This window comes from Dipodomys merriami, unplaced genomic scaffold, assembly GCF_024711535.1.
Source record: "Dipodomys merriami isolate MVZ:Mamm:240054 unplaced genomic scaffold, mDipMer1.0.p SCAF_3, whole genome shotgun sequence".
Taxonomy (NCBI): Eukaryota; Metazoa; Chordata; class Mammalia; order Rodentia; family Heteromyidae; genus Dipodomys; species Dipodomys merriami.
Window position 1 is genome coordinate 48426445 of NW_027204492.1, and position 72089 is coordinate 48498533.

Here is a 72089-nt window from a genome sequence, read left to right on the forward strand (position 1 = left end):
TTGTTTATGGTTTCCTTTTAATCAGCCAGCCAGTTTGAAGCCAGCCTCCCACAAAAGTCTTATCTCCATTTAACTACCAAAAGGGGAAAAAGCCATAAGTGAAGCTCTGGCTCAAGTGGTAACCTTGAGCAAAAAAGCTCAGAGATATGAATTCAAGCCCCAAAGGCCAGAACAGACAGACAGACAGACACACCACCACCACCACCACCAACAACCAAAAAGCTCAGTGCCTGATCATACTTCCTGAGAGTAGCATCAATCTTTAAAAATGTCTTGCCTGTAATGTAATGTTTTATATTTATTTATATTTATGTTTATTCTCATATGAAATAGAAGTGTGTCTTATCTAGGTGTTATTGAAATGTACAGCACAATTCATTTTTAATGAAGTAATAAATCTATGAATCAGGCATTGATCAATGAAGTGACAGTGAAAGCAGAGCATAATAGAGGTGTATAGATTTCAGGTAAAGTTATACAGTCAGATTTATTATAACCTGCTGTATGACATAACTACCTTTCACCATAAACTATTCCTTTGAAAACCTTAATTACATATCAGATGATGAAATAGTAATGTGGCATCAGACAAAAGAAATATTATGCTACAACATCTTTTTCACTCCAAGCTGATAATTTGAAAAACCTTCAAGGAGAATTAAAAATATTATGTTTAGTGATATATTTCCCAATTATTATTATTACCTTCATTTCCATGGAAATTTTTTTATTGTTATTGTAGAGGTGATACACAGAGGAGTTACAGTTACATGAAACAAGTAATGACTAATGAGTGTAATTCTTTTTGAACCATTTTCCCCTTCTGTCTCTCTCTCTTAGTCTTTCCCTCCCATCCCCACCCATATCCAGTTTTTCCATATATTGTCAATATCACTTGTATTTGTTCATCCTTGTTCTACCATTTTTGTGCCCTCCCAGACCCTCCCAAATACAAACAAACAAGATAATAGGAAAAGAAAACAAAAACAGCAACAATGGCAAAGAATATCTCTCGTTTCCTTTTCTTGGAATTCATTTCATAGAATAATATTGTATACGATCATCTGTAGATAACTACACCACATCTATGCAGAGCCTTTCTTGGCCTCTGTATGTTAATGACAAGGGTCCTATATAATTTAATATTTTCCAGTGTTATTTATTTATTTTAGTCATTCAGTGTGTTTATTTGTAGATTTATAGTCAAATTGTAGTTATCACAAATGAGGGAAACCATGCAGCCTATTTTTCTTTGGCTCTGGCTTACTTCATTTAATATAATTTTTTCCATCTTTCTATTTCCTTATAAATGGTACAATATTGTACTTTCTTATGGATAAGTAAAATTCCATTGTGTAAGTATATAGTATCTATGTATCTATGTATCTATGTATCTATGTATCTATGTATCTATGTATCTATGTATCTATGTATCTATGTATCTATGTATCTATCTATCTATCTATCTATCTATCTATCTATCTCACATTTTCTTGATCCTTTTGTCCAAAAGAACATCTAGATTGATTCCATATCTTAGCTATGATAAGTAATGCTTCAATAAACAAGGTTGTGTTGGTGGCTTTAGAGTGGCTTTGCTTTTGATCCATTGGATAAATGCTCAGAAGTGGAATTGCTGGGTCATAGAGAAGATCTATGTTTCAACTTTTAAGGAAGCTTCATACTGTTTTCCAGAGTGGGTTGAACAAGTTCACATTCTTAACAACAGCATAATAGGGTTCCATTTTGGCCACATCCCCACCAGCATTTGTGATTGATACGTTTCTTGATAATGGCTATTATAACTGTGGTGAGGCACAATATTGTTTTGATGTGCATTTCTTTTATGGCCAGAGATATTGAACATTTCTTCGTGTGTCTAATGGCTATTCTTTTTTTTCTTCCTCTGAGAAGTCTCTCTTTATGTCTTTAGCCCATCTAGTGATTAGGTTGTTGACTTTTTGAGGGTTTACTTTTTGGGGGCTTAATTTTTGAGCTCTAAGTATATTTTAGATCTGAGGCCCTACTCTGATGTATAGCTAGTGAAGATTTTTATTGTGATGTAAAGAACAAGGTGAACATGTACTGGATCATAATATCCACTAAAATCCAGTAGAAATAAGGGCAAAAATCTCATATATTGCACACATTGGTTGTATTTAGTCATTAAGCAGCTGTAAACATTTATAGTAGATAAAATAGATTTTCCTGGGACCCAAGTTTTTACTTAAAAGGTCATTAAGGAGATAGAAAAGTTTGTCGTAATTTAGCTGACTATTTGCATTAAAATGTTTGAATCTCTGCTTTATAGCTTTCATAATTCACTTTTCATTAAGATGGTGATGTTAATAGACTAAGACTCTGCCTGCTATTTTTGGACATTCTTATTGATGTATTCCATAGTTATATTCACTAAAATTTTATAATCACTCAATTTTTTGGCATCTATTTATAATATATTAACCTCTTATTTGTTTAAAAAGATATGACTCTTAAAATTAGTCAGATTTGGTATGTAGATACATGCCTGTAATCCCAGAACTCAGGAAGTAGAGGTAGGAGTACCTTGAGTTTGCAATTAGCTTAGGCTACCTGACAAGATCTTTTTCCAGAAAAAAACAAGGGTTGGGAAATCAAATAACTTGTAGTCAGAATTCAATCTGTCTGCTAGCTTGATTTACAAGCCTCTCTTTTATAACAAATTTTATGCTAGATATTTTGTATAAATTCTTTATTATATTATTTCTCCTACAAATCTTTGGGCAAAGGCACAATAATAAAAATCATTACTCAAGGTTTAGTCTGTAAAGTGGGAAATCATATTAGTTATTTCAAGCAAAAAGATATTTAATAAGTAGAATTAGGTACTTACAAAATTATTAGAAAGGTGAAGGAATGAGCATTTAGGTCAGAGCATTATCTTTTGGGTTCATTGCCACTGAGAATCAAAGTTGCTACTGTGCAGAATTGGAAAATTGTAGGAATCCTCTGAAGACTTTACAGCTCCTCTTCAATTCACAAAAGATTGAACAGCATGAGAATACAGAGATGACTTCCAGACACTCTCATCTGGGAAACACAAGCATCTGTCTGCCACAACTCTCAGAGAAGGAAGAAGAGAGCTGGTGCCTCTCTTTTTCCAAATTTTAAGTTGATGCATCTCATTTATAAAATTTGAAATACATATATAAAATAATATAGGTTTAGTAATCAAGGCTGGTAATCTTGTTCTTACAATAGAGGGAGGCAGATAAGGTAATGTAAAGACTGTAAAATGCCAGCATGTAATATTCACCACAGTCCTTTCCTTTTAAAAAATTATTCCAAAACACACACTTCTGCAAGAATAGGAAACATCTCTTCTACCAAGCATATTGCAGCTGTCATCAAAATCAAAAGAGACCCAAAGTCCTTTCCTATTGTCATACAGCCTAAAGAGTAAGTTCTAAGTTTAAGAACCTTTCATAATAGGCAAGAAAAGGGGCAAAAATAATTATTTCCCCAAATTTAAATAGCTACAAAGAAAAAAACGTGAGTATGCTTGATGTAATCCTTGTTTCCACAATTTCCACTTGGAATTTAAAACCACTTTTTCACTCTGCATTTCATGTTTATTCATTGAAAATGAAACTTTCTGCTGTTCATAGTTATTTGCTGATGAGGCAAACACAATTTTATTCCTGAAGAGATTCACCTATTAGTAGTGGTGCTGAGGTTGGGCTTTAGTCTTCTATTAATGTTAGCCACTAGACTTGGAAGTATGAGGACACACATTATACATTCCCCTGGTTTTGAAACCTTTCTTCTGGGTGCAGCAGCAACTCTACTTCTTACTGATAATTAGGTTCAATCACCTAGCCAGCATAATGTATCAATATCTTGATTCTAGTTTTCAACCATGGTTATGATAGTGTTTGTGCTTTATTTTCATTCTGTGTCAATGTATTATTATATGCCAATGTGTTCACAATGTACATTGAGATTTTCTATTTTAATATATGTAGAAATAATTTTAGAGGTTCTTTTTACTGAAAAATAGCTTTGAAGATTTGTTGTTGGGGGATTCAATTTTTTAAGTTCCAGGTATATTTTAGATATGAGACCCTTGCCTGTTGTATGGCTAGTGAAGACCTTCTCCCAATCCATGGGCTTTCTATTGATCTTGCGAGCTATGTCCTTTGCCATGCAGAAGCTCTGCAATTTCATGCAATCCCATTTGTCCAACCTTTCTTTGATTTTTTCTGTTTCTGGGTCTCTATTAAGAAAATTTTGGCCTGTGACAAGGAGACCTAGGGTTTCTCCTATTCCATCCTGTATTGTTTTCAGACTGTCTGCTGTGGCTCCGAGGTCTTTGATCCATTTGGAGTTCATTCTGGTGCAGGGTGCTATATAAGGATCTACCTTTAGTTTTCTACAAGTAGTGAACCAATTTTGCCAGCACCATTTACTGAAAATACTGTCTTTCTTCATTCTATTTTTTAGCTTCCTTATCAAAGATTAGATAGCTATAGGTCTGTGGGTTCATTTCTGAGTTTTCAATTCTATTTTATTGGTCCTGAGGTCTGTTCTTGTGCCAGTATCAAGCTGTTTTGATTACTATGGCTTTGTAGTAGAGTTTGAAATTGATATTCATATTCCTCCAGCAATATTCTTTCTGTTAAGGATCGTTTTTGCTGTTCGGGGTCTTTTATTGTTCCATATGAATTTTGTATTTCCTTTTCTATTTCCTTGAAGAATGAGGTTGGCATATTGATAGGTATCACATTGAATTTGTAGATAACCTTGGGAAGTATTGCCATTTTCAAAATGTTGATCTTTCCAATCCAGAAGCATAGGAGTTTTTGCCACTTTCTAAGTTGGGTTTGATTTCCTTTTTCAGGTTTTTCAAGTTTTCATCATAGAGGTCCTTTACTTCTTTGGTTAAGTTAATTCCTAGGTATTTTATTTTTTGTGGGGCTATAATGAATGGAGTTGCTTTCATGATTTCAGCCAGGCTTTTCTCATTGTTGGCATACAGAAAAGCCATTGACTTTTGAGGGTTAATTTTATGTCCTGATACTTTGCCAAAGTTTTGAATCACCTTGAGTAATTTGGGAGTGGAGTCTGTGGGATTCTTTAAATACAAGATCATGTCATCTGCACAGAGGGACTGTTTTACTTCTTCTTTCCCTATTTGGATCCCCTTTATGTTTGCATCTTGTCTTATTGCTGTATCTACTGCCCAATAAATAAGTGGGCTGAAGACAAAGAGAAACTTCTCTGAAGAGGAAAGAAGAATGGCTAAAAGACATATGAAGAAATGCTCAACCTCTTTAGTCATAAAAGAAATGCAAATCAAAACAACATTGAGATACCGCCTCACCCCAGTTAGAGTGGCTATAATAATCAAGAACTCTAATAACAGCATATGCTGGAGGGGATGTGGACAGAAGGGAACACTACTGCATTGTTGGTGGGAGTGTAAACTTGTTCAACCACTTTGGAAAGTAGTATGGATGTTCCTCAAAAGACTCCACATAGAGCTCACCTATGACCTAGCAATCCCACTTTTGAGCATTTACCCAAATGTTTACAAACAAGACCATACTAAAGTTACCAGCACTACTATGTTTATTGCAGCATTATTTACCATAGCTAAGAGATGGAACCAACCCAGATACCCCTCAGTAGATGAATGGATCAAGAAAATGTGGTATATATACACAATGGAATTCTATGCCTCCATCAGAAAGAATGGCATTGCCCCATTTGTTAGGAAATGGAAAGACTTGGAAAAAAATTAAGTGAAGTAAGCCAGGCCCAAACAAACATAGGTCCCATCGTTTCCTTTATTTGCAATAACTAGTGTGTGTCTGAGTCAAGCAGAAAAGGTCAGATAAGTTGATGTTAGGGGAATGAACCCCAAGATAAGTATTCAATTTTTTTTCCTTTCATGCAATTGTTTCTAACATATTTATAAGATGATTTCTTTGTTGCTTTGTATGTCCCCCCCCCATGGTATAACCCATGCTTTCACTGTATCTTATCTTGGTATAATTTGTGGAGGGAAAGGGAAAAAACAAATCGTTTACTAGGGATACAGGTGGACCTATTACAACAATGAGATGTACAAGTCGTTATGTCCAAAAACGAACTTTACAACTGTGGTTGGGCGTGAGGGGAGGATCGGGTGGGGGGAGGGGGGAGTATGCGAAGGGATGGGAAGGGGACACAAAGAGGAGGCAACAATGCTTGATAAGAAATGTACTCATTATTTTGTCCATGTAATTGTAACTCCTTGTATTGTATTCTCACAATAAAAAAAAGAAAAATAGCTTTGTTAAAAATTGATTCTTGAAAAGATGGACTTACACAGTTAAATCTCTCACATTTCAAGTTGTCTCAGACAGATATAAAAATTTCCCTGATCCAATGGAGAAAGCAGATGACTTACTAATATGGCATACTTTTAGATATTTAAAATTTACGCTAAGCCAGGTGCTGGTGACTCACACTGTAATCCTAGCTTCTCAGGAGGGTGAGATCTGGGGATCATGGTTCAAAGAAAGCCCGGGTAGGAAAGTCCATGGGACTCATCTCCAATTAACCACCAGAAAACCAGAAGTGGTGCTGTGGCTCATGTAGTAGAGCACTCGCCTTGACCTGAATAGCTCAGAGATATTCAAGCATCACAACTCACAAAAAGAAAAAAAAGGAAAATAATTACCCTGGAAATATGCAAATATTTTTGAGTGGAACTCTACTATACAAAATATTTTTTAAGTAGATGTTCTAACATGAAATAGTCCATGAAAATATAATTTGATCACTCAAGATGTGCTTTGGAATGAGTTGTAGTATGACAGATAACAAGATATTGACCATAGGAATTTTTATTTCGCTTAGGCATTATTGAACCAGTAATTTGAACAGAGTCCGGGACCTGAGTAATTGCCAGATATTATTGGATAGATTCTGTTTTCTTTGAGTGCATAATATGATGAGAAGTTTGGGTCTTAGTATTAGTTACTTTAACATAGTTCTTGTACAAATACTTGAGAAAAGAAAGAAATAATTATTTTTGGCTAGTGTTCCAGTCCAAAGTCTTTTGGCTCCATTCACTTGCTCTGGTATTATGGGTGTTGGAAATGTGTGGTTGAAGAGTTTATTCACCCCATAACCAAGAGGAAACAGAGAGAGAGAGAGAGAGAGAGAGAGAGAGAGAGAGAGAGAGAGAGAGAGAGAGAGAGAGACAGAGAGAGAGACAGAGACAGAGACAGAGACAGAGACAGAGACAGAGACAGAGACAGAGACAGAGACAGAGACAGAGACAGAGACAGAGGGAAACAGCAGACAGACAGACAGATAGACAGACAGAGAGAAAACCAGAAAACCAGGTATGATAGGCATGTGTCCTGGACCTACTCCTTTCAGCTAGACCTGAAATCCTAAAGTTCTCATGACTTCTTAAAATAGCACTGCCAACTGGAAAACAGGCATTTCACACTCAAGCCATGACACACTTTCATTTAGTGATTTGAGATTTAGAAATATAATGGTATTAGTATACATCTTTAAAATTAACAGGATGGATGAGTTCAGCACACCTGCAAATAAATGGGGATGAGCATGTCATAGAGCATTACTGAACAAGCTTATGACATCAGAGAAATTGCAAGAAGCTGAGTATAAATAGAATAAAAATGGAAAGCAGCTCTTAGAAAACAAATTTAAGAAAATTAGACTATAGTTAGTGTAGAAGAGGGTATATTTTGGGGGAAAAGGCTGAGGGAAAGAAAACAATTTGAAGCCTATTAGAGGAGTCCAGCAGAACTCAAAGGTTACCTGGACTGAGATATAAGAAATGGGATGTTAGGGCTGGGAAGGTGGCTCAGTGGTAGAGCACTTGTCTTGCATGCCTGAGGCCCTGGGTTTGATTCCTCAGCACCACATAAGCAAAAAGAAAAAAAGCCAGAAGTGGTGCTGTGGCTCAAGTGGTAGAGCGCTAGCCTTGAGCTGAAGAGCTGAGGGACAGAGCCCAGGCCCAGAGTTTAGGCCCCACTACCAGACCCCCCCAAAAAAACAAACAAAGAAATGGGATGTTAGGGAGGAAAATGGCAGAGGAGAAGCTGAAGGCTAAACAAAATCTCACATAGAAAGAGTTTTAGTGTTCCAGTGAACAGTCCTAGGCTAGCGAATCACATCAAGTGGGCCATCACAGTACAGAGAGTTTGGCCAGAGAGGGAAAATCCAGGCAAGGAGACAGATCTGAGCACTTTCGGTAGCTGCGGTTGTGGTGGCAATGGCGGCAGCTGTAGCCACCATACCTACATCAGAGAGAGTCAGGAACAAAGGCGCCAGATGCAGCAGGTGAGTGGATTTCACTAAACACCAGCAAGAACTGAAAAGTGGCAGATATTTTCATCCTGCAGATTGCAGACCAGGGACAACCCAGGAACCAAGACTCTGGCATGAATAAAGCCCTGACATCCTCATTCCTTCTCAGGGAGCAGAGGAGGGAAGGCCACCCCTAAGCCCCCCCCACCAGAGACCTCCATCTTTGATACTGACAAAGGTCCAGCTAAGCAGCTAGCTCTACCTCAGGCCTTGGAAAAAAACAAGAGTCATTTAGTAGGTCATAGGAACCTGACCTGACCTGCCATGCTCAGCTCCACCCAGGGGAAAGTCACCCAGAACAGGCAGAAGAAGCTCCGCCCATGGAGGAGTGACTTTCTTCACTGGGTAAACAGAGCCAGAGGTTGCCCCTCCCTACAGCAGCCTAGACAATCAATTGAAATTCAGTAAACACAAACCCTGAGAATGGCTCCAGGCTGGGCTCTGTGAGTGTTTCTGGAGCTAACCCCTTAGGGAAAATCTACTGTTTGCTGAAAAGCCTCAACCCTACCCAGAACCTAGCCTCATCACAGCATCTCCAAACTAGAGGAAACAGGCATCTCCCTCTTTTGTGATTCTCAAAGCATCTCTTCCTCCCTCTGAACTAGCCTGGGAGGACCATCACAAATCCTCGGTAATACAGAGCATTTTTCTGCCTGCTCAAACAAACTGACTTAAAAAAACAATCAAGCCACAGGAAAACCAAACACCACAAGCAGACCAGAGACTCCACCAAGAGACTGCGGACATGCCGACACAGGAGATATACAGGATCCTCCCATTCCCCCCCCCCAAAAAAAAAATCAATGTTTGTACCTTTTTTAAATTTTTATTTTTTTAAATTGTTTTCTATTAATCTTTTTTTTCTCTCATAATGTTTATTTTAGGTGTATATGTGTGTGTGTGTGCTTTTTTAAAAAAAATCTCTTTTGACCTTTTGGTCCTTTTTTTATTCTTTTCATTTTTTTTCTCTTTCTTTCTTTATTGTGTGACTTAATTGGTGTTCTGCTCATGCTCAGATATATACCCAACACCGATTATTAAACCTTATCCCCCATTGGTTACCTACTTAATCCAGAAATTTATTACTCAATCACGATCTCTTAGGCTTAAATTCTTTTTTTTTTTAATTTAAATTTTAATTTTTTTGAACATACTGTACAGAGGGGTTACAATGACATGGGCAAGATAATGAGTACATTTCTTATCAATCATTGCAGCCTCCTCCTTTGTTTACCCTTCACATCCCTTCCCAGCCTCCCCCCCTGCCTCTCCCACCCAATCCTCCCCCTCTTCCCCCCCCCCCACCAAAGTTGTAAAGTTCGTTTTTGACATGACAACTTGTACTTCTCATTGTTGCAACAGGTCCACCTGTATCTTTAAACGACTTGTTTTTCCCCATCTCCTCCACAAATTATACCGACATCAAATATAGTGCAAGCAGGGGTTATACTGTGGGGGAGGGACATACAAAGCAACAAAGAGATAATCTTACAAATGCGTTAGAAACAAATGCATGAAAGAAAAAAAACATTAAAATACATATCTAAGGGTTCATTTTCCTAACATCACATTATCTGACCTTTTCTGCTTGACTCATACATATACTAGATATTGCAAATAAGGGAAACCATGGGACCTATGTTTCTTTGGGCTTGGCTTACTTCACTTAATATAATTTAGCATTATTTACCATAGCTAAGATATGGAACCAACCCAGATGCCCCTCAGTAGATGAATGGATCAAGAAAATGTGGTATATATACACAATGGAATTCTATGCCTCCATCAGAAAGAATGACATTGCCCCAGTTGTTAGGAAATGGAAAGGCTTAAATTCTTTAATAGCAGTATTATATCTTTATACCTATACAATTTTCAAGTAACTAATTTTAAGAATTTTTATTTTTTAGTTTTCATGTCTCCTTTCTAGCCTTCCCTTCCTCTCAAACTATCATTTACTTCTCTCAAAATCACTTCTGTAAACTTACATAAATTTTTTTTGGGGTCCAGTCATGGGGCCTGAACTCTGGGTCTGTGCGCTGTCCCTCAACTCTTCAGCTCAAGGCCAGTGCTCTACCATTTGAGCCACAGAGCCTCTTCCTGAGTTTTTTGCTTTCTGCTTATGTGGTGCTGAGGAATTGAGTGCAGGGCCTCATCCATGGAAGGCAAGTGCTCTACCACTGAGCCACCTTCCCAGCCAAACTTACATTTTTGAGTGTTTCACTTTTTAAATTTAAATTTTTGTTTTTCCATTTTTCCCTTAAAAAAAAATCTCTCTCCTATCATTCTGTCCAACCCATTTCCCTCTCTGAGATTAGAACTTGGTTAAACTCACTCTCCTTTTACCTCTCTACATCCCTCTAATCCTATTTTCCCCCACATTTCTCCCTAAAGCTAATAATTTCTGGTTTGCCTAATTCTTTTTTGCTGTTCTTAGCCCATTAATCCATAGTTGTTTGATGTTGAAGATTGTATCTGTTGAACTAGATTGTATCTGCAGCCATTTTGATTGTGCAACTGCAGGACTCTAGTTGATGCTTGCCTTAAAATAGTGTTCCAGCACAAAACTGGGCAGAACAAGCTAGAAAAACACAAGAAAAATGGCAAGGTCAGATATCTCAACTCCCACTCATGATAATATGGTGACAGAACAGTTAATGAAAAATCCAGAGGAGAGTTCCCAAAAAGCTCTACAAACACTACTTCTAAACATGGTGAATGAAAATATTGAAAACCTGCAAACGACTCAGTGTGAGCATGATAAGGAGATAGAGGAGACAAACCAAAGATTAATATAGGAATCTCATGAGTGTGAGCTAGCTACTCAAAGATTGATAGAGGACTTGCATGAGCAAGTTGAGAACAGTCAAAGAGAAAGAGAGGAATAGTGTTAGAAGGCTGAGAACAGTCAAAGAAAACTACAGGATTTGCATGAAAGTGAGGAAGCTACTCAAAGAGTAATACAGGAATTGTGAGAGCCACATGAGACTAGACAAAGATCAATAGAGAAATACATGGAATCCATGAACAGACAGCTGACAAAATTTAGGGAGACCACAAAGGAAATGATGAATGGAGCCCAACAGAAGGAAGGGAGTCCAAGGAAATCATAACATATCAAATAAGTGATTTGAGAATAAACAATGAACACCAAATTAAGGAAGTAAAGAATTTCATACAATATCTAAAACAAAGGACCAACAAAGAATTTGAAGCCATCAGAGCAGAACAATTAGAAGGAAAAGAAATAAAAAAAACAAAATAGAAAGTCATGACACTAGGTTAGACCATGCAGAAGGTCGAAACTCAAAGATTGAAGACAGCCTAGATATTATAGAGAAAGAACATACAACTATCCAAGACAAATCCAAGAAATATGATAGATCTATTCAACATTTGGAAGACACTATCAGAAAGCCTAATCTGAAGATAATGGGTGTAGAAGAGCACCTAGAGACAGAAGTTAATGGTTTAGGATATTTGTTTAACAGGATCCTAGCAGAGAACTTCCCATACATGCAAAAAGATAGGCTTTTCAGACACAAGAAGCTTTTAGAGCCCCAAATAGACCAGACCAGAACAGGACATCCCAGGGTCACATTATAATCCTCACAGGATCAATTCAGACCAAGGAAAAGATCCTTAAAGCTGGCAAGGAGAAAAGATCAATCACCTATAAAGGAAAACAAATTAGAATCACCTCAGATTTCTCAGCAGAGACAATTAAAGCAAGAAGAGCCTGGAATGATGTATGCCATGCCCTAAAGACAAACAACTATCAACCAAGAATGCTGTACCCAGATAAACTCTCCTTCATAACCGAAGGTCAAATAAAAATTTTCCATAACAAAGAAAAACAGAAAGAATATATCTCCACCAAATCAGCCCTACAAAAGATGCTTAAAGACGTCCTAAACATAGAAAACCAACAAGACCAGAATAAAGGCTGGGAAAATGCACCCAAACTGAGAATCCAAGAACCATAGGGAGAACCCAGTTGCCACAGCCCCCAAGAAGGTGGATAAAATGGCAGGAACTCCCAAACACCTCTTAGTCCTAACTCTCAACATTAACGGACATAACTCTCCAATTAAGCATCATAGACTGTCTAGTTGGATTAAAAAGCAAGATCCTTCTATCTGCTGCCTTCAACAGTCACATCTTGCCCGTAAAACCATTCAGATTTTGAAAGATAAAGGCTGGAACAAAATCTGCCAAGCAAACAGCCCCCATAAAAAGACAGGAGTTGCAATCATATCAGATAAAATATACTTCAAATTAAAATTAGTGAGAAGAGATAAAGAATGTAGCTAAATACTAATTAACAGATCTCTCTTTCAGGAGGATATTACTCCTCTAAATACATATTCGCCAAACAACAGAGCACCTAAATTTATCCAAGAAACACTACTTTCCCTCAAATCTCACATAGATCCAAAGACATTAGTTGTTGGAGATTTTAACACACCACTATCCGTACATATCAAAAACTCAACAGAGAAACTGCAGATCTAAACAACTGCATAGATCAACTAGATTTAATAGACATCTACCAAATATTTCACCCAGCAGCATCAGAATACATGGTTTTCTCAGCAGCACATGGAACTTTTTCCAAAATAGACCACAGTTTAGGTCCCAAAGTAAACTTGTCCAAATTCAGAAACATTGAAGTTATATCTTGCATTCTCTCAGACCACAAGGGAATAAAATTAGAACTCAAAAACAAAAGCCACCAAAGAAAGTCCTGTAACACATGGAGGCTGAACAACACACTGCTGAATCACCAGTGGGTCATAGAAGAGATTAGAAACAAAATTCAAATGTTCATGATATTCAACAAAAGTGAATACACAAATTACCAGCTCCTCTGGGACACAGCAAAGGCAGTACTCAGAGGCAAGTTTATAGCTCTGAGTTCCTACATCAACAAATTGGAGAGATCTGAAACCAACAATTTAATGAGACATCTGAACTACCTTGAAAAAGCAGCAAAATAAACCCCAATCCAGTAGACAGAAAGAAATTATTAAAATTAAATCAGAATTAAAAGAATTAGAAACCAAATAAAACATAAAAATGATCAACGAAACGAAGAGTTGGTTCTTCATAAAAATTAACAAAATTGACAAACTCTTAGCAAATCTTATTAGAAAAAGAAGAGATCAGACCCAAATAAATAAACTTAGAGATGAGAATGGAAACATCACCATAGCAAAAAACAAGATTCAGAACATTTTAAGGGAATACTTCTCAAAACTTTATGCTATAAGTTTGAGAACTTGGCAGAAATGGACCGTTTCCTAGCAAATATTGACACGTCAATATTAAATCACGTCAACTTAAACCATCTTAACAGGCCCATATCCAGCATTGAAATAGAAACAGCAATAAGAGACCTCCCATCTAAGAAAAGCCCAGGACCAGATCGATTTACAGCAGAATTCTACAAGGCCTTCAATGCAGAGCTCACTCCAATACTCCTTCAACTCTTCAATGAAATTTAAAGAGAAACTTCACTACCTAACTCATTCTATGAAGCCATCATAACCCTCATCCCCAAACCAGGCATGGACTCAACAAAGAAAGAGAACTATAGACCCATTTCTTTGATGAACATTGATGCAAAACTTCCCAAGAAAATGTTTGCCAATCGAAGTCAACAATTCATCCAAAAAATTATATATCATGATCAAACACAAGAACAGACCTCAGGACCAATGGAATAGAATTGAAAACCCAGAAATGAACCTACAGACCTATAGCCATCTAATCTTTGATATGGGAGTTTAAAAAGTAGAATGAAAGAAAGACAGCCTCTTCAGTAAATGGTTCTGAAAAAATTGGTTAATCACTTGTAGAAAACTAAAACTAGATCCTTATATATCACCCTGCACCAGATTCAACTACAAATGGATCAAAGACCTCGGATTCAAAGCAGACACTCTGAAAACATTACAGGATGGAAGATGAAAAACCCTAGATCTCCTTGGCACAAGCCGAAATTTTCTTAAAAGAGACCCAGAAGCACAACAAATCAAAGTCAAATGGGATTGCACGAAATTGCAGAGCTTCTGCATGGTAAAGGACATAGCCAGCAAGATCAATAGAAAGCCCACAGACTGGGAGAAGATCTTCACTAATCATACAACCGACAAGGGTCTCATATTTTAAATATACCTGGACCTCAAAAAATTAAATCCCCCAACATCAAATTCTCAAAGAAACAACTGCCCTATAAATAAGCGGACTAAAGACTTACAGAGAAACTTCTCTGAAGAGTAAAGAAGGATGGCCAATAGACACATAAAAAATGTTCAACCTCCCTAGCCATAAAAGAAATGCAAAATCAAAAGAACATTGAGATACCACCTCAAAAGAACATTGAGATACCACCTCACCCCAGTTAGAATGGCTATAATCAAGAACTCTAATAACAACAGATGCTGGAGGGGATGTGGACAGAAGGGAACCTTATTGCATTGTTGGGGGGAGTGTAAATTTGTTCAACCACTTTGGAAAGTAGTATGGAGGTTCCTCAAAAGACTCCACATAGAGCTCCGCTATGTCCCAGCAATCCCACTTTTGGGCATTTGCCCAAATGATCACAAACAAGACCATACTAAAGCTATCAGCACAACTATGTTTATTGCTGCAGTATTTACCATAGCTAAGATATGGAACCCACCAGATGCCCCTCAGTAGATAAATGGATCAAGAAAATATGGTGTGTTTATACACAATGGAATTCTATGCCTCCATTGGAAAGAATGACACTGCCCCATTTGTTAGAAACATAGGTCCCATGGTTTCCCTTATTTGCAATAATTAGTATGTGTCTGAGAAAAGCAGAAACGGTCAGATAAGTTGATGTAGGGGAAATGAACCCCAAGAAAATGATTCAATGTTTTTTTTCTTTTTTGCAATTGTTTCTGACATATTTATAAGATGATTTCTTTGTTGCTTTCTATGTTCCTTCCCCATGGGATAACCCCTGTTTTCACTGTTTGTCATGTTGGTATAATTTTTGAGTGGAAGGAAAAAACAAATTGTTTAAATAGGAATACAGTTGGACCCATTGCAACAATGAAATGTACAAGACGTTATTTGGAAAACCAAACAAAATTTGGTGGGGGGGGGGAAGGGAAGGGGGCGCTGCGGTGGGGTGTGTGTGTGGGAGAGATGGGAAGGGATGGGAAGGGGAAACAAAGGAGGAGGCAACAATGCTTGGTAAGAAATATACTCATTACCTTGCCCATGTAATTTTAATGCCTCTCTTCGGTATTTTCACAATGAAAAAAAAAAAAGAAATGGGATGTTAAAAAACTTGACAAACTTAAACTGTAAAATCAAGTAGATAATATTTAGTGGATAATTCTATGGTCTAATAGCTAGCATGTCTAGCCCATTCATTTGGACTATGGCATATTTGTATTTGTAAGTAAATAAACATATGTTTGATTCTGTGTTTTGGGCTCATAAAGGTAATTGGAGCAAAGATAATTTTCAATTCATGAATGAAAACACAGGATATTGTCTATGTATCTTTTTGCTATTACTTTTAAACATGTATATGTGAACATGCACAGCTCTGAATACCTTACCTAAAACATACAAAAATACTGCTCAAAAACTTTTGCATTGGGGATGGGAAGGTGGCTCAGTAGTAGAGCGTTTGCCTTGCATGCATGAGGCCCTGGGTTCGGTTCCTCAGCACCACATAAGCAAAACAAACAAACAAACAAACAAACAAAAGCAACGCTGGAAGAGGTGCTGTGGCTCAAGTGGTAGATTGCTAGCCTTGAGCTGAAGAGCTGAGGGACAGCGCCCAGGCCCAGAGTTCAGGCCCCACGACCGGACCCGAAAAAAAAACTCCCAAAACAAAAACTTTAGCATTGGTTTCCAAATGCTAGTCTACCTACGACTGGACCCAAAAGAAACCCCAAAAACAAAAACTTTAGCATTGGTTTCCAAATGCCTGTCTACCTACAAGTGGGCTAAATAAGAGTATTTTTTGAGAAAGGCAAATTTCTGGATGCTATATTCTGTGTGTGTGTGTGTGTGTGTGTGTGTGCGCGCGCGCGCGTGCGCGCGCGCTCGCCAATATTGGGGCTTGAACTCAAAGCCCTGTGCCTGAATAGCTGACATTGTAGTTCTGAGCCATCTGGCTCTGGATGTTACATTGGTAATCAACATCCCTTGTGTGAGACCAGGAACCTGTTTTTTAAAGCAGTAAGCCAGATACTTATAATATTGATGGATTTATCAATCAAGATGATGAGCTTTCTGTTGACCCCGGACTTTGAATAACCATTTCACATGTGCCTTCAAAAGGAATGCAGAAAAAAACTGTCCTACCTGGTGAATTTGCTAGGCATAGTTTCCATTTCCATGATTTTCTCTCCAAAGCAAGAGTGAAGAGACAGGGCAGGGTGGCTTCCTTCACTTACAGTTCTGCTTCTGCAGCTGAGAGAGAAAAAAGAGAATGCATCTAAAATTGTGGCCATTAAAAAAAATTCTATTTTCCTACATAGCAACCTTAACTTTTCATCTTTTTCAATAATTTGCTCTCAACACTACTAGCTCACTCACCATGAAATACTTTATGTATACCAATAAGTACATAGTTAAATAATACTTGATATAATTCCTTATGTTAAGTCAAACAAAATGGGAAGATTTTAAGGAAGTTTAGAAGCCAACTCTTTTGTTCAAAGAATCATATTTATTAGTCACTTCAGTTATGAATCTCGTTTATTATGATCAGTGCTCAGAATTAATTAATTTTTCATGTAGGTCATACTTTGTTTCAGCTATTAATTAAAGTTCCTAATGTGATAATAAAATATATTTAATGCATATCATCTCTTTTTAAATGAATAAAATTTACTAATTGTTGAAATAATTCAAACTTTAATTATTATCATGCATTTAACCTTATCATTTCATTAGTTACAGAAATCTTTTTTGCAGTTCCTCTTCAGACTTCCTCTAATTCCTTGAAATTTTAGAAAGACATTTTCTGATTGCAGAATCACATGAATTCTACTTCCCTACAATGTAATGAGAAATTAGCTTGATGAAATAAATGTATATGAATGAAATATAGCCAGGATAATCGTTTGAGGTGTGATTTTTTTAATTTTGAAGATTATCTCTTAAGCACTAGCATATATCTGCTTGCTAGAAGCATGAAGCTAACTTTGTGCATGCAAAAAGCTCTATTTTTGTTTTTCTTGTCAATAGAATTTTAAATACTAAAATTTTCCTTTGGTTTTCTAAGATAATACAGAACACTTCAAATTGGAAAACACCTGAAAATTTTGAATATTACAAAGTGCCCTCATATTGTAAAAGAAATTTATATTTATTTATATGTTATTATGAATTTCTTCCATAGTCTCTCATCATATGGTCTGATATATTCTATGCATTTCAAAGTTTCACTTTTTATATTTAAACCTACACTGTATCCATAATTAGTGTTTGTTTATTGTATGGATTCTCTTACTTTTCTATTGCTATAACCAAATACCATAGACCAAGTAATTGACACAATAGATGTCTATTCAATTTTGGATTTTGCAGATGGGAAGTCCTAGAGTAGTCCTTTGACATATGAGGTACTTACTGCTGCAACACAACATGGAAAGAGGATGTGTAAGAGCAAGAAAGAGAAAACACGAGGGACAGCTAGGTGTATAACAACCTGCTCTCTCAAAATCTAGCTTATTTCCGTTGCATTGACATTAATGAAGGCTAGGTCAGGCCCAGCACTCCCTTGGCTTGCTTGCTCAAGCCTAGTACTCTACCACTTGAACCATACTTCCAGCTCTGATTTTTATTGGTTATTTTGTAGAAGGGGTCATGTGCTTTTCTGCTTGGGCTGGGTTCAAATCACAATCCTCCAGGTTTCAGCCTTCTGAGTAGCTAGGAGTACAGTTATGAGTCACTAGCACCTGGCTAAACTTCTTTTCTTATTCTTTATTATGTAATTTTGAACTCATTGCTATTAGAATTTATTTTCATTAAAAAATCATGGGCAAAGTCCCGAAGGGAGCTTTAAGCATTTCTATCAGCCATGCATCATTATCTCCTGTGCACTACATCAGACCAATGTTGTTGTTGTTTCATCTGGTAAGTCTTTGCGCCATGCAAGTAATATACATCCAATATCTTAGGGGTTTTGATTCACCAGTGAAGACTATTTTGACATTTCTATACAAAACCCAGGCTTTTTGTTGTTTCTTCTGTTGATGGAGAGAGCTTTCCTAGAGTACTATTCTCTTGAGGGTGCAGTCTTGAGAATCTTACCTTTGTATAAGTATCTTACTTTTTTGCCAGACCTTGGGCTTGAACTTAGGGACTGGGCACTGTCACTGACCTTCTTTTGCGTTAGGTCTGTCCAGGAGATCAGCTCCCTCCCTCTCCTCTTCCTAAAAGACATCATGCAGCCTTACCAGAAATCACTTGCCTGAAACCAGTAATCACCTGAATGTCAATCACCTGACTGTGAGACAGTAAAGGACCCCAGACTCCAAGGTCAATTCCATGTGCACTGAGGTCACTCCCTGAACTGCCAAAGTTATTCCTCCTTCAGACAGTGAGAGGTTCCCAAGGATCTGAGATCACTTTTCCATCTGCTGTGGTTACACTTCCTCCCTCCCTGCCTTTCCTCGATATAATCCCACTCAACCATTAGTCCCTCCTGTCTTCTTCTCTTTCTTTCTTTCTCCCTCTTTTTGCTTCTCTTCTTTCTCTACATACCGCCATCTTGTGCAGGCCAAGAGTTTACTCTTCCACCAATAAACTCTTTTCTGCCTGAACTATGTGGAGGTCTCCTTTCTCTGTACCTTACACTTGCTACTGTTGTGTGTCCTAATCTCTGACATGAAAATACCTCTTTCAGCTCTCACTATATATTTTCTCATTGTTCTCAAAAGCAGTGGTGACTAGGTAGAAAGGGGATTCTAGATGCAGCATAATGGCATACTCAGCCTAATGGTCTTCCTTCTAGTCTTATATTTATATGACTAAAGTGTAACCCAATTAAATTTCTGTATAATAATAAAAATGTGATTCTTTGTAGATTTCTATTAAAACATGGGTTTCCCCACTTGATGTTACTGTTATTTTGAGCTAGATAATTCATTGTTGGAGGGGAATGGGACTTGGTTCTGTGCACCATACATAGGACAGTATCCATGTGTCTATCTAATATATTCCAGCAGCAATGCCCATCAATGCTCTAGCTGTGAAAATCAAAAAGATCTCCAGACAATGTCAAATATCCCTTGAAGTTCAAAACTGGCTCTGATTGAGAGTCAGTGCTCTGGACCAAGAGGTAACTGCATCAATATAAAAACCATTCATCATCATCGATTCCATTATGTCTTTGCTATTTTCCACTAATTATGTAGGCATTTGGAAGCAAGTGGCTATGGGACCCTCATAGTACTGAGCATAGTACTTTGTACATCTTTGTTGATTACTTCTTTGAATATATTAAACAACTTTCTATTATTGCTTATTATTAACATAAAATCAATTTACATGATTTAAAAATTCATAAAACATGTGCTGCCTAAGGAAATGAAAGCCAAGTTCATTCTAGAGAGAATCTTTTATTCAAATGTTCCAACCAGACTTCTTAAATATAACATGATGTATACTTCTTAATTTCTTGGCACATGGTTAAGTTAATTTAACAAAATTAAATGCTTTTAAATGAGAAATTTATTTAATCTTTATGTTTTTATTTTTTATACAACAAAAATATGGTTGGATGCATTTGTCTCTATAAGGCATTTATTTTTAACTGGTTTTTCTCAGATGATTAATTTGTTAGTAATAAGGAGCTATTTGAAATAATGGTCTGTGTCCTTAATATTATGGCCTCATTCTCTTGACAATATGAAATCAAGGCCAACTTGTTGATGATGATAGTGTGTTTATAGAAGGTGCTCAACAAGAAGGAATTTTTTTATGTTTTTTAATTGTAAAAATAGCATACAGAGGGGTTACAGTTGCATGAGTAAGGTAATGAGTACATTTCCTATCAAGCATTGTTTAAAGTAGGGAAATAGTAGGTAAAAGAAGAGTGGGTAAAAACCAAGAAGAGTGCATTCCATTTATAAAATGAAATACAATTTGCTTTGGGTCATAACCTAAATTACTGTCACATGATTTTCTTCAGTTAAAGAAAGGTTATATCAGAACAGCTAGTGAGTATCATCAATGAGTAGGAAATAGAGCATGACTGCAAAAATATTAGGGCAATTGGAAATAATGAATAGGAAATGAAATTTTCCTATTCAAAATTCTTTTTCTCCAGTTCTCAGCATGAAGAAAAGCTCTAAGTATAAAACATAGTTTTTGTTTTTGTCAAATACTCCCTAAATCTTATCAAATCTATTTTAAATATAGGGACATTTGGTGTGATTCTAATTCATATTATGTTTCTGGTCACTATGTTCAAGGTCTATAATTTAAATCATTAAATATTTCAAAGGATCTTACAAAATTATAATAGAAATTTCTAATATATAGTTGAGTTAGAATAATTAACTGACTATTCTAATCAAATGTTGTGACATAATATTAAGTGATGACAATAATTTGATACTCAAGAGTTAATAAAATGCTATGTGCTTGAAATTCTGCCATTGGCATTTGGAATTCAATGTGGTAGAATATTTTATTAGGATTATGAAATAGTTTTTAAAACCACATTTGATCTTAGATCACTAGTTTTACGGCATTGGGCAAAGTAGCTCAACTTTCCATGAGATGAAATGCACCCTTTTCTCTGAAACTATATGTTTGGTAAGAATAAAATTTCCATAGACTACTCTACTTTTCATCATATGAGTAATCAGGACATATTTAGAGTCTCCTAAATGTTCATTTCATTGATGGACTAAAATCATGGCATCATTTTTAATTTTTGTTATCATATGAAAATCCATGCTGAACTGTTTAAAGTATGTTCATTTCTGAGCTCAACTGTAGACCTTCTGAATTGAATCAGACTCTGATATCTATAGTTTAAACACACAGAGAACTCTCCAGTGTTTCTTTATGACTTGCATCTGGGTTGAAGACAACTTCTGTAGGGTTTGGGTAAATTGTGTAAAAAATTATCCAACCTATTTGGAGATATGACAACATCAATATGTATAAAGAAAAGGCTAAAATCAATAAGTGGAGTTGAGAATGCAGGATGTGAGTTTATTTGAAGTTGTAAAAAACAAGACAGGGAGCATTGTGAGGTTCAGGGAAAAGGAGGAAAGGAAATGTCAGAGCCATGCTGATGTGCAGATGAAAGAAGAGCTGCAAAGCTTTTACAACAATGAAGCCTGAGCTCATTAGAATAAAAGACTGTACTTCCTGGATACTTAATTCTTGATTCATTTTTTCCCCTTTTTTAACAAATAATATTAACTTGGTAATTTGGTTATATATATTTGTATAAATAATATATCTTATAAATAATATGTTAACTGTATTTTTTCATATCATGAAGTATTGTTACTGTAATTCCTCATAGGTATCTTTGATATCAAACATTATGATCATTACGGTAACCTTAGAGCTATTTCCAGGGCACATTTTTTCCTAGTAAAAAGTTTAAAATACTACTTTCTGAAATTGTGTGTGATCTCAGTTATTCTAAAGCACAAATATCTGCATAACATTAACACACTTAACAACAATCCGGAGTATGCATTTATAATTTCCACATTTTTGCTCTTACTGAATTGCTTTGTAATCCTTCAAAACTTTTTCATTTATAAATTGGTGTATATCTATCTTAAATGTTTAAGTCATATACACACAGATGAATAATTATAAATTAAATTTCAGTGTAGTTAACCCCAAAGTCAAGAAATGAAAATCTGTAAGAATCCCAGAAAATTCCTTTCAGATTAAAACTTTCTCTTCTCCAACAAATCATTACAATGATGGTTTTTCTGACAAGTATTTCTTTGCTATTATTTTATTTCCTCGAGTGTTTGTTCCCAATATCTTATCATTTAAAATTTCCTTGCATTAAACTTTCTCTGAGTGTTTTATTTTTGTACAACATTTGTCTATGAGATTCATCCATGTTGTCACAAATAGCTTTAGTTAGTTCATTTTCATTGCTCTTAGCATTCAGTTGGATGAATATCCCACAGATTATCCATTTTATGGTTGACAGTATTTGGATTGTTTTCAATCTTCAGCTATTTCAGACAATGCTGCTTTTTATTTTACATGTGCTTAGTGCATGATGAAATTGATGGATCACAGGGTACATGTGTCTATGCTTTAATAAATAATGTCAATCTAGACGCTGAAGTGGTTTTTATATTTCCATCAACAAGGTATAAAAATTCTACCACAATACTTGGAATGTTTTTGGAGTCTTTATATGCTTTGTCAAGCAGTGGGGGTGTTAAGGCTTCAATTTGTATTTTAAATTTGCATTTACCTGATAAATGATAAGGCTGAGCATCTTTTCTAATATTTATTGGCATGTAAAACTTGAATTTGAACTCAAAGTTTCGTGGTTGCCAGTCAAGCTTGAGCTATTCCTCCAGCCTTTTTGGACTTGTTATTGTTGAGCTAGAGTCTTGCTTTTTGTCCAGGATTACCTGGATGTGATCCTCCTATTTACTATTTACACTTCCCATGCTAGTTGGGAAGATAGGCTTGTGTCACTAGATTCCATTTTTTTTTTCTTAAGATGGAGGTCTTTTTTTTTTTTTTTTTTTTTTTTTGCTATTTCATTCAAGTGTTCTAGTAACTATTTTTTAAGTTTTTTTAATTTTTAAAGTTTTTTATTGTGAAAATATCATACAGAGGGTTTACAATTACATGAGCAAAGTAATGGGTACATTTCTTATCAAACATTGTTGCCTCCTCCTTTGTTTCACCTTCCCATCCCTTCCCATCTTCCTGCCCCCTGCCACCGCCCAGCTTCCCCTCCTTCCTCCCCCCCTCCACCAAAGTTGTAAAGTTCGTTTTTCCACATAACGTCTTGTACATCTCATTGTTGCAATGGGTCCACCTGTATCCCTATTTAAAATTATTTTTTCCCCTACTCTCCACAAAGTATACCAACATCAAATACACTGAAAACAGGGTTATATCGTGGGGGAGGGACATACAAAGAGACTTTACCTTTAGCATGGTCCTATATAGAATTTATAAATATATGTGAATATTTAAAGGTTGAAGAATTAGAGACAAATATACATTTTAAATTGCATGCTCTGACAGTATTATCTTTTTGTACAGTGGCTGATTTGTTTTGATTTTGTACAAAGTGCCATCATGCAAATAACTATCTCATTCCATGAAGGGACAGAGGCCCCTTATAGCATTCTCTATGCCATTTGTGCATACAATTGATTGCAGCTGTATCCAGAAGAAAGGGAACAAATCTTTCGCTGATTCTACTGCCAAGAAGTAGATTAAATTTGGAAACATATCATTGATGGGCAATTTAAACTCAGAAATATGGGATTTGCCTACCTAAAGCCAAAAAGCAAAGATAAGAGACTTTACTGGTATCAGTCATGATTCTTGTTTAGAGTATGATAGTATGAGCATTTACATTTAACAAGTGACATTTTTGCTCATTTTTCATAATTTCCTCTTAAAGTGGCATTTTTTCAAAATGCTGTACTTTGTCAAAGGCAAAGTTCATCTTCCTTGAAAGCAAGAACTATTTGTTAAAACAAGTTCAACCACTTTGGAAAGTAGTAAGGAGGTTCCTCAAAAGACTCCACATAGAGCTCCCCTAATACCCAGAAATCCCACTTTTGGATATTTACCCAAATGTTCACAAACAAGGCCTTACTAAGGCTACCAGCACAACTATGTTTATAGCAGAATTATTTACTATAGCTAAGATATGGAACCAACCCAGATGCACCTCAGTAGATGATGAATGGATCAAGAAAATGTGATATATATATATATATATATATATATGTATATGTGTGTGTGTGTAATAGACACACACACACACACACACACACACACACACACACACACACAATGGAATTCTGTGCCCCTATCAGAAAGAATGGCATTGCCCTATTTGTTAGGAAATGGAAAGACTTGGAAAAAATTATATTGTTAAGTAAACCAGGCCCAAAGAAACATAGGTCCCATGGTTTCCCTTATTTGTAATAACTAGTATATGTGTAGGACAAGCGGAAAAGGTCAAAAGCTATGTATATATAACCATATAAGCTAATGCTAAGAGTAATGAACCCAAAAGTAGAGACACAAATGGTTTTGTCTTTCTTGCTGCTGTTCTTAATGTACTTAAAATGTACCATGTGATTTTTTTGTTTCATTTGTATGTTCATCCCCCATGGTATAACCCTTGTTTTCACTGTATTTGATTCTGGTACCCTGAATCTTATATATACAATTTTCTAATTTAGGGAGGGAAAGGCAAGTAACAAAATACTGAAATAAGGATGCAGATTGAGCAATTGTAACAATGAGATGGACATGACACTATGTTGAAAGTGAACTTTACAATTTCACAAATAGGGGAGGGAGGAGTTGAGGATGTGGGGAAAGAAGGGATGGTAGGGGAAAACAAAGGAGGAGGTAACAATACTCAATAGGAAATGTACTCATTACCATACATATGAAACTGTAACCCCTCTGTACTGTGTTTTTACAATAAAAATATATACAAAAAAGTTTATATGTGAAACTTACATGCAGCTACACAACACAGACATGTGGATAGAAGCAGTCTGGGTAATGTGACAATAGAGAAGATATTCTGAACAAACTTGTGTGAAATAAGAATGAAAATATACTTTATTTATTTAAAAATATATATGAGATTATACCAAGAGAAAGTATTACTTATTTGTTTTATGTTTAAGAACTGTGAGTAGCGTTGTGTCAGAATGATTTTATCTCAAACACAGGAAAGAATCTTCACAGTCTTTTGTTTTTACATTTATATTCTGGCCTTGTTTTCCTTTTTCTATTGTTGACTTGGCCTAATTCAACAAAATGGCTTAATTTCCTCTATCAGAAAGATTTTTATTTTTAGTCTGAAGAAATCTGTTAGGGATTGTTGTGTTGTCAGAAATCCATGCCCCTTTCAGTCAATGAAGGCACTGTAAACATGACTGTGTAGGATGTCAGTTGAAGTTAGATGGCTATCCTGGAAGTTTCTCAGAGAAATCTGACAAATCCTTGGAAGAGAAGTTAGAATATCTAACAGATTTCATCAGCACCACTCTGTCAGATGGAGGAACATAAAAGTACATCAACCAGGCAGAATTGGCAGTATTATGCACATTTGTGAGAGAACATTGAGATGAACTTATAACAATCATCAAACAGGTGTAGTCAATACTGCTGTCATGGGAACAAATTTTTCTCCAGACAGCAACATGTCAAAATAAAATCCCATTGTCAGAGACCAATGGGAAAACTGAATTAATGCAAGGATTTAGAAAATTGGGAAGGGTTGAAAAGCTCAGTTGGAAAAAAGAACTGCCATTGAGTATTGCACACATGCATGTCTGCATTGATCCCCTTCTCCTACATTAGTTCATGAGTACATTTTTCAGTAAATGCTACTTTTATTCTCTTAACAGCTTACTTCTGACCTCTGTCTCCTTCCCCAATAACTGCAGCTATTTTTGAAGGCCAGGTTAGCATAGCAGAATATAATTATCTCCTTTCCCTGAAATCTGTGCAGCAATTTGACTTTTGTGGATTGACCCTGGTGAACAGGGTCAAAGAATTGTGCTATAGGGATCAGAAGACAACTTGCGCTGAGTGCAGATAATAGATCACTTCTGGAATGAGCTCCTTCTGGGTATTCAATCATCATTTAAAGATGTATTCTAGTGACATGGGCAATTTAAATGAATATTAAGGTAATTAGATAACACAAGTCTAAACAGCCCACTTTTGCCTGATCTAATCAAATATATCAGAGAAAACTAAGAGTTACATCTCATTTATTTTGACTTCCCATAAAGATCTCTGTCCTCTTTTAATTAATTAATTTATTTATTTATTGTCAGTCGTGGGGCCTGAACTCTGGGCCTGGGTCCTGTTCCTCAGCTCTTCAGCTCAAGGCTAGCACTGTATTTGAGCCACAGCACCACTTCCAGCTTTTTCTGATCATGTGATGCTGAGGAATTGAACCCAGGTCCTCATGCATACAAGGCAAGCACTCTACCACTGAGCCACCTGCCCAGCCCCTCTTTTCCCTATTTTAATTCCCACATATTTTATGTTAGGTGCTTCTACTGTACTAGTAACTATATATCTTCTCTCTATATATGTATAATATATTGAAGATATCTAACTATAAAAATGCTTGGTTTTATTTTGCTTGCAGAAACATTAAATAACTTTTTAAAGTTAAATTCTCTTTAACCTAGTTTTTATTTCTCAGGCGCCTTGCCTAATTCAATGTTAATATTAAATCTCATTGTGATCCAAATATTTTTATTATTATGCATGGTTCTTTGAAACATAATGCAATATGATCTAGTATGCCCATTTAAACATAGAAATAGCAATAACTAAGCATGAGAATACAAATGCATTAACATTTTCAACTTGTTAATAATACTGATGTAGATCAGATCAATGGCTCAGTGTAGAGTGCTCACCTCAGATGCATGAGGCCCTGCGTTCATTTCCTCAGCACCACATAAGCAGAAAAACGTTGGAAGTGGTGCTGTGGCTCAAGTGGTAGGACGCTAGCCTTGAGCTGAAGAGCTGAGGGACAACGCCTAGGCCCAAAGTTCAGACTCCACGACTGACAAAAAAAAAATTAGTGTTAGAAACATAGAAGATAATTCAATAAACACATTACAAAATCTAAGACTCTGTAAAATAGTGAACCATACACTTGTTTGGTATACCTGAAACTAAAATAAATTGAGTATATTTACAGCTAGGAAAACTTGATCATAAAAGTGGGCATTAGCTTCTATAATAATTATAAAATAGATGCTGAATTAGAAAATTGAGTAAAGCACTATTTCTACTATAAGAAAACCATTGGACTTTTGTGAAATTTGTGCAAACAATTAGGAATATCCACAGAATTAAACTTAGCCAAAATGAATAAGTTAATGCTAAGGGATTAAGTTTCAATAGAATCCCAATGTTTTTTACTAGTAAAAACGATTTCTAGATGATAACCATTATAATGATTCTTTTTAAATGTTTTAAATTTTTATTTTCAGTTATTTATTTTTTCTGAGCGACAACAATCTATTTTTCATTTCGATAAGCATCATTTTGTATGGTAATATGCATATATCTATTAAGCTTTTGTGATTCTCTTCTAAGAATATCCTAAACATACTCTAGGTAATGAAAATGAGGGAAACCATGCAGCCTATGTTTCTTTGGGTCTGGCTTGTTTTGTTTAACATGTTTTTTCCAGGTCTTTCCATTTCCTTATAAGTTAGGTGATGTCATTATTTCTGATGGAAGCATAGATCCATTCATTTACTGAAGGGTTCCATATTTTAGCTATGGTAAGTAATGCTGCAATGAACATGGTTGTGCTAGTAATTTTAATGTGATCTTGTTTGTAGCCCAGTGGGATTGCTGGGTAATATTGGAGGTCTATGTGTAGTCTTTTGAGAAAGATCAATACTGCTTTCAGAGTGGTTGAACAGTGTAGCAGCATTCCCTTTTGGCCACATCCACATCAGCATATGCTATTATTAGTTTTCTTGATAATGGCCATTCTAACTGGGGTGAGGTGGGATCTCAAAGTTGGTTTCATTTGCATGTCTTTTATGGCCAGAGATGTTGAACATTTCTTCATGTGTTTATTGGCTATTCTTTTTACCTCATCAAAGAAGACTTTCTTGAAGTCTTTAACCCACGTATTAATAGGGTGGTTGTTTCATTGAGGACCTTTTATGGGGGTGGGTGTTAATTTTTGAGCACTAAGTACATTTTGAATATGAGGCCCTTGTCTTGTATAGCTAGTGAAGATCTTGTCCCAATCTGTGGGAATTATATTTATCTTGCTAACCATGCCCTTTGTCATGCAGAAACTCTGCAGTTTCATGGAATGCTGTTTTATCTAGCCTTTCTTTGATTTGTTGTGTTTCTGGATCTTTATTTAGGAAGTTTTGACCTATGTCAAGAAGCCCTATAGACTCCCCTATCCCTTCCTGTAAAGTTTTCAAGGTATCTGCTTTTACCTTGAGGTCTTTGATCCATATGGCCTGGTGCAGAGTGATATATAAGTTTTCTACATGTATATAATCAAATGTGCCCTGATCATTTGTTGAAGAGACTGTCTTTCTTCCATTCTATGTTTTCAGGTGTCTTATCAAATATTAAATTCCCATAGGTCTGTGGATACATTTCTGGGTATTCAATTCTATGCTATTGGTCCTCAGGCCTGTTTATGTGCCAGTACCAAATTGTTTTTACAGCTTTGTAATAGAGTTTGAAGTTTGGTATTGATATTTCTCTAGCACTGTTCTTCCTGCTAAGAATTGTTTTTTCTATTCATTGTCTTCTATTATTCCATATGAATTTTTGGATTGCTTATTCTATTTCATTAAAGAATGTTGTTGGGATATTGATAGGTATTGCATTGAATTTGTAGATAGCTTTGGGCAGTATTGCCATTTTCATGTTGTTAATTATCCCAATTCAGGAGCTTGGGAGTTTTTTCCACCAATTCAGGAGCTTGGGAGTTTTTTCCACCTCCTTAAGTCTGTTTTAATTTCCTTTTTGAGGTTTATAAAAATTTTTTAGAGGTCCTTCACATCTATGGTTAAGTTAACTACTAGGTATTCTTTCTTGAGACTATTACAAAAGGAGTTGATTTCCTGATTTCATCCTCGCTCTTCTCATTCTTGTCATACAGAAATGCTATTCATTTTGTAGGTTAATTTTATACCCTGCTATATTGCCAAAGTTTGCATCAGCTCAAGTAACTTAGGAGAGGAATCTATGGGGTATTTAAAATACAGGATCATGTCACCTGCAAAAGAGGGGCAGTTTTATTTCTTCTTTCCCTATTTGGATCCCCTTTATGTTTGAGAGACAATGATCCTCATTTTTTATTTCATATTCAGAACTTATCATCAAGAGAAAAGGCAGGGGCGGGAATGTAGCTTAGTGGTAGCATGCTTTCCTAGCATGCATGAAGACCCGGGTACAATTCCTCAGTACCACATACACAGAAAAAGCTGGAAGTGGTGCACTAGTCTTGAGCAAAAAAAGCTCAGGGACAGTACCTAGGCAGTACCTAGGCCCTGAGTTCAAGCCCTAGGACTGGCAAAAAAAGAGAAAAGGCATCAGAATTTCACTATTAATTCAATAAGCATTCCAACACTTATAGTGAAACCCAGTGACTATCCATAAATCCTTCAGATGAATATAACCATCCTCAACACATTTTCAGCCTTCTGTCAATTGCAATACAAACTATTATGACTTATGATATTGCTTATGAATGGAAGAAATCAAGTTGGTTCCACCTTTGGCTAGTGTGAAGGCAGGAAAACCCAAAGAACAAATTCCATGAATCTTTTCTGTTCAAAACTGCATATCTTCTATTTAGTGAAAGATTTCAATAACTGACAGTAAGATGTTATTATAATACATACATCAAATAAAAGCTGAATCAACAATTAGATATTAGATGCTTTTCAACTGCAATAAAATAATGCTTAATTCCTTTAATTCTGGTATTATTTACCACTGTTTGTTATATACCCTTGTCATCAACTTTCTTTCATCTTCAATTGCCAATTTCCTTAACTCTCACTTATTATTTGTGAAGTTGCATGTATAATAAACTTCTGTGTTCCCTTAGTTTTAATTCCATGATGATTCTTAACTGTAAAGAATTAGATGAAGGTTCCAGGAAGATGGCAGAGGAGAAGCTGGAATCTGAACAAGAACTCGCATAGAAAGCAGTTTTAGAGTTCCAGTGAACAACCCAAAGCCAGAGAATCACACCAAGTGTGCCATCACAGGACAGAGAGTTATGCAAGAGAGGGGAAACCAAGGCAAGGAGACACATCTGAGCACTTGCTAGCAGCCACCGCCGCGGCGGCAGGATCACGGCGGTGACCGCTGCTGCGGCCAAACCTCAGCCACAGAGAGTCTGGGACGAAGGAGCCAGACCCAGCGGGCGAGTGGATTCTACTCAAAACCAGCAAGAACCGACAAGGAGCAGACATCTTCATCCTGCAGTTTGCAGACCAGAGACGACCCAGGATCCAAGACTCAGCATGAGTAGAAGCCCGACGTCCTCACTCCTTCTCAGGGAGCAGAGGAGGGAAGGCCACTCCTCCCCGCACAGCACCGGTGATCTCCATCTTGGGTACCGACAAAGCTCGGAGGAGCTGCCAGCTCCAACTCAGGCCTTGGAATAAAACGAGTCATTTAGCAGGTCACAAGAACTTAACGGCAAAGTGACCTGCCAGACTCAGCTCCATCCAGGGAAAAGTCACCCAGCTCAGGCACCAGCCATTGGAGTGGCTTTCCTCACTGGGTAACCAGAGCCAGAGGCTGCCCCTCCCTCTAGCAGCCTCCACAATCAATTGAAATTCAGTAAACAGAAACCCTGAGAATGGCTCCAGGCTGGGCTCTGTGAGTTTTTCACAAAATAGCCTCAGGGAAAACCTACTGTGTGTTGAAAGGCCTCAACTCTACCCAGAACCTAGCCTCATCACTGCATCCCCCTCTTTTGTGATTCTCAAAGCAGATCACCCTCCCATTAAACTAACCTGGGAGGGGGATCTCAAAATCTCAAAAGCAGAGCATTTTTCTGCCTGTTCGAACAAACTGACTTAAGAAACCAATCAAGCCAAAGGACATCAAGCTGACCAGAGACTCCAACAAGAGGCTGGTTACAGACAAAAGGGAGATAGAGGATTCTTCCCACCCCTCCCAAAAAAATAAAAAAAAAATCAAAGAACTTTTTTTTTCTTCTTTTTCTTCTTATTCTTTTTTTAGTACCTTATATATATAATTTTTTTCCTTTTCTAAAACTTTTATTAATCTTTAATTTTTGCCTTTTTTCAAAAAATAATTGTTTTCCAGTAACTTTCTTTTTCCTCTTATAATTTTTATTTTAGGAATACGTGAATGTGCGTTTTCCTTTCCTTTCTTGTCTTCTTTCACTTTTTCTTTCTTAATTATCTTTTTGTTGTTTTGTCTAGCTCTACTGAACTTCTGATCTTTTTTTCTCCCTTTCTTATCCTTTTCACCTTTTCCTCTCTTTTGTTCTTCTTTATGTGACTTAACTCTTGCTTGTCCTGCACATCCTCAGATAAACCCGTAGTAAACTAGTAGACCCTAACCCCCATTGTGTACACACTTAATCCACAAATTTATTAATCAATTCAAACCTCTGAGACTTAAATTCCTTAATAGCAGTACTACCTCTTTATACCTATCTAATATTTAAAGCATTTTTTTTAAAGTTTTTCATATCTCCTCTATGTCCCTCCCCTTCTCTCAATATATTCACATTCCTCTCTAAATAGATGGTCTTTAAATCACCTAATAATATTAATTTTTATGTTTCTATCTTTTTTCTGGGCTCTTTTCATTTCCCTTTCCCTTTCTTCTTTTTCTCTCTCTCTCTGCTTGCATCCTACCCAACCTATTTCCTGCATTGAGATTAGGACAAAGTTAACTCTCCCTGTGCCTCACCACACCAATCTATTCCTATTTTTTACACACATCTCTCCCTAACCCTAATAATTTCTGGTTTTCCAAATTCTTCTCTGAGGTTCGAAGCCCATTAACATATAGTTATTTGATGTTGAATAGATGTATATGTTGAACTAGATTGTATCTGTAGAATATTGACTGTACAAATGCAAACTTTGGTTGACAGTGCCTTAAGCTAGAACTAGCACAAAACTGGTGCTATTTTCATCTCAAATGGGCAGAGTAAGCCGGAAAAATACAAGAAAAATGGCAAATCCGGGTATCTCAATTCCCAATCTTGATAATCAGGGGTCAGAACAGATAATGAATAATCCAGAGGAGAGTTCCCAAATAGCTCTACAAACACTGCTGGCAAACATGATAAATGAGAAGTTTGACAACTTACAAAGGATTCTGTATGAGCGTGATAGGGAGAGAGAGGAGGCATTCCAAAAGTTCATACAGGAATATCATAAGCGTGAGGAAGCTACTCAAAAACTGATACAGGATTTGTGTGAACACCTTGAGAATACTCAAAGAGAAAGGGAGGAATGGCGTGAGCAGGCTGAGAACACTCAAAGAGAACTGCAGGAATCCCACGAACGGGAGGAAAGAGAACTGCAGGAATCTCACGAACGGGAGGTAGCTAATAAAAGAGTAATACAGGAATTGAGAGACCAGGTAGAGAATACACAAAGATCACTAAAGGCATTCATGGAATCCATTAACAAAGAGCTGAAGGAAGTCAGGAAGACCACAAAGGGAATGCTGAATGGAACCCAACAGAAGGAATGGGAGTCCAAAGAAACTATAACCAATCAACTAAGTGATTTGAGAACAAACACTGAACACCAAATTAAGGAAGTAAAGAAATTCATACAAGACCTAAAACAGAGCTTCAACAAAGAACTTGAAGCCATCAAAGCTGACCAATTAGAAGGAAAAGAGATAAAAAATAAAGTAGAGAGTCTTGACAGCAGGTTAGACCATGCAGAAGATCGAATCTCAGGGATTGAAGACAGCCTAGATATTATAGAGAAAGAACATACAACCATCCAAGACAAGTCCAAGACATATGATAGGTCTATCCAACACCTGGAAGACACCATCAGAAGGCCCAATCTAAGGATAATGGTTGTAGAGGAGCACCTAAAAACAGAAGTTAATGGTCTAGGAAATTTGTTTAACAGGATCCTAGCAGAGAACTTCCCAAACATACAAGAAGATAGGCCTATTCAGATACAAAAAGCTTTTAGAAGCCCAAATGGACCAGATCAGAATAGGACATCCAACAGTCACATTATAATCCACACAAGATCAACTCAGACCAAGGAAAAGATCCTTAAAGCTGTCAAGGAGAAAAGGTTAATCACCTATAAAGGGAAACCAATTAGAATCACCTCAGATTTCTCAGCAGAGACAACCAAAGCAAGAAGAGCCTGGAATGATGTATTCCATGCCCCAAAAACAAACAACTATCAACCAAGAACACTGTACCCAGCTAAACTCTCCTTCATAACTAAAGGCCAAATAAAAACTTTCCACAGCAAAGAAAAATGGAAGCAATACATCTCCACAAAACCAGCCCTACAAAAGGTTCCTAAAGATGTCCTACACGTAGAAAACCAACAAGACCGCAATAAAGGCAAAGAAGCTGCACCCAAACTGAGAATCCAAGAACCACAGGAAGAACCCAGTTTTCGCAGCCCCGAAAAAGGTGGATAACATGGCAGGAACTCCCAAATACCTGTCAGTCCTATCTCTTAACGTTAACGGACTGAACTCTCCAATTAAGTGACATAGACTGTCTAGTTGGATTAAAAAACAAGACCCTTCTATCTGCTGCCTGCAGGAGTCACATCTTGCCCGTAAAAACAAACACATTTTCAATGTTAAAGGCTGGAACATATTCTACCAAGCAAACAGCCCCCATAAACAGGCGGGAGTTGCAATCCTAATATCAGATAAAATAGACTACAAATTAAAATCTGTGAGAAGAGATAAAGAAGGTCACTACATACTAATTAAAGGATCTCTCCTTCAGGAGGAAATTACAATTCTAAATATCTATTTGCCAAACAATGGAGCACCCAAATTTATCCAAGAAACACTACTTTCCCTCAAATCCCATATAGATCCAAAGACATTAATTGTTGGGTATTTTAACACACCACTCTCCCCACTAGATAGATCAACTCGGCAAAAACTCAACAGAGAAACCGCAGATCTAAACAGCTGCATAGATCAACTAGACTTAACAGACATCTACCGAACATTTCACCCAGCAGCATCAGAATACACGTTTTTCTCAGCAGCACATGGAACGTTTTCTAAAATAGTCCACATTTTAGGCCACAAAGCAAACCTGTATAAATTCAGAAACATTGAAGTTATACCTTGCATTCTCTCTGACCACAAGGGAATAAAATTAGAACTCAACACCAAAAGCCACCAAAGAAAGTCCGGTATCACATGGAGGCTGAACAACACACTGCTGAATCATGAGTTGGTCATGGAAGAGATTAGAAAGGAAATTCAAATGTTCATGCTATTCAACAAAAATGAACACACAAATTACCAGCTCCTCTGGGACACAGCAAAGGCAGTACTCAGAGGCAAGTTTATAGCTCTGAGCTCCTACATCAACAAATTGGAGAGATCTGAAACTAACAATTTAATGACACATCTAAACCTCCTTGAAAAAGATCAGCAAGATAAACCACAATCCATAGATGGAAAGAAATAATCAAAATTAAATCAGAATTAAATGAATTAGTATCCAAAAAAACTATAGAAAGAATCAACAAAACAAAGAGTTGGTTCTTCGAAAAACTTAACAAAATTAACAGACCCTTAGCAAATCTTATCAGAAAAAGAAGAGAACACACCCAAATTAATAAACTCAGAGATGAGAATGGAAACATCACCACAGAAACAACCAAGATTCAGAACATTATAAGGGAATACTTCTCAAAACTTTATGCTAATAAGTTTGAGAACTTGACAGAAATGGACCTTTTCCTAGCAAATATTGACATGCCAAAACTAAACCAAGATGAGTTAAACTATCTTAACAGGCCCATATCAAGCATTGAAATAGAAACAGCAATAAGAGACCTCCCAGCTAAGAAAAGTGCAGGACCAGATGGTTTTACAGCGGAATTCCACAAGGCCTTCAAAGCAGAGCTCACACCAATACTCCTCCAACTCTGCAATGAAATTGAAAGAGAAAGCTCACTACCGAACACATTCTATGAAGTCATCATAACCCTCATCCCAAAACCAGGCAGGGACTCATCAAAGAAAGAGAACTATAGACCCATTTCTTTGATGAACATTGATGCAAAACTTCTCAACAAAATTTTGGCCAATCGACTTCAACAATTCATCCAAAAAATCATACACCACGATCAAACAGGATTCATTTCAGGGATGCAAACCTGGTTCAATATACGCAAATCAATTAATATTATTCATCACATCAACAGTAGCAAGAATAAGAACCACATGGTTATCTCAATAGATGCAGGAAAAGCATTCGACAAGTTCCATCACCCCTTTATGATGAAGGTTTTGGAAAAATTAGGAATCCATGGAACATTCCTCAATACAATAAAGGCTGTATATGACAAACTTACAGCCAACATTATACTCAAATGTGAAAAACTAAAGCCATTTCCTCTTAACTCAGAAACAAGACAAGGATGCCCACTCTCTCCACTTCTCTTCAATCTAGTATTAGAATGCCTAGCTACAGCAATTAAACAAGATGCAGACATAAAGGGGATCCAAATAGGGAAAGAAGAAATAAAACTCTCCCTCTTTGCAGATGACATGATCTTGTATTTAAAGAATCCCATAGACTCCACTCCCAAATTACTCAAGGTGATTCAAAACTTTGGCAAAGTAGCAGGTTATAAAATTAACCCCCCAAAATCAATGGCTTTTCTGTATGCCAACAATGAGAAAAGTGTGGCTGAAATTAGGAAAGCAACTCCATTTGTAATAGCCCCACAAAAAGTAAAATACCGAGGAATTAACTTAAGTAACAAAGTGAAGGACCTCTATGATGAAAACTTTAACATCTTGAAAAAGGAAATCAACACAGAACTTAAAAAATGGGAAAACCTCCCATGCTCCTGGATTGGAAAGATTAACGTCTTGAAAATGGCAATACTTCCCAAGGCTATCTACAAATTCAACGCTGTACCTATCAAAATTCCAACCTCATTCTTCAAGGAAATAGAAGAGGCAATCCAAAAATTCATATGGAAAAATAAAAGACCCCCGAATAGCAAAAAACTCTCCTCAACGGAAAGAACACTGCTGGAGGAATATCAATACCAAATTTCAAACTCTACTATAAAGCCATAGTAATCAAAACAGCTTGGTATTGACATAAGAACAGACCTCAGGACCAATGGAATAGAATTGAAAACTTAGAAATGAACCTACAGACCTATAGCCATCTAATCTTCAATAAGGGAGCTAAAACAACAGAATGGAAGAAAGACAGCCTCTTCAGTAAATGGAGCTGGTAAAATTGGTTAACTACTTGTAGAAAACTAAAGCTAGATCCTTATATATCACCCTGCACCAGAATCAACTCCAAATGGATCAAAGACCTTGAACTCAAAGCAGACACTTTGAAAACATTACAGGATGGAATAGGAGAAACCCTAGGTCTCCTTGGCTCAGGCCGAAATTTTCTGAATAGAGACCCAGAAACACAACAAATCAAAGAAAGGTTGGACAAATGCGATTGCATGAAGTTGCAGAGCTTCTGCAGGGCAAATGATATAGCTAGCAAGATCAATAGAAAGCCCACGGATTGGGAGAAGATCTTTACTAGCCATACAACAGACAAGGGTGTCATATCTAAAATATACTTGGAACTCAAAAAATTAATTCCCCCAACAACAAATCCTCAAAGAAACAACTGCCCAATAAATAAGTGGGCAAAAGACTTAAAGAGAAACTTCTCTGAAGAAGAAAGAAGGAAGGCCAATAGACACATGAAGAAATGTTCAACATCCCTAGCCATAAAAGAAATGCAAATCAAAACAACATTGAGATATCACCTCAGTCCAGTTAGAACGGCAAAAATCAAGAACTCTAACAACAACAGATGCTGGAGGGGATGTGGACAGAAAGGAACCTTACTTCATTGTTGGTGGGAATGTAAACTTGTTCAACCACTTTGGAAAGCAGTATGGAGGTTCCTCAAAAGACTTCACATAGAACTCCCCTATGACCCGGCAATCCCACTTTTGGGCATTTACCCAAATGTTTACAAACAAGACCACACTAAAGCTACCAGCACAACTATGTTTATTGCAGCATTATTTACCATAGCTAAGATATGGAACCAACCCAGATGCCCCTCAGTAGATGAATGGATCAAGAAAATATGGTATATATACACAATGGAATTCTATGCCTCCATCAGAAAGAATGACATTGCCCCATTTATGAGGAAATGGAAAAATTTGGAAAAATTATATTAAGTGAAGCAAGCCAGGCCCAAAAAAACATAGGTCCCATGTTTTCCCTTATTTGCAATATCTAGTATATGTATGAGTCAAGCCGATCAGGTCAGATAATGTGATGTCAGGAAAATGAACAATTAGACATGTACTTTAATTTTTTTTCTTTCATGCATGTGTTTCTAAAGCATTTATAAGATTTTCTCTTTGTTGCTTTGTATGTCCCTCACTGACAGTATAACCCCTGCTTTCTCTATATTTGATGTCAGTATAACTTGTGGAGGAGATGGGGAAAAACTAGGTGTTTAAGGATACAGTTGGACCTGTTGCAACAATGAGAAGTACAAGTTGTCATGTCCAAAACGTGCTTTACAATGTCGGTGCGGGGTGTGTGTGAAGGGGGGCAAAGAGTAGGATTGGGATTTGGGGGCAGGGGGGAGGCTTGGAAGGGATGTGAAGGGTAAACAAAGGAGGAGGCTGCAATGCTTGGTAAGCAATGTACGCATTATCCTGCCCATGCAATTGTAACTCCTCTGTACAGTATGTTCACAAATAAAATAAAATTAAATAAAAAAAGAATTAGATGATTTGAATTATATTTCTTTTTTACTAAGGTGATGTACAGAACAGTTACAGTTACATAAGTAAAGTAATAAATACATTTCTTATTGAACTTGTTACATCCTCCCTCATTTTTCTCTTACTTTCTCTCCCCCCAACTACCCCAAGTTGTACACATCATTTCTACCATTTTGTCTTGTGAATATCACTGTTGCATCAGTTTCCTCCTTTTCCTTTGTCTCCCAATTCTGTTGTTCCCTTTCCTTTCCATAATTCAGATAAATGATTATATAATACCAGGGCACAAAAGCAAATACAGTGAAAACAAGGGATAAACCATAGGGGGAAGAACACACAAAAGGAACAAGAAATCACACAGTACATTAAAAACTACAACAGTGAAAAATGTCTTGTGTCCATGTTGGTTTAAGAGTTACCTTATTTGGTATATATTAAATTATTTCAAGAATGAAAGTTTATCTCTAAAAAGATTTTATTAATTATCTAGTAACATTACTAAAACAAAAACAAACATTTTAGTTAACAATATTGTATTTCTTAATGATCTGGTATAATAACATGTCAATGACAGTTGATAAACATTAAAACCTAGCAATGATGTCCTCCTTAAAATTAGCATTCAAAAATAGATTACCAGTGACAGAAGTTAAGGCTGTCTCTGAGAAGTGACTTGATAGATATGTGTGTGTTTGTGTGTGTGTGTGTGTGTGTGTGTGTGTGTGTGTGTGTGTAAAGATTTAAGGAAAAGTATTTGTATCTAAAGGTTAAAATATTCAGAAGTTGCTAGAACCAAGGACAAAATGACAGGTTGTCTTTAGACCACATAATGATTCCATAGTTTTCTGAAGTTCACAACGTTTAATTCAAGAGTGGAAACTGGATCTAACAAATATAATTTGCTCGCCTATAGCCAAATAAGGTCACATGATTTCAGAACTGGAGTAGACTAAAGTTAGATTTTTGTTGTTGTTGTTGTTGGTTGTGGAGCTTGAAATCTGGGATGGGACGCTGTCCCTGAGCTCTTCAGCATAAGGTGAGCTGTCTACCACTTGAGCCACACCGCCACTTCTGGTGGAGATAAGAGTCTCATGGACTTTCCTGCCCAGGCTGGCTTTGAACCATGATCCTCGGATCTCAGCCCTCTGAGTAGGTAGGATTACAGGTATGAGCCAACAGTTTCCAGTTAGTATTTTTAACAACCAATTCATATATAAGAGAACTGAAGGGAAGAGAAATTAACTCACATTTTTTGAGCATGTACTGAGCAGAATGTACATTATGCATAGCATCTCTCCTATTTACTATACATACTATATACAACAATGCTTATTTGGAAAAAATATACTAGGCTGGTCCAGTGACCATTTTTGCAATGTTTGTTTTATAATTTGTTTTACCCAGTGGTTATTTTTGTAGTACATTCTTATATAGCATTCAGAAGATAGAGAATAGCTATCATTTCCAAATCTTGGGCACATCCCTGTGACAGTGTAGGATATAACTTGATTATTTTGTGTAGCTTTTCAATTAAACTTGAGTTCTGAAGGGATTTTGGTTTAAAAATGAAGAATGGTAGGGAAATATCTAGGCATTTACAATATAGTAATATTTGCTAAGAGATATGGATTTAAAATTAGGTTATTTTGAGTAGAAACTGGAAAGAAATTAGTTTGGAAACACTGAGGATATACAACAAATGATTCATTCAGCAGGTAATGGGTCATATAGGTCAGAGACATGTTTAAACTGCTGATCCCACTGGACAAACTGACAAAAGAAATCAGGTAATCATTTCAGGTGTTTCCAGTCAATTAAATCAAGGTTTGTATAAATATTACTTAACAATAGAATTGTACAATTATTACTTTAAATTATTAAATAATTTTGCATTAGACAGAGCTGAATATGAATCCCTTTGTTCACTTTGAATGTGAAAACTTGGACTAGAACAGAACTGGTAGCCTTTATTGTACCAACCGCTTCTAATATCTTTAAAGCATTTATTACATAGGCTGAATCTGATATTAAATTAAAGGGACAGGGGAAAGCTTTAAATACTTCAATTACAATCATCAACTCAACAATCTGTGGGTTACCAGGGACAAATTGATGCTGCACCGGGTCTTGGTTACCTGCGACGTATACCCCGCATCACGTTTTGGAACCATCCGTAAAAATATTTATAGCCCCTCCAATAGGCTTTTGGGCAGTTACCTTTGGAAAAATCACTGGATGTTCTTTTACAAATCTCAGTAGGGGGTCTTTGGGCAAATGATTATCAATATCTCCTGGAAACATGCATTTCAAAATGGACCAATTATCAATAGTGGCACATAAAGTCTGAACTTGGTAGGCATTGTAGGGAACAATGATGGAGTGCGGATAAACTCCAAAAAAACTGTAAACTCTGTTGAACTCCTTGCAGAGCTAAGCCCGCCACCGCCTCAGGGTAATACTCCAGCACTTTTCTGGGGGAAACATGAGAGTGTAACCACATCAAAGGCCCCTCTTGCCAAAGTACCCCAGTTGGTAGGGTCTCAGTGGGAAGAATGCATAAATCAAAGGGTTGGCCATCTTGTAGCCTGTTTAAACAGGCGGCACTTAAGGCCTCCTCCACCCTTTTGAGCGCAAATTGGGCGCTCTCAGTCAGGTCGCGTGGGAAGTTTAAATCTATATCTCCTTTTAACATATCAAATAAGGGTTTTAATTCATAATTTGGCAATTTCAAATACCCCCTTATCCAATTAATATCCCCCAACAATTTTTGAAAATCATTTAAAGTCTTTAAGTTATCTTTTCTCAGGGTCAATTTTTGGGGCATGATCGACCTAGGATGTATCTTAGCTCCTAGGTACTCCACCACTCTGCCTGTTTGTATTTTTTCTGGTGCTGGATAAAGACCCTGTTCCCTTAAAGCCAAAACTAATTCTGCATAGGCCTTTTGTAACCCAGCTTCTTCCTTATGAGCTATCAAAATGTCATCCATATAATGGACCACCCTGAGTTTAGGATGCCGTTCTTTAACAGGAGCTATAGCCCTGCCGACAAACAGTTGACACATAGTGGGGCTGTTGGCCATACCCTGTGGCAGCACGACCCACTCATATTTTTGGTCAGGTTCCTCATGGTTACAAGAGGGCACAGTAAAGGCAAAGCGCTCACAATCAGTGGAATGCAAGGGGATAGAAAAGAAACAATCTTTTATATCTATTACTATAATAGGCCAATGGGCAGGGAGTGCAGAAAGCAAAGGTAACCCTCTTTGTACAGGGCCCATAATATGCATTTGTGCGTTTATGGCACGCAAATCATGAAGTAATCGCCATTTACCCGACTTCTTTTTTATCACAAATATTGGAGTGTTCCATGGTGAAACTGAGGGTCTCACATGGACCAGGGCTACTTGTTCTTCTACCAGTTTATGAGTGGCTAAAAGCTTTTTGGAGGATAGAGGCCACTGAGCTACCCATACCGGTTCCTCTGTCTTCCAGGTAATGGGAACTTGATTCTCAGTGGCCCCTATGAAAAACCCAGCCCATGTCTGTCAAGTTTTTGGTGGACATCAATAGGCTCTTTACAGCCTTGCAAGTTTTTTCCCAGTCCTTTCCCTGGGCAGTAGCCCATTTGTAACATCATTTCCTTTGAGGTAGGAGAATATTCGTTACTAAGGCAAAACCCCATCTCTTTTAGTAAATCTCGACCCCACAGGGAGACAGGCAATTCTAAAACATAAGGCTGGATGTTTCCAGAGTGTCCTTCTCCATCCTTCCAGTTGAGGGGTCTTGCACTTATGTCAGGAGCTTTGGCATAGCCCAACCCTCTCAGGGTTTGTCCTGAGGCCTATAATGGCCACCCTTTCGTCCAATCCTTTTTGGCAATAATGCTACGATCAGCCCCTGTGTCTAACAGTCCTATAATCCTTTTTCCTTCAATCTCCAGCTCAAGCGTGGGTCTCTGGTCTAAATCCAGGGCTAGGTACACTGACTCAATTCCGGAGGAGCCAAAACCCTTTTTACCTCTCTCAGACTGTATGGCAGGAAAATTTTGATGTAGGCTAGGCAGGAGTAACAATTGGGCAATTCTGTCTCCAGGGGAAATTGCTACAATACCTTTTGGAGCTTCTACCATGATTTTAACTATACCTGTATAATCTGGGTCAATAACTCCTGGGTGAATTTTAAGCCCTATAAGAGTAACGGAAGACCGGCCAAGTAGTAACTCCACTGTGCCTCGTTCTAAAGGACCTTGAAAATCTGACTCTATTAACTGAACGCCCATTTGCAGGGTTAGTACGAGTCTGGTGGTGGCGCGGATGTCCAGTCCCGCCAAGCCTGTAGTGGCTCTCCGCGGTTCTTTGGATGCCTCAGGGTAGGCCATCCTTCTTGGGAAATTTCCTCGTTTGGGCTTTCCATTGCCCCATACATTTGCGGGCCCTGGGGACAGGGGCCTCTCTGTCCATTTTTTGGCTGCATGATGGGGCCCAAGAACTGGCCATTAACATCTTTGACTGATCTACATTCACTGGCCCAATGCTTTCCCCTTTTACATCTGGGGCACAGCCCTGACTGTTTACCCATTGTAACTCCTCCAGCCCTTCCGGTTCCTCTTCTCTCTGGGCAATCTCTCTTAAAATGACCAGCCTTGCCACACTTAAAACATACTCCAGATGTCACTCCAGAGCCCCCCTGCCTATTTGAATACTGGAGTACTGTGGCAGCAAGGCCTGCATTAGTTAGAGGTCCTCCCAGCTCCCTGCACACTTTCATCCATGCCTCCCACCCTCTATTTTTATACGGGGTAATGGCGGCTTTGCATTCTTTGGTGCATTGCTCATAGACTAATTGTTTTATAAGAGGCATAGCCATGTCAGGATCCCCCAAAATTCTGCCTGCTGCTTCCACCATTCTAGCTACAAAATCTGGAAAAGGCTCGCTAGCCCCCTGCAGGATCTTGGTGAGATTGTCGCTAACTTCCCCCTTATTTGGTAGTGATTTCCACGCCCTAATGCAAATATCATTTATCTGTTGATACACTTCAGGGGGATATCCTATCTGAGCACTAGCAAAGCGACCTTGTCCTAAGAGCATGTCTCTGTCCCAAGCCTGACGTCCGTTCACTTGATTGATGGCTGCCTGTTCATTACAAAATTCCAGCATAAATGCCTGGACTCAAACATGCCCGTGCTAGGCTTGCCCAATCAGAGGGGGTCAGGCAATATCTCTTTATAGCTTCCACTTGAGCTACAGTAAAAGAGAGTGTAAGCCCATACGTCTGAACAGACTCAGCCAGGGACTTAATTACTTTAAATTCTAGAGGCTCATGGAATCTCTGTTGATTATTGTCTTGAAAAACTGGGAAGGTGAGTTCTGCTCAAGCAGTTTGCCAAGTGTCCAGGCAAAACATGTGCCCATTGGCTCCATGTTGATATGGAGGAGGAGCTAAAGGGGTCTGACCGGAAGTTCTTTCTACGTCCTCATTAAGTGCAGGTTGGCTTAGCTTACGTTCCCCTTGTTTTATACGGCTCCTTTTCATCTGTTGAATAAGTGCTCTCACTTCTTCCTCCTCTAACTGGCTGGAACTCCCTCTTTCCGATTTTAGCTCGGACAGATCTGGGTATTGACGCCCCCTTTTGTCTTGTTCACTGTCTCCCCTTTCACTGATCGCCTCCTCTGACCTCTCCTCCTGTAACTGCTCCAGTGCTGACTGTCCATTTTCTATAATCTCACAGCAGCTCTGATCCTCCAGGCAGCCACTAATCAATTTCCAAATGGGGCGGACTCCTGCCTTTAATGTGCCCTCTTCATAGGCAAAGTCCAAATCCCTCCCTAATTTGTCCCAGGAGGCTATTGTAAGGCTCCCGGAGACTATGAACCAAGGAGCTACAATGTTGCATTCCTCAAGGAACCTCTGTAAAGTATCCTTTTTTAACTTTAGTCCTTTTGAGCGTAGCAGCTCTTCCAGGGCCAGAAAAATTGGATGTGACGTAGTGACGCCCATCTTAGTTCTAAAAATTTTATTTTTTGTTACTTTCACTTTAGGCCTGTGTTTTATTTTTTTCCCGGGTTTCAGCTCTCTCTTTTACAGAGAAGAGCCCCGTATTATGCCCGCTTTAATCACGGATTCCCACTTCACCTGGGAACTTACCCCCGCTCTTGTCGTGGATTCCCCCTTTTCCTGGGAACTTACTGGTGCACCACCCTGACCGCAGAGAGTTCTGAAGCCCCATGCAGGCCGCCAGCTGTCGCGACCACCTCGACCAGCAAGGAAGACGCGACCTGGGATTCTTCTCAATGCGGTTTATTCAGGACCTTGCTACAAGCTTCTCTCCCGCTTCTCTTCTGCCCACTTCTTCCTGCTTCTCCTTCCCCCCCACCCCCCCCTGCCCCCGCGGTCCGGTTATAAGCCTCCTGGATGGCCAATCCTGAAGCGCCACGTGGCATATTCTGATAGGGCTGCAAACACGGAAGCAAACTAGGAGCCAAGGAATAGCCATATAAGGAGTTGTTTTTTACAGAGAGCACTTGTCACTGGGAAGACGGAAGGCGGGAGCCAGCGCCATACAATGTTGCTTTTGCGGCCACACCTTACAGTCGCACCGTCTTTGGTCGCAGCTCCAGCAGCTCTCCACAGGAAGAGATGGGGGTGAATGATGAGAGGATTGATCAAGGTATATTGTACTTATAAGCTGAGTTGTTGAATGGTAACTCCTTTATACAACTACTTAAAGAGAGTAAAAATATAATTTAAAAAATCTTCTTCGCCAGGCGCCGGTGGCTCACGCCTGTAATCCTAGCTACTCAGGAGGCTGAGATCTGAGAATCGTGGTTCAAAGCCAGCCCGGGCAGGAAAGACCGTGAGACTCCTATCTCCAATAAACCACTAGAAAACCGGAAGTGGCGCTGTAGCTCAAGTGGTAGAGTGCTCGCCTTGAGCTGAAGAGCTGAGGGACAGCGCCCAAGCCCAGAGTTGAAGCCCCATGACCGACAACAACAACAAAAATCTTCTTCATGTTCTTGGAAAAAGTTTCATAGCTAGTTTAACTATTTGGTAGAATTCTCTAGTGAAGCTATCTCGTTCTGAACTTTTCTTTGTTGGGAGGGGTGTGTTTGGGAGTGTGTTTAGTGGGGTAAGAACACTTAAGGTGAAGTCCACCCTCCTAAAAATCCTTGATCACATAATACAATACTGTTAACATAAGGATGCTGTAGTATAGAAAAATTTTATAACTTATTTGTCTTGTATAACCCAAACGTTATATCCATTTAACAGCAACTCCTCCTCTTCCACATTTTGCAACGCCTGGAAAATGCCATGTTGCTTTCTGCTTATATGAGCTTGATTATTCAGAATACTTCACAGAAGTAGAATCATTTAATATTAACTCTTGTGCAATGCAAAGTTTCATTTAGTGTGATGCTTTCATTGTTCATTTGTATATTGTTACTGTATGAGGATTTCCATTTTAAAGTCTCTATAGTATTCCACTGCACATATACACCACACTTTTCACTATCCATGCATGGGTCTATGGACATTTAAGTTGTTTCGCTATTTTGAGCATACTGAAAAATTCTCTATTGCATATGAGAATGGTTATACCTTTTTGATATTTTGATTTTAATACTTTTGTGAGTATACCTAATAGAGAATATTATTTTGTGAGTAATACTGTTTGCTGTAGTAACAGACTATTTTACATTACCAAAAGTGTACAAATTTACCAGTTTCCCTGCATCACTGACAACACTTGTCATCTTTGACTTTGATAAAATCTACCTTATCATGCATTAAATTGTGGTTTTGATTTGCATTTCTCTGATTAGTAATATCAATACTCTTCATTTCTTGCTGATCATTTGTGTATTTCCTTTGTGTAAATGTGCATTCAAATCCTATGTTCATTATTTTTTTTGCCTGTAATTTTTCTCCTATTGATTGGTAGTTCTTGATGTATTTTAGGTGGAAATCCATTTCAAATACTGTACAAATATTTTTTCCTATTCTGTGTAGTATTTGTTCTCTCTGTTTATTGTTTCTTTTTCTGTGGACAAGCTTTATACATAATGCAATTAGACTTCTCTGATTTTTCTTTTGTAGAGAGTTCTTTGCTGTTATATCAAAGTAGTCATTCCAAAGAAAATTTTTCTTTGTTTCCTCTAAAAGTTTTTAGTTTCAGTTCTTATGTTTAATTCATTTTCAATTGATTATTTTGTTTATGGTGTAAGTTAATGTTTCAGTTTCATTATTTTGCATATTGATATTTAGTTTTTCAACATCATTTGTTGAAGACACTGTCATTTACTCACTGTACTCATGATATACTCATTTGTCTTTGTCATCTCTTATTTTTAACATATTTGTGTTTTTATATCTAAAATGAGTCTTTTACAGGAAACAAATAGATCATATTTCTTTCTTAGAACCATTCAGCTACAACTCTATATCTTTTGATTAGAAACTTAAGTTCATTTACATTAAAAATAATTATTGATAGGGAAGGCTTTGTTACTACTGATTGTTATTTTATGGCTAACATATGGACATTTTTGTTCAATGCCATGGATACAAAGAAGGTCATGTGCATTCTAGGCAGGTGTTCTACAACTATGGTACATAATCAACACAATTATATAGCTCTTGTTCTTCTTTTCCTCTCTTCTCTGCATTTGTGTGGTTTTTATTGAGTTTGTATCTTTTGACTCATTTCTATTTTTCTTTTGGGTATCATTTATAGTTATTTTCTTTTGTTACCATAGAAATTACATGAAATATTTCATAATTGTCTAGTTTAAGCTGAGAAAGCTTGAATTCAATTGCATGCAAAATGACAATGGTTTTACTTCTCTCACTCTGCACTACACATTACATAGCATTGCATTGGAGGACAGTAATCTATTTTGTTCATTTCCAAAATTTAGGAGGATTTTATCAACAATCCTGTGAATACTGAAAGGGAGAAATTAACAAAGCCATGATCCACAAATCAACATACTAAAATAATTCTATCTATAGTAGTGTATAAGAGCTGGAAAACAAGTATTCTGAAAGGGAGGGGGAAAAGAGAGGGGAATAAAGATTAATATCAAAATAAATTATATATTATGAAAATAGCAAGATGAAACCCAATGAAAACTGGGAATGTATGAGGGGGCTGACTAAGAGTAAGAAAGGGAATGTATTTCATCAAAGTAAATTATATGTATGCATGAAATGTACTCCTTTGCCAGAAATCAATGGCTCACATTATATCTATCCAGGATGCTGAGATCTAAGGATCTTGGTTTGAAGCCAGCAGGAGCAGAAAATTCTGTGAAACTCTTACTTCTATTTAACTACCAAAATACTGGAGGTAAGTGGTAGAGTATGAGTGGTAAGCTGAAAAAGCCTACCAAGAGTACAAGACCCTTAGTTCAAGTCCCGGTAGCAATCTGAAAATCAGGTGAACAGATGTTCTAATAGGAACTGTCATGGAAGGTGAGGGGTTTTGCTGCTGCTATAAAGTGGGAGAAAAACAAAGGAGGAGGTTACAATGTTTAACAAGAAATGAACTCATCACCTTATTATGCAACTGTAACCCTTCTGTACATCACCTTGACCAAAAAATTGAAGTAAAAACATAAATTCTGAAGTCCAAATTCGTGAGAAGCAGTCTTTAATATCCACTTGAAAGAGATTATGGTTTTCTTAGCTCTAGGAAGGAGAAAGACTTTGCTTTTCGAGGACCTTTTCGTTCTATGCAGAACTTCAACAAATTTTATGATGAGCACCTCTAGTGAGGGCAGATCATTACTAATTCAAATTGTAATCTCTTCCAGAAACACTTCATAGACACATCCATAGATATTATTTGTTGTTGTTGATAGGACTGGAGTTAGGATTCAGGCTCTTTTTAGGAATACACTGTAGCACAGAATCATGTCTCCAGTAAGAGATCTTTAAACAATTTTTTGAGTATTCACAGCAAGACATACAAGACAAATAGAATTAAACATTAAAATTTTTATAAGACAAAACACAATAATGAAAAATACATATTGTTGTCTCTAGATTGAGGTGGGGTAGTAACATTAACTGAGAAAGGTACAAAAGGAAACCTCTGAGATCACAGAAATATTCTCCATCTTGTTAGATGGTTGGCTTATATACTTGTAAATTTAACAATACACACCAACCTATAATTTTATATAACTATTAGATTATAGTTAGAAAGGTCTCATTACATTGATATATTTTAGGGTTAAGCTAACAAGTAGATATTTATGAACCTTATTTTTTACAGTACAAAAAAGTACAGATAACAAAGTTCTAGAATTGACTAGAATTTACCTTATGGTTTTGGATGGAATTTGGAGGTATAAATGAATATCCAACTCTGTGACCCAGATGGCTTGGAAGAAATTACACATTAATAGCAATGCATATAACTATGGTCAAAGTTTTGATTTTTAAATTCATTCTCTACTGAAATGAACAGGATTCCATGAAGACTGGCTGATTCTAGAATGAAGTCATAGAAAGTATGGGTTGATCCAGAACATTTCATTGTTCCAGAAAGTAAAGAAATACCCAAATGACAATGGAATTACATGAAAGTATTTTCCATTGGCCAAATGTGGGATTATTCAGAAAATTAAAACTAGACGGTGTTGGTTTCTAACTCATTAAATAAAATAAAAATCAGAATCAATACCAATAATTAATAATTAATTTACAGTGAAGAAACTTGGAATTCAATGTCTTAATGAAGTGATTAAAGTTAATACTATTGATGATAAGACATATCAACATAATGAACCTCTTGATGTACACTTAAAATAAATCACCTGTATGCTAGCTATGCCAAAATGCATAACTTGAATATAAGGAAATATTAAACACTCCCAAATTTAGGGACATTTTAAAAATTACTTCCTTAGGAGATGTGAGGAAGATGGCAGAGGAGAAGCTGGAGGCTAAACAAGCTCTTGCATAGAAAGCAGTTTTAGTGTTCCAGTGAGCAGTCCTAGGCCAGAGAATTACACCAAGTGTGCCATCACAGTACAGATAGTTTGGCCAGAGAGGGAAAATGCAGGCAAAGAGACAGATCTGAGCATTTGCTGGCAGCTGCTGCGGAGGCGGTGGTGGCGGCGGTCGTAGCTGCCATACTTGCAACACAGAGAGTCCGGGACAAAGGCAACAGATGCAGCAGACCAGTGGATTCTACTCAACACCAGCAAGCACTGACAAGGAGAAGATATCTTCACCCTGCAGATTGCAGACCAGAGATGACCCAGTAACCAACACTCCAGCAGCATGAGTAAAAGCCTGACATCCTCACTCCTTCTCAGGGAGCAGAGGAGGGAAGGCCCCCCCATGCCCCACCCCACTATGAGAGATCTCCATCTTTGATACTGACAAAGGCCTGGCTGAGCTGCTAGCACCAACTCAGGCCTTGGGAGAAAACAAAAGAGTCATTTAGTAAGTCACCGGAACCTGCCCAGACCTGCCAGGCTCAACTCCAACCAGGAAAAAGTCACCCAGCAGAGACTAAGGAAATATGCCCCCAGGTGTGGCTTTCTTCACTGGGTAAACAGAGCCAGAGGCTACCACTCCCTATAGCAACCTAGACAATAAATTGAAATTCAGTAAACATAAACCCTGAGAAAGGCTCCAGGCTGGGTTCTGTGAGTGTATCAGAATACTGTTTGCTGAAAGGCCTCAACTCTACCCAGAACCTAGCCTCATCACAGCATCTCCAAACTAGAGGAAACAGCCATCTCCCTCTTTTGTGATACCCAAAACAGATCTCCCTCCCAGTGAACTAACTTGGGAGGAGGATCACAAAATCCTGGGTAAAGCAAAATTTTTTTCTGCTTGCCCAAACAAACTGATTTAAGAAATCAATCAAGCCATAGGAAAACCAAACACCACAAGCAGACCAGAGACTCCACCAAGAGACTGGTTACAGACCCAAGGGAGATACAGAATCTTCCCATCTCCCCCCCTCCAAAAAAAATCAAAGAACTTTCTCTCTATTTTGTACCTTATTTTTTAAATTTTTAAAAAATTAAAAAAAAATTGTTTTCTATTATTTTTTCTTTTCTTCCTCATATAATTTTTATTTTGGGTGTATATGTGTGTGTGCTTTTTTTTTTTTTTTTTTTTAGCTCTACTGACCTTTTGGTCCTTTTTTTTCTTTCTTTCTCTTCTCATTCTTTTCACTTCTTCTCTTTCGTTTTTTTCTGTGTGACTTAATTGCTGTTCTGATCATCCTCAGATATGCCCATCGTCGATTATTAGATCTTATCCCCCAATGTATATGTCGATTATTACATCTTATCCCCCAATGTGTACACACTTAATCCAGAAATTTATTACTCAGTTCAAAACCTCTTAGACTTAAATTCCTTTATAGCAGTATTACCTCTTTGTACCCATATAATATTTTAAAACATTTTTATTTTTCTAGTTTTTCATGACTCCTTTCTATCCCTCCCCTCCACTCATCCCATCCCCATTCTTCTCTGAATACTACTTCTTCAAACTTGCAATTTTTAAGGGTTTCACTTTTTAATTTAAAATTTTTGTTTTTCCAATTTTACTTGTCTTTTCTTCTTTTTTTAGTATTCTTCTTTTTCTTTTTTTCTCTCTCTGCTATCATTCTATCCAATCCATTTCCCTCTTTGAGATTAGGACTAGGTTAATTCCACTCTCCATCACCTTCCCACATCCCTCTAATCCTATTTTTCCCCACATTCTCCCTAAATCTAATAATTTCTAGTTGCCAAATGCTCCTTTGCTGTTCTTAGGCCATTAAGACATAGTTGTTTGATGTTAAATAGATTGTATCTCTTTTTTTTTTCTTGGTCAGTCATGGGCTTGACCTCTGGGCCTGGGCACTGTCCCTGGGCTCTTCAGCTCAAGTCTAGCACTCTACACTTGAGCCACAGCACCACTTCCAGCCTTTTCTGTTTATGTGGTGCTGAGGAATCGAACCCAGGTCCTCACACATGCGGTGAAAGCACTTACCACTGAGCCACATTCCCAGCTAGATTGTATCTCTTGAACTAGATTGTATCTGCAGATTTTTGACTGTGCAAATATGAACTTTGGTTGATGCATACCTTAAAATAGTGTTCTAGCACAAAACTGGTGTTACTCTTATCCCAAATGGGCAGAACAAGCCAGAAAATCACAAGAAAAATGGCAAATCTGGGGATCTCAACTCCCACTCATGACAATCAGGAGACAGAACAGATAATGAATAATCCAGAGGAGAGGTCCCCAAAAGCTCTGCAAACACTACAGGTAAGCAGAGTAAATAAAAGAGTGGAAACGTGCAAAGGTCTCAGTGTGAGCATGATAGGGAGAGAGAGGAGGCAAACCAAAGATCAATACAGGAGTCTCATGAGCGTGAGGAAGCTACTCAAAGATTGATACAGGAATTTCGTGAGCAGATTGAGAATACTCAAAGAGAAATAAAAGAATTGCATGAGCAGGTTGAGATCAGTCAAAGAGATAGGAATTGCATGAGCTGGCTGAGAACAGACAAAGAGAAAGTCAGGAATGCTGTGAGCAGGCTGAGAACACTCAAAGAGAACTAAAGGAATTGTGTGAATGTGAGGAAACTAATCAAAAAGAAGTACAGGAACTGAGAGATCCGGATGAGAATAGACAAAGATCAATGGAGGCATTCATGGAATCCATAAACAGAGAGCTGAAAGAAATCAGGGAGACCACAAAGGGAATGCTGAATGGAGACCAACAGAAGGAATGGCAGTCCAAGGAAACCATAACCAATCAACTAAGTGATTTGAGAATAAACACGGAACACCAAATTAAGGAAGTAAAGAAGTTCTTACAAGATCTAGAACAAAGTTCCAACAAGGAATTTGAAGCCATCAAGCCGACCAATTAGAAGGAAAAGAAATAAAAAACAAAGTAGAAAGTCTTGACAGTAGGTTACACCATGCAGAACATCAAATCTCAGGGGTTGAAGACAGCCTAGTTATTATAGAGAAAGAACATACAACCATCCAAGACAAATCCAAGAAATATGATAGATCTATTCAACATTTGGAAGACACCATCAGAAGGACTAATTTGAGGATAATGGGTGTAGAGGAACACCTAGAGACAGAAGTTAATGGTCTAGGAAATTTGTTTAACAGGATCCTAGAAATTCCCAAACATTCAGATACAAGAACCTTTTAGTACTCCAAATAGACCAGACCAGAACAGGACATCCCAGGGTCACATAATAATCCCCACAGGATCAATTCAGACCAAGGAAAAGATCCTTAAAGCTGGCAAGGCGAAAAGATCAATCATCTATGAAGGGAAACCAATCAGAATAACTTCAGATTTTTCAGCAGAGTCAATTAAAGCAAGAAGAGCCTGGAATGATGTATGCCTTGCCCTAAAGACAAACAACTATCAACCAAGAATGCTGTACCCAGATAAAATCTCCTTCATAACCGAAGGTCAAATAAAAATCTTCCATAGCAAAGAAAAACTGAAAGAATATATATCCACCAAACCAGCCCTACAAAAGATACTTAAAGATGTCCTACACGTAGAAAACCAACAATACCAGAACAAAGACCAAGAAACTGCACCCAAACTGAGCATCCAAGAACCATAGGAAGAACCCAGTTGCCACAAGCCGGTAGAAAAAATGGCAGGAACTCCCAAATACCTCTCAGTCCTATCTCTTAACATTAACGGGCTTAACTCTCCAATTAAGTGATATAGAATGTCTAGTTGGATTAAAAATCAAGAGCTGTCTATCTGTTGCCTTCAGGACTCACACCTCGCCCATAAAAACAAACACATTTTGAATGTGAAAGGCTGGAACAAAATCTACCAAGCAAATGGCCCCCATACACAGGTAGCAGTTGCAATCCTAATATCAGATAAAATAGACTTCAAATTAAAATTTGTGAGAAGAGATAAAGAAGGGCGCTACGTACTAATTAAGGGATCTCTCCTTCAGGAGGATATTACAATTCCAAATATCTATTCGCCAAACAAGGGAGCACCCAAATTTATCCAAGAAACATTACTTTTCCTCAAATCTCATATAGATCCAAAGATATTAATTGTTGGGGACTTTAACACTCCACTATCCCCACTAGATAGATGAACTCGGCAAAAACTCAACAGAGAAACAGCAGACCTAAACAACTGCATAGATCAACTAGATAACAGACATCTACCGAATATTTCATGCAGCAGCATCAGAATGTACGTTCATCTCAGCAACACATGGAACATTTTCCAAAATGGACCACATTTTAGGTCACAAAGCAAACTTGTCCAACTTCAGAAACATTGAAGTTATACCTTGCATTCTCTCAGACCACAAGGGAACAAAATTAGAAAACAACACCAAAAGCCACCAAAGAAAATCCTGTAACACACTGCTGAACCACGAGTGGGTCATGGAAGAGATTAGAAATGAAATTCAAGTGTTTATGATATTCAACAAAAATGAACACACAAGCTACCAGCTCCTCTGGGACACAGCAAAGGGAGTACTCAGTGGCAAGTTTATAGCTCTTTGTTCCTATGTCAACAAATTGGAGAGATCTGAAACCAACAATCTAATGAGACAGCTGAACCTCCTTGAAAAAGCAGCAAGATAAATCCCAATCCATTAGATGGAAATAAATGATCAAAATTAAATCAGAATTAAATGAATTAGAATCCAAAAAAAACATTGAAAGAATCAACAAAACAAAGAGTTGGTTCTTCAAAAAAATTAACAAAATAGGCTCTTAGCAAATCATATCAGAAAAAGAAGAGAACACACCCAAATATATAAACTCAGAGATGAGAATGGAAACATCACCAAAGAAGCAACCAAGATTCAGAACATTATAAGGGAATACTTCTCAAAACTTTATGCTAATAAGTTTGAGAACTTGGCAGAAATAGACATTTCCCTAGCAAATATCGACATGCCAAAACTAAACCAAGATCAGTTAAACCATCTTAACAGGCCCATATCAAGCATTGAAATAGAAACAGTAATAAGAGACCTCCCATCTAAGAAAATCCCAGGATCAGATGGTTTTACAGTGGAATTCTACAAGCCCTTCAAAGCAGAACTCACACCAATATTCCTCCAGCTCATCAATGAAATTGAAATAGATAGTTCACTACCGAATTCATTCTATGAAGCTATAATAACCTTCATCCCCAAACAAGGCAGCACTCATCAAAGAAAGAGAAATATAGACCCATATCTTTGATGAACATTGATGCAAAACTTCTCAACAAAATTTTGGCCAGTCAACTTCAACAATTCATCCAAAAAAATCATACACCAGGATTAAACAGGATTCATCTGAGGGATGCAAAGCTGGTTCAATACAGGCAAATCAATTAACATAATTCATCACATCAACAAGAGCAATGATAAGAGCACATGATTATCTCAATTGATGCAGAAAAAGCATTTGACAAGATCCAACACCCAATCATGAAGGTTCTGGAAAAATTAGGAATTCATGGAACCTTCCTCAATACAATAACGGCTGTATATGACAAACCTACAGCCAGTTTTATACTCAATGGTGAAAAACTAAAGCCATTTCCTCTTAACTCAGGAACGAGACAAGGATCTCCACTCTCCCCACTGCTCTTCAATGTAGTATTAAAATGCCTAGCTATAGCAATAAGACAAGATGTAAACATAAAGGTGATCCAAATAGGGAAAGATGATTAAAACTCTCCTCTTTGCAGATGACTTGATCTTGTATTTAAAGAATCCCATGGACTCCGCCCCTGAGCTACTCAAGGTGATTCAAAACTTTGGCAATGTAGCAGGGCATAAAATTAACCCTCAAAAGTCAATAGCTTTTCTGTATGCCAACAATGAGAAAAGTGTGGCTGAAATCAGGAAAGCAACTCCATTCATAATAGCCTCACAAAAAAATAAAATACCTAGGAATTAACCTAACCAAAGAAGTTAAGGACCTCTATGATGAAAACTTTAAAAACCTGAAAAAGGAAATCAAAACAGAACTTAGAAAGTGAAAAATCCTCCCATGCTCCTGGATTGGAAAGATCAGCATCATGAAAATGACAATAGTTCCCTAGGCTATCTACAAATTCAATGCGTTATCTAACAATATTCCAACCTTTTTCTTCAAGGATATAGAAGAGGCAATAAAAACATTCATATGGAACAATAAAAACGATTCTTAACAGAAAGAACTGTGCCACAAAGCCATTGTAATCAAAACAGCATAGTACTGGCACAAGAACAGACCCCAGGACCATGGAATAGAATTGAAAACCCAGAAATGAATCTAAAGACCTATAGCCATCTAATCTTTGATAAGGGAATTAAAAAATTAGAACGGAATAAAGACTGGCTCTTCAGTAAATGGTGCTGGCAAAATTGGTTAACTACTTGTAGAAAACTATAGCTAGATCCTTATATATCACCCTGCACCAGAATCAACTCCAAATGTATCAAAGACCTCGGAGTCACAACAGACACTCTGCAAACATTACAGGATGGAATAGGAGAAACAGTAGCTTTCCTTGGCACAGTCTGAAATTTTCTTAATAGAGACCCAGAAACACTACAAATCAAAGAAGTTTGGTCAAATGGGATTGCATGAAATTACAGAGCTTCTGTCTGCATGGCAAAGGACATAGCTCGCAAGATCAATAGAAAGCCCACGGATTGGGAGAAGATCTTCACTAGCCATACAACAGACAAGGGGCTCATATCTAAAATATATTTGGAACTTAAAAAATTAAATCCCCCTAAAACAAATCTTCAATGAAACTACTGCCCAATAAATAAGTGGGCTAAAGACTTAAAGAGAAACTTCTCTGAAGAGGAAAGAAGGATGGCCAATAGACACATGAAGAAATGCTCAACCTCCCTAGCCATAAAAGAAATCCAAATCAAAACAACATTTGGATACCACCTCACCCCAGTTAGAATGGCTATAATCACGATCTCTAATAACAAGAGATGCTGGAGAGGATGTGGACAGAAGGGAACCTTACTTCATTGTTGGTGGGAATGTAAACTTGTTCAACCACTTTGGAAAGCAGTATGGAGGTTCCTCAAAAGACTCCAATTAGAGCTCCCCTATGACCCAGCAATCCCACTTTTGGGCATATACCCAAATGATCACAAAGAAGACCACACTAAATCTACCAGCACAAGTACGCTGCATTATTACAGTGGCTTATTATTGCAGCATTATTTACCATAGCTAAGATATGGAACCAACCCAGATGCCTCTCAGTCGATGAATGGATCAAGAAAACGTGGTATGTATACACAATGGAATTCTATTCCTCCATTAGAAAGAATGATGTTACTGCATTTGTTAGGGAATGGAAGGACTTGGAAAAAATTATATTAAGTGAAGTAAGCCAGGCCAAAAGATACACAGGTCCCATAGTTTCCTTTATTTGCAATAACTAGTATAAGTCTGAGTCAAGCAGAAAAGGTCAGATAAGTTGATGTTGGGGGAATGAATCCCAAGATAAGTATTCAAATGATTTTTTTAGTTTTTCTTTTCCTTTCATGCAATTGTTTCTAACATATTTATAAGATGATTTCTATGTTGTTTTGTATGTCCTTCCAACACGGTATAAGCCATGCTTTCACTGTATTTGATGTTGGTATAATTTGTGGTGAAGAAGGGAAAAAACAAATTGTTTAACTAGGGATACAGGTGGATCCATTGCAACAATAAGATGTACAAGTTGTCATGTTGAAAAATGAACTTTACAAATTTGGTGGGGGGTAGGGGTCATCGGGTGGGGGGAATGGGGGAGTATGGGAAGGGATGGGAGGGAAGGGGAAACAAAGAGGAGGCAACAATGCTTGATAAGTAATGTACTCATTTTCTTGCCCATGTAATTGTAACTCCTCTGTACCGTATTCTGACAATAAAAAAATTACTTCCTTATTATTTAAAAAATACAAAGGTCAAAAAAGACAAATGCTGAAGAATTATTCTAGACTAAAGGAGTTATGGAAATAACTGTCATATTTAATCTTGACTTAATCCTACACTAATAAAACTAGGTACAAATGAATAAATGTCCCTTAACTGGGACATTTATTATTAAATACATAATAGTTACATAAGGTAATTTTTTAGAAACAACAAACGAGTATTTAGGAAAGTAGTAAAGCACTTCACAATGGCTCCAATATTCTGTTAAATGATTTAAAAAGTCATATATATATATGACATAATATATACTATACATTATATATTATAAATATAAATTATGTGGTTTTAAATACAATTTGTATGTACAAATTATGCATACATGATCTTTGTATTTTATATGTTTACTGACAAAGTAAAATTATATGTGAATCTGGATAAAGCATATACATAAATTCCTGTACTAATTTTAAACTTTTCAAGTGTAAAATTATATAATAAAAAGTTACAACATTGTTGTTTGCTTAACTGTTGATCAGTCATTTGGAACTATACTTTTGTACAAGTAATTTGCATCTACCAGATTACTTCAGTTCACCTATATAGTGAGCCTGGAAATTTCATGGAGTTTACAAGAATCAATCTAAAAAATTTGCAACATTACATGGAAAAAGCAATTTAAATATAATACAAGCATCATTTTACCTTTGAAATACATTTCCATTCTGTTGAATATGAATCTCTGGTGTAGTACTTTCTACATTCTCTTAAACGACCTTTTTTGGTATCACCTGGAACTTGTTGACAATGCAGAATCTTAGGCTTCACTCCTGACCTTCCGAATAGGACTCCACATTTTGAAAAGATCCGTAGACAATTAGTGTACACTGTGAAACGTCCATAGTTCTGGTTTAATTAATTCTGATGGCCTTCCAGTTGTGGGAACCAAATCCTTTAAGCACAGAATTTGTTAGAATGGGGTTGAGAAGGTCCATATGCACCAGAATTATTAAGTGCTCAAGGGCTAGAAGTTGGATCTCCCGATTTATAAAAAAAAATCTCATTCCTAAAAATATGTCTTATGATTTCTCAAGTTTGGAAAGCATTCTTCTAAGGCCTTGGGCATTAGTGCATCACTCTAAACGTTGTCCTCCCTGAATGCCACTCAAGCAGCATTCTATCACCTACCTGGTGCTACAGTTTGGATATTAATTGTCCCAGAAAGGTCCAAATGCTGAACACTTGATCTGAGCTGATAGTGCTATTGGGAGGTGATAGAAACTTTAATAGATGGGGACTAGTTACAGAAATACATAATTGGAAGTGTACCTTTGAAGAGTATATTTGGAACCAGCCCTTTCATGTCTCTTTTTGATTCCTGGTTGCCATGAGTGAGAAGCTTTTCTCTGCCACATGCTCTCTGATATGATGCTTTTTTGTTACCACAGACAAAATAACAGTGGAGGTGACTGACCATGGACTGAAATCTCGAAATTTAATTTCAGGTATTTTTGTCATAGTTACAGAAAGCTCAGAAAGATACCATGGGAATTTATAAATATATATTCTTCAGTGCTATTCCAAAAATATTAAATTAGAAACTTTAAGAATGGGGCCTGACAATCTGCTTTAGCAAGCCCTCTGAGTTATTCTGACTTACACCAAGGTTGAAGAATGTCTGTGGCTTAATTACTGTTTACACAGTGTACTAGAAATGGCTAATGTAAGATTATTATCTCTCTAGACAGGTTAGTCCTATCGCTGAGACTAAAAAATTTCATTTGATTTTCCAAATTAGTTTAACCAAATTATTTTAAAATCTCTTGTATTCTGTCAGTACATTGGTAGGAAAGCACATCTATTATTGTCCTTCTATTTGTGCAATTATTTTGTTTGAATTTTACTTGCAAGTGCACATGTCCTTTTTTGTTCCAGTTCATGCTTAATATTAAATAACGTAGAGTACTGCACATAACTTGTTCCTGTTATTCTATTTTATCATCACAGATGAATGACAAGTGTAGCCCTTTCAAATCATGTGCAAGTGACTGGTAGCCCAACTGCATTTGTTGTCCACCAACTGTTTAGTTGTGAAAAGCATAGCAGTCTATCTGACAACTTGAATCAATGCAGTGTTAATGTCAGAGAACATATGGGCAGAACAGAGTATCAAACTCTTGCCCCATCAGTTGAAACAGCTGTGGTCTATAGCTTGCCAAGATAAGGTCAAGAAGGGCAAGCAAGCTTTGCAGAGAAAAAAAAAAGTAAAAGCAGAACAAAACATATGTTTCTTTAAGTAAGCTGATTCCACTGCATGTGAGAGATTTGACAGTGAAAAGGCCCAAGAAATAGTTCTAGAGGTCAGATTTGGAAAGAAATGTAACACTGAGGAAATGAAATAAATTTTGAGAACACATTTTTACCTGTGTTCTCTCTGCATTTGTGGCTGTGACATCACAATGATACATACTCTGTCCGACTTCCAAGTTTTATAGAATTTCTTGCTGTTCTGAATTAGCACCTAGATAAACAGCTTCAAGTCTACTTTGTTGAATTATGTTCTGATAGCTAGTCTTGTACTCATAATTCTTTCCGTGATGGGTATACATGTGAGAGAATACATTCTCTGGAAATTTGATAGACTGCACTCATGACCTAAATATAGCTGTTAAATCAAAAGGAAATGAATGGTAAGATATCCATGTCATTAAGGTCGATGTATGTGCACTGGAAAAGACTGTAAAGAAATACAGCAAGATGCTAATGATAGTCATGTCTGAGGGGTAATGTTTTTATTCTTTGTAATTCTAATGGTTCTCCAAGTTACCTCTAATAAAATATATGACTATAAGATATAACTTAAAAGTTGACAGGGTTTTTTTTAATAAAAAGAAGTGGGTTAAGTGGAAGCATTTCACTACTGCTTAAGAGCATTGCCTTTGCCAGAGTAGTGCAGTCTTGGAACAGCATAACTGCTATTGCCTGGCATGTCTAAAATTCATTTACTACGTCTATTGGTAAGTATAATAAGTTTCTGTGGGTTCTAAGCTTTAGCAGATGCTGATAACAGACAAGTAGCTATTTGAAGAATTTTTGTAATTGTTCTATAAATTTAAAATTATCTGAAAATACAAAGTCAAAGAACTGTGTTTCCCCAAAGTCCCTTAAGTAAACTATAGGAAACTTCAGTGGTTTGAGAGGGCACAAACATGTCACAAATTTAAGATATATTGTGATACTGAAATTAGTTATCATGATCCTTACAGAAATTATTTTACTTTCTTACTGTGTAATCTTCAAAATACACCTATGCCTCAAACTTGGAACCAGTCAGTTAGTGGTTGGTGGCCTTTGTGTGTTGGCAGATACTTATTTAGTATCTGAGGACAATTTATCACAGTGAGTACACCTTCAGGTTGTTGATGTTTTGCTGCTTTTATTCATTGAATTTGCTTTTTTGTTGTTATCTTTGTGTTATAACACATTCTTTTGACAAGCAGGCATCAATAGCTTCAGAGATTTGTAGGGGTATAACATTTGAGACAGAAATGTTAATGAATGATCTCAGAATTTCTAACAAAAAAATGTAAACTGGGAAGAATAATCCATTAAAAGGAAAAATTGCAAGAAGTATGTACTATTGAAAAGCTGAGTTTAAATGATTTGTTGTATTAGTATGCTGTCTGAGATGAAACTCTGTAAAGAGTAGCTGCAAGAACTATGATGTTTTCTTTAATGACATTTCCACAGAATATTTCAGGACATATTTAGTAAACTGAGGGTATGGATTAAAAAAATTATTACCACAGACATTGTGTCCAGAAACCTAAACTAAATGCTAAAGAGTTGTATAAATTAGGAAAACTGGAAGTGGCGCTATAGCTCAAGTGGTAGAGCACTAGCCTTGAGCTGAAGAGCTGAGGGACAGCGCTTGGCCCAGAGTTCAAGCCCCATGACAGACAAAAAAAAAAAAGGAAAATAAATTCTAAAAGCTTTAATTTGCTCACTAATAAAATGGAGGTAATGAAATACTTAAATAGTGAAGATTGAAATAAATAATACTTACAACAAATACAAAAGTTTCAATAAGCATCTGACAAGAAGAGATAATGTTATTGCTTCAATTGTTATTGCCACTGTATTATTGTGACATATTGGAAAAACTACCTGTAGCAATGTGTAAGAATAAAAACATATCAAAAAATAAAATAAAATTCAATTGCTGAATATGAAACTTGTTACAAGATTACCAGATGATGACTACACACAAAAGTTTTGGAGAGGAGCTTGGAAGGTGGTTCAATGGTAGAGTGCTTGACTTGCATGCATGAGGCCCTGGGTTCAATTCCTCAGCACCACATAAGCAAAAAGAAAAAAAGCCGGAAGTGGCTCTGTGGCTCAAGTGGTAGAGCGCTAGCCTTGAGCTGAAGAGCTGAGGGACAGTGCCCAGGCCCAGAGTTCAGGCCCCACGACCGGACCCCCCAAAAAACTCTTTAAAAAATTCCTTTATCAATTATTGTAGTATTTAACATTCAAGGTTTCAGCATGCTCAAGATTGAAATGAAAACAGAATCTTCAAATAGGGCCAATGTACTCAATTTAAATGTTACCTACATATTGAGATGCATAGCTAAAAGAAATGAAGAATGTATGATAGAGAAAATGTATTGAAAGAAAATGAGACCAAATGTAGAGTATTTCTCATTCAGTTTTCTTTCTCATTAATATCACTTTGGATTGCAGAGGTGCAAAACCTGGAAAATAAAGTTTGCTGGCAAGAAAAAGTGGTAGTGAACTTATGTAAATGGCAGGAATTCCCATGGTGACATCCTTTTTGCAGTTGCAGGGAAAATAACTCTATGAAAGTTTAGATTGTAATTATTACAGCTGGTGGGTTTCCTAAAGCCACAGTCATTCAAAAATCATTTGTAATTGCTGGTGTACTTAATATGAACGTTTGAACCACAGCAAGCAGGGACTTCTGTTTTTTTTCTCATAAGTCACAACTCTATTCTTTTGCCCTTTATGCTTTTCTATAAACTTTTATGAAATGGATTATGTTTCTTTTTTACCTGAACTATTCAGTAAGCGCTTCAGCATGCTAACAATATATGTGCTACTTTAAAGAGTCTGAATACCTGAATAACAGATGAATTTAAAATTTGCATAGGTTGTTAGACAACCATGTACATTGTCATTTCTATTTTGGTAGATAATGATTTATACAAAATCCTGTCCCCAGTTTACCAGTGTGTGTGTGTGTGTGTGTGTGTGTGTGTGTGTGTGTGTGTGTGTGTGTGTAAGAGAGAGAGAGAGAGAGAGAGAGAGAGAGAGAGAGAGAGAAACAGAGAGAGAGGTGGTAGAGGAGGGAGAGAGAAAGAGAGACAGAGACAGAGAGATGCAGAGACAGAGAGAGAAACAGAAGTAGCATGATGTGTAGTTTCTCCAATTTAGTGTGCATGTGAACCTCCTGGGAATCTTGTTGATAATGCAGAATCCCAATATTATTTAGCAAGGTTAGAATGGAAAAAACAGTTTTCAAATAAAAACAAGAAAAAATCTAGCCCATTCAGTTGATCTTGAGCAAGCTACTTGAAATCTATTATTACTTCAATTATTGGATTTTTGTTCCCCTGTAAAGATGGGCTAAAAATTGTGAGGATTCAAATAAGAATATATAAAGCTCCCTCTACTTTTAGAAACTCTATAGGCAATACTCATAATATTGTTATTAAGATGATGATCTAGCATGCACAACATATTGAAGGAAAAGAAATGTTAAATAAATTGGCTTCCATATTTCACAGTGTGAAATCTCAAAGCTTGCTCAAGTCTGACCCTTTTCGACTCTTTTAACTGCACAATTTGTCCCCTTAGTCTGACAAAGAATAATAGGATACTAATATCATTTCTATTTTCCCAAGTTAGTTCAGAACAACTTGCCTGGATTACATCACTGTCAATTTTATCACTTTTTCTTCTTCTTAGTAATGGGTAGTAGTGCATAACCTTTAGGATGTTATTGCTTTCTCTTTGTCCTGTTTAGAACCTCAGATTATTAACAAAAAACCTGTTCATAATTGTTCAAATCTTTGTTTTGGTTCTTTACCCAAAGCAGCATTGTAATTATAACAATACTCTAGTTCTAACTGGAGGTAATCATGTGCAGGTCCTCAGATTTATTCCAGTCCCCAAAGAGGCAACCAGATTGTTTTGGCTCTGCAAATAAAAATATTGCAATAAATTCTAACAATGTTTTTGTCAAATATTTAGTCTTTGCACATGCAGGATCCTACATAAAAATCCTTTACACATACATAAAATAATTGCTTTATGCACTGTCAGCTTATATTATACTAAAATGACACACTTAATAAATAGCATAGATTGTGAAGTGAATATCATTCTCATAGGTATAGGTGGTTTAGTACCCAGCAGTCCCATTTCCTTGAATATATTCTATACAATATGGATTAGTTCACAAGATTCCATCGCACATTGAAGTGTTATGGGTGGAAACTGAATTTTTTCCTTAGTTGAGTCTGAATGTCTGATTTCTACATTGATTTCTTTGTTTTTTTTCTTTTTTTTTTTTTTTACTTCTCATCCTCATTGGATGGTTCTGCAATTCCATCAGTTGACTATTAGTTCTAGTTGGACCTATTTTTCTAAGTTCTTTTGAACTTATTTTTTTAATACTGTTGACTCTTTTCTTGTACTGATTTCTAATAAGTGCAAATAGGAAGCAGTTTTGTTTTTTCATTTTCCATAGTGATTTGCACCTGTAATGTTTTACCATTATGTTTCTGATTGATTTACTGCCATGAAATGATGCTCTTTGTATGATTAAAGTATATCTATTAAAAATTTCTAATTGCTTAATAATCCCTGTAAGCATAACTAACCTCAGTAAAATGTGTCTGTGATTATTTTATTCCTGTGAATTGTTAGTATACTATTTGTTAACAACAGTTAAAAATAACTGCATGAAAACTCATTGTGTGAAATACTAAAAGTAATTCTAGTTTAAATCATATTGTTAATGTAGTCACGATTGTCTAATAATAGTCTCAAACACTAACAGGAACATTGGGGAATTTGTAGTCTATTTAAGAAAGCAAAGCCTACTTAAAAAATCCAGAAATCTTTCGATATAAAAGGTCTTTGAGTTTCATTTTGCTTATTTTGTCATTAAGTTCTCCCTACAACTTCATAAAATAGCCATAATATTTCAAAATGAGTATTTCCAATCACAAGGTTTCGTTTCTTCTGAGGCAGTAGCTCATTCTGTGTTAAAGTTCTGCCTGTTCGATCTTCTATGGACTGTGTTATAACTGACCTCCAAGTAATTTTTAACCATTGGTCCTGTTTGTGTCTCAGAACTTTATAAACTCATTCTATTTTCTCTCTACATAGAAGTAATTATATTAGCTCAAAATAACTAACATATTGTCTCTTGTTCATCCCTTAAATTTCTCTAAGATAAACTACCCTAGTCTCCTAAGAAATTTTTCCTGTTCAAGAATGTAGTTTTAATCATTTTTAGTCTCCTAAATGTTGGCCTTTTAATATGCATTAAATGTAAAATAAGAATATAATATTGTATACAATAAAAATAATAGAGGCTATGAAAGTATAGAAAAAATACAAAATAAGGTCTAAGTGGTCTGGGAAGGTGGCTCAGTGGTAGAGTGCTTGCCTCGCATGCATGAGGCCCTGGGTTCGATTCCTCAGCATCACATAAGCAGAAAAAGCCAGAAGTGAGCTGTGGCTCAAGTGGTAGAATGCTGGCCTTGAGCTGAAGAGCTGAAGGACAGTGCTCAGGCCCAGAGTTCAGGCCCCATGACTGGCAAAAATAAAAAATGTCTAAGTGATAGGGTGGAGTTTGGTGAATGAATTCAAATTTGCACTGTGTTTTAGATACATGACAACAATGAATGAAAGAGTGCAAAGTCTGTGGCTACTCTAGTAACCATTCATTCTGATCAGTTAAGCTTAACTGAACATTTAATACAGGTATCAAATTACTGCATTGATGCACATAGCTATTGCTCTTATGTGATATTCTTTTAAGAATATCTTCCATTGGTTTCACTCTGTGTGAATTCTTAGAGACCTGTATGGTTTATCATGCCCTGTTTTTTTTAACCATCCAGTGAGTTTACTTGTAGATTTATAGGCATATTCCAGTTACCACAAATGTTGGAAATATGCAACCTATGTTCCTTTGGGTCTGGCTTGCTTCACTTAATATAATTTTTTCCAAGTCTTTCTATTTTTGTACAAATAGTACATTATTATTCTTTCTGATGGAAGCATAAAATTCCATTGTGTGTGTATATATATATATATATATATATATACATATATATATATATATATATATATCACATTTTCTTGATCCATCTGGGTTGTTTCCATATCTTGGCTATGGCATACAGTGATGCAATGAACATAGTTGTGCTGGTATCTTTAGTGTGGCACTGTTCATGTTCTACTTGCTAAATAATCAGGAGTGGAATTGCTGAGTCATGGGGAAGCTCTATATTTAGTCTTTTTAGGAGACTTCATAGTGCTTTCCAGGGTGGTTGAATAAGTTTACATTTCCACCAAGAGTGTATCAGGGTTCCCTTTTGGCAACATCTGTGCCATAGTTGTTGAAATAAATTCCTGGAAATGGAATCAAGAGGATTTTCCCCCCTTGTTGCTGTTTTTGCTTTCTTTTTTCTGTTGTCTCAATGGTTTGTCTGTCTTTGGGAAGGTACGGGGAGGGGGTACAGAACAAATGCAGCAGTGATACTCACTAGACACTATATTTAAAATGAAGTATACAACTTGTGGGTGAGCATGGGATGGAAAAACTGGGAGAGAGTGAGAGAAGAGGTGACATTATTCAAAAAAGAAATGTACTCTTTACCTCATATAACTGTAACCCTTCTGAAGATCACCTTTACAATAACAACAAAAATACATTAAAATTACTACAGTGAAATTTATTAAAATATATAGTGTGTGAAGTCCTGGGTTTGATCTATGGTACCAGAAACAATAAATAAATAAATAAACAACTCAATTTTGATAAACTTTTTCCCATGTTCTCTCTCTAACAAATGATGGCTAATTTTAATGTGTTTCCATGTAAAGCAAGTGGCATATATATATATATACATATATATATATATATATAAATTCCAGTGGCTCCCTCAGTATCAAGAACACATCATGAAGTTTTATATGTATTGTTTTAAATAATGAGTTGACTTTATTGCCATATGATTTTCTTGCCATGAACTGAATGCTTTTAGAACAGTAGTTACTTCTGATGAAAACTTCAACATAAGTATATTTTTATTTCATTGAGGTCCAGGACCCAAGGAAACGTAAATTTTCTAAACTTAATATTGACCTATACAGACTAGGTGTGATAGGGTTAGGGAAAGTATGGAGGAGATTGGGACAGGGCAAGTAAAGACACATTGGTGTATTTTTGAGAGAGAAGGAGACATGGCTGTGGGTTAGTTCATGGAGGATACTAGAACAGATTTCTCTTACAAGATAAGCTGTGTTACATGTGATAACCTGGTATTTTATGTTTTTTTGGCAAGACTATGTGGTAGTAATAATGTTTGTATCTGCTTATGTCAGAGAATAACTGTCTGTTGGAATAGGTGAACTATTTGAATGCAAAACTAAGAGGATGCTTCTCAAACTAGTAAAGTTACAGATATTGATATGTAGAGACATTTCCCATAATAAATAAATCCCCATAGTTTGAAAATATTGTCTTTATTCATTATTTATCCAATAATAACTATCATATGTCTGCACAATAGTAGAAACTGGAGATAGCCAATTAAAAGAGATGACTCTCCTTTCTTCTCTCTGTCTCTCAAGACTATACAGTTTAGACAAAAGACAGGCCTTAATAAAATAATCATATGTATAACTGTCATCATAATCATTCCAAAAGAAAAGAACCAGATGGTATGAAAGAATAATGGTGCATTATGCTCTTTGGTGTATTTTGTGTGTTCTCTATTATATCCAGAGATAACAGCCAGCACCTGCTAATGGCCTCAATGGCATCATCTTTAAGAAGTTGTTTCTTCCTTTTAGCCTTATAATACTCAAGTCATGCATAATTTGTGATTAGCCATTTACACATCTGTCTCCCCAAGTACCTTGTGTGCTCCTGGAGAGCAGGAACCCATTTAATTTAACCCTGTACCTCTAGTCCAGTGTTTGGTACACAGAGTTGGTTCAGTAAATTTTAGCTGAATGAATAAATAAATCCTACTGTGATATATTACAGTTAAAATTATATCACAAGTGATGACTTTTCAGCAACAGTGAAGGGCAAATTGCAAGACAATTCTATTTCAAAGATATTCTATCTTTCATATCAGATGGAAATACTTTGTTATGGATTAAAACTTGGTATGTTCCACTCTTTGTGTGGTCATTAATATTTGTTTCAAATTCAACTTGAGATCTTCAATCAAAGTTACTTTGTAAATAACATATTATTTTGAAAATAAATCTGCCATTTGATAGCCAAGTCCAATTAAATATGGGGTGAGAAGTCAAGTTTTAAAATTCTAAATAAATCTCCAAAGTGCTTTCAGTGGATATATTAAGCAGATTGTGATGTTGCTAAATTTAAACCTGATTATCACCATGGTAAGAGGGGTTGTATATTGTCCAATTATTATTTTTTATCTGGGGTTGGGTGGTAGGTTAATCGCTTTTAATACATCCTCACTTTACTGCTTCCTTGGTCCTTTTGCTTTTTAGTTTTACCACCATCTCCTCTTCTCCAAAAACCTTGTCTAGAGGCTAAACTAGTCTGCATACATTCAGCATATTTAACTCATACCCTAGAATGAGATAGGGATATTACAGAAGCAGGGCTATGAATAGAATTTAGAAAGGTATTTTTTTCTGCTTGGCCTCCCATAATAAATATGGATAATTCTGTAGATGATTATACTGCAGTAAGTGTGCTCAAAGATAACTCTGAGCCAGACAGTGATGCAGCCTTTGAGACATCGCTGACCCTCATAGTGGAGGATGCAATTCATTAGCCAGCTTAAATTTGATCAAAGAAAGGATAGACTCCCACAAAAGTGAAATTGTCCTTAATGAACTGCTAATTGTTTACATGCACATTGAAGTTGCCTGGTGCTGTTTCTTCTAATTTTACTAATGTATTCCTGCTGTGGCCCTGCTGCTATGATGGCCTCAAGCAAACTATCAAAAAAATGCAGGTGTGCTTAGCAGGTATAATAAAAGTATAATAAAATGTGCATAGCAGGTTTGTCAGTTGATCTGCTCATATAAGCTTAAGAACTTCACATTTCTATAAATTAAGAAATGAATCACTAATGCCCTGATTCTCTGATTGCCCTGTCTTCATCATTTTCTCCCCAGGCCCAGACTGACTAGGCTCTTTTACAGGAGTTGGAGCTGACTCATTATCCCACATTACTTTGTCTCACAGAGGGCATCATTTTATCTTATGCACAAAGAGACTGACAAGTGACATTGTTGCATTGATTTTATTGTATTAGGCCATGGAGAGTGCTTGCTGTGATGAATATGTGATCTGGGACAGGAGTTTGCATTTGGGACTTGCAGGTTTGTAAGGAGAGACAGGGAGATAAAAAGGAAGATTTTAAATAGGCATGTAGAGAATGGTGAGAAAAGTGTTAAGAGAAAGTACACTTGCTATATATGTGAGAGGTTTTTATACATCAAACAATACTGGAGACCTATAGATGGTTCTTAGGCAAATCTAGACATTTCATATTGCAGAGTGGTTTTTAAGCTTTGCTAAAACTGTTGACAGAAAGGCTTTTCTATTTTTGCTCATAGTTCTAGACTTGTTGGTAATTTTTGTTAACCAAGAAACTTAGGAATGTTGTAGGGATGAGAAAAGGATTGGCTTCTTGTCAATACTAAATTGATAAAGCAATGCTTTTTCCCATTAAATCCCAAGTAAAAGATAATAACCTCCTATAATATATGAGCATATCCATGTACGTATACATGTGTGCATATGCATATACTTCCATTTACTAGTAGGCCTTGAATGTAAGTCCAACAGGAATAGTGGAGATAACCAGAAATTCATTGGAAAAAAAGATTCACATCATCATAAATGATGAGTCAAGGGTAATTTGCAGTTCATTTTGACATATTTAGGTGAAAAAATAAACTTATGAATTGAGTATTCAATGTCTATTTCTTTTGTCAGAAAACAACTTGTTTTGTTATAGCTATTAGCTATTATGAAAACAGAAATATCAAAGCTCATCATACAAACAGAGCTCTTACACTCAGCAAAGCATGTAAATACTGCAATACTTTATTATGGCTAAATAATAGTACTTCTTAAGACACTTGATGGCATCTGTTAAAACTTGGGTTTTCTAGAACAAAGTCAAGAAAGTTTTGCCATTGCCTCACATATGAATTTTCTTATCATAAACTATGGATATAAGAACGAGCCCATTATTTTTTAAAGAAAAAAATTTAGTTTCCATTTCCTATAGTTAATTTCAATAAATGTTATTTTATATGATCAGAAGCAGAGAAGCATTGTTCCTTTTTGTTCTTCCTTTCTCTCTTAGGAGTATCCTCTTCTGTTTTCACTGTGCGTGAATGCCTAGAGTCTTATATAATTTATCATGTCCTGGTGTATTTTAGATCTAGCTTCCAAATATGAGAGAAAACATGAGCTGTTTCTCTCTCTGAGCTTGGCTTGCCTCACTTAACATGATTTATCCTAACCATATCCCTGCAAATGATGTAATATTATTCTTTCTAAATAGCCATTATTTTCTAAATCAAATGAAATCTGATGTTCAAATTCCCCTCATAAAGGTCATGGAAAACATTTAATATTATACAAATAGACTATGCCTTTCCACCTCCACAGAGTCATGTGGAAATTGTTTAACCCAGAATGAATTATAAATGTCTCTGCCAGTGTATGTATTAGCAAAGTATTTTCATTTGAGGGTGGTGGTACCAGTTTGTCTCTGACAATCTCCCACAGAATTTGGGGCTAGGGATACATCACATGTTCTCTAGCTAAACAGAGCTCATTCAATTATATTTTTCTTTCTTCCCTACCATTATGCTTTGTTTCAAAACTTGTATCTCAGCTACCAATAACCAAAAAAAAAATTGTCACCTTTCCAGTCTTGGATCCTTTCAAAGACCTGGACTTAGCTCTCAATCTTGCTTACATCTTATAGAGCATCTCTCCACCCAGTCTCTCCCTGGGATGATTTCATATTATCTCTTCCTAGCCTTGGAAATATTGAAATAAGACTATTTTATTTAGCACTATCCTGCTAGCAGTAGTTTTAATTAAAGAAAAGTTTGTTTTTAGTTGTTACTCCAAAGTGAATATGCACATGTGTAATGTGTGGGGGTCCATAAAGTTGCAGCCTCTTATATTATTAACGAATCATGAGAACATTAACAAAAACAACAAAACAAAACAACAATATCAAAAGGCCAGAAAGAAACAGAATATTGTAGATTTTTAAAAAATAATCCAGTACTTGGATTTGAACTGAGGACTTCTTGCTCTTGCTTGGCTTTTTGCTTATGGTCCTTTACCAGTTAAGCCACACCCTTAATTCCAAATTTTTGCTATTGGAGATAAGAGTATCATGGACTTTCCTGCCTGGCTAGCTTTGAACTTCAATCCTCAAGTCTCAGCATCCTGAGTAGCTAGGATTGTAGGTGTGAGTTTTCTGTGTCCAGCTAGATTAGAAGCTTTTGGTCAATCTTTCTTTTTTTAAATTAATTAATTTATTTTTTTATTGTGAAAATACTGTACAGAGGGGTTACAATTACATGGGAAAGATAACGAGTACATTACTTATCAAGTATTGTAGCCTCCTCCTTTGTTTCCCCTTCCCATCCCTCTCCCCCCACCCCCCCAATCCTTCACGCCCACCCTCGCACCAAAGTTGTAAAGTTTGTTTTGGACATAACGACTTGTACGTCTCATTGTTGCAATGGGTCCATCTGTATCCTTATTTAAATGATTTGTTTTTCCCCTTCCCCTCCACAAATTATACTGACATGAAATACAGTGAAAGCAGGGGTTATACTGTGGGGGAGGGACATACAAAGCAACAAAGAAATAATCTTATAAATGTGTTAGAAACAATCACATGAAAGACCAAAAATTGGAATACATATCTTAGGGTTAATTTCCCTAACATCACCTTATCTGAACTTTTCTGCTTGACTCAGACATATACTAGTTATTGCAAATAAGGGAAACCATGGGACCTATGTTTCTTTGGGCCTGGCTTACTTCACTTAATATAATTTTTTCCAAGTCTTTCCATTTCCTAACAAATAGGGCAATGTCATTCTTTCTGATGGAGATATAGAATTCCATTGTGTATATATACCACATTTTCTTGATCCATTCATCTACTGAGGGGCATCTTGGTTGGTTCCATATCTTAGCTATAATAAATAATGCTGCAATAAACATAGTCGTGCTGGTAGCTTTAGTGTGGTCTTGTTTGTAAACATTTGGGTAAATGCCCAAAAGTAGGATTGCTGGGTCATAGGGGAGCTCTATGTGGTCTTTTGAGGAACCTCCATATTGCTTTCCAAAGTGGTTGAACAAGTTTACACTCCCACCAACAATGCAGTAAGGTTGCCTTGTGTCCACATTCCCTCCAGCATCTTTTTTTATTAGAGTTCTTGATTATAGCCATTCTAACTGGGGTGAGGTGGTATCTCAATGTTGCTTTGATTTGCATTTCTTTTATGGCTAGGGAGGTTGAGCATTTCTTCATGTGTCTATTGGCCATCCTTCTTTCCTCTTCAGAGAAGTTTCTCTTTAAGTCTTTAGCCCACTTGTTTATTGGGCAGTTGTTTCTTCAAAATTTTCTTAATAGAGATCCCAAAACACAACAAATCAAAGGAAGGATGGACAAATGGGACTGCATGAAATTGCAGAGCTTCTGTATGGCAAAGGACATAC